The sequence below is a fragment of the Pararge aegeria genome, chromosome 6 (assembly GCF_905163445.1).
Source record: "Pararge aegeria chromosome 6, ilParAegt1.1, whole genome shotgun sequence".
NCBI classification, from domain to species: domain Eukaryota; kingdom Metazoa; phylum Arthropoda; class Insecta; order Lepidoptera; family Nymphalidae; genus Pararge; species Pararge aegeria.
In genome coordinates this window covers 14,186,413-14,258,501 of record NC_053185.1, presented here as the reverse complement: position 1 = coordinate 14,258,501, position 72,089 = coordinate 14,186,413, and the positions used below count along the sequence as shown (strand labels likewise).

At 36.6% G+C, this 72,089-nt stretch overlaps 3 protein-coding genes across 3 annotated transcripts; 2 read left to right on the top strand and 1 right to left on the bottom strand.

The window, feature by feature from the left end:
* The first annotated feature begins 27,990 nt into the window (after positions 1-27,990).
* On the top strand, positions 27,991-52,433 carry LOC120624300. Its single transcript, XM_039890765.1, has 5 exons — positions 27,991-28,085; positions 50,472-50,643; positions 50,755-50,940; positions 51,771-51,831; positions 52,402-52,433. Exons 1-5 carry the CDS (start codon positions 27,991-27,993, stop codon positions 52,431-52,433), a joined length of 546 nt encoding a protein of 181 aa, XP_039746699.1.
* A 631-nt stretch (positions 52,434-53,064) lies between these two features.
* LOC120624801 (putative nuclease HARBI1) lies at positions 53,065-55,437 on the bottom strand (the record flags this gene model as incomplete). The annotated part of the gene is made up of 6 exons (XM_039891547.1): positions 55,210-55,437; positions 54,982-55,112; positions 54,314-54,512; positions 54,086-54,230; positions 53,406-53,652; positions 53,065-53,191 (listed from the first exon to the last, which is right to left on the bottom strand). Coding segments are annotated over exons 1-6 (1,077 nt in total), but the record flags the coding sequence as incomplete, so codon positions are not given.
* A 956-nt stretch (positions 55,438-56,393) lies between these two features.
* On the top strand, positions 56,394-58,042 carry LOC120624520. The gene is made up of 3 exons (XM_039891117.1): positions 56,394-56,689; positions 57,167-57,337; positions 57,656-58,042. Exons 1-3 carry the CDS (start codon positions 56,438-56,440, stop codon positions 58,013-58,015), a joined length of 783 nt encoding a protein of 260 aa, XP_039747051.1. The 5' UTR covers positions 56,394-56,437; the 3' UTR covers positions 58,016-58,042.
* The last annotated feature ends 14,047 nt before the right edge of the window (positions 58,043-72,089 follow it).

Genomic DNA, 72,089 nt, shown 5'->3' with positions numbered 1-72,089 from the left:
ACTAATACTACATATTATATATATGTAAAACCTACATATATATATATATATATATGTAGTATAAGTATGTATATATTTATAAATATATATATATATATATATATATGTGTATGTTTGTTTTATAGCTGTTCGTAAAGTTTTATCACCCTTCGTTACACGTTGGTGTTGAGATAACTAATTGACAACTTTGACGCGAGCTAAATGACAACCAATAAAAGTAATCCGAATTGACTCTTCAAGTTTTATAATCAGTTAGCCTTTACACGCGCTTTATTCATATTATTTTATACCTACATATACTTACCCATAAATCAGTTTATGACTATATTGAGAGTTAATAGAGTTAACCACATCACTGGAGTAACTTACGTTTATCTCATTGAATAATAGTGAATTTATAATTCGATTTTACTGGATTCGACTCCTGAAAGGGCACGTCCATATTCCGAAAATATTTAATATATAAATTACTATAAGTATTATGTTTAACTTAACGCTTGATTGGTTTTAATTTAATTGCGACAATGCTGTCGGATTTTCAACTAGGTACCTACTATTTCTCAAAAATGTCTTAAATTGTGTCGTAGTTTAGATTAATTTTCTTACTTAGTTTAAAACTATCTTGTATTTACAACCTCAAATAATATCTATACTTATAATAAAACTGTAACTGGAAGATTTCTGTACATTTAATGTATTTTAAAAATTTTGATCAGGGGATTCTGTATAATCGATACTGAGTCCAAAACAGATTTTTATTGAATTTTTGTCTGTCTGTCTGTCTGTGTGTCCAGGCATCACGTGTAAACTACTGAAAGGATTTAAAAAAATTTGGTATAGTGGTAGCTGATATCCCGGGTCAACATAAAGGATACTTTTTATCCCGATAAACAATAAGCTTCCTCCGGGAAATGGGATGAAAATTTTTATCAATTTTACTTCATATCTCCGTTAAATTTGCACCGATTTTAATAATTCTTTTTTTATTAGACTGTGTGTACTACCAAGCATGTATTGCCTAATTTTAATGAAGATCTGATGAATATTGTCGGAGATCAAGGACATAATTCTTCACAGATAACTGCAAGTTGGACATATGGGACAACGATCGAATAGTAGGTACCTAGTTGAAATTCCGACAGCATTGTCGCAATTAAACTTAAACCAATCAAGCGTTAAGTTAAACATAATACCTATGGTAATTTATACATTAAATATTTCCGGAATATGGACGTGCCCTTTCAGGAGTCGAATCCAGTGAAATCGAATTATACATTGACTATTATTCAATGAGATAAACGTAAGTTACTCCAGTGATGTGGTTAACTCTATAAACTCTCAATATAGTCATAAACTGATTTATGGGTAAGTATATGTAGGTATAAAATAATATGCGTACCATCCTACTAATATTATAAATGTTATAAATGTTTTGTGAGAATAGATGTATGTATGGATAGATAGATGGATGGATGTTTGTTACGCATTAACGCCTCTACGAATAAACCGATTTCGCTAAAATTTGGCAGAGATACCTATAATAAAGTCTGGAATAGCATAGGCTTCTTTTAATCCCGCAAAAGTAAAAAGCTTTTACAGGCTAGCATCGCTATTTTTTCCGCATTTGTGTTTCAAAATCCGTTCAACGGAGTTTTAGATTGACGTGGTTTTTCGGACAGGCATAATTGAAATATTATTAAGCTTTTAAACTTTGTTTGGTTGAACGCGCTAATCTCAGAAAATGGTGTTTCGATTATAAGTTTTTTTTTTTGGATTGGTAGTATACTAATGGCTATATCACGCTACGACCAATGTCTACTATCATTAATGAAAAATGTTGCAAAAACTGCAAAAAATATCCTTTTTGAGAGACTCTGATGCGTTCGATGCGTGATCGTTACGCCGAACGGCGTACGTATATAGTAAGTATATCGGAGCTATCGAAATTGTTGTTTGTTTAAAGTTCTATAAAACAGTCTGCTATAACATACGACTATTTTTTTAAGTCGACTCATTCGCGGACGAAGTCGCGCGGGTCCGCTAGTAATAAAATAAAAATAATAAAATTTTACAAATTTATTACTCAATGTAATGAATGTTTGTGTGTAAAGTTTTAGTCACGCTCCTAAGTTAACGCCTATAAAAGCTTAGCATTAAGTTTGTGGCAACATTAAAGTTGATATCAAAAGATAAAATTAAGTAATACTAGGTAGTTAGTATTTTGTTTGGGCCTACTTGGCAAGTGAACAAACAAACAGAATAGTTATACGTATATAGTTGTGAATATAAACAAACAACAAAGTAACTTACTCTATGGACAAAGTTGTCCGTGCAAATTCACAACTTTTTCAACTTCTGGAACGTTCAGTTTTCCCCTCGTCCTTACGAGTTACGGTTAACTTTGTTCTTTGACAGTATGAAGTGCTAAAGCTTGTTAATAAACATTTTATTGAAGTGAACGATTCTTTGATTGTTTGTGATGAATTCTAACGCTCATTTGTTTTTTTTTCTCGTTACTTAGATACCCAAGCAGGTAATATTAATATTAAAAGTTATAATAAACTTTAAGTTTAGTTTAGGTTCTGCTGCATAAAATTAGAAATTAATTTAAGGGTAATTGTAAATCATTGCATAAAACAAATTATCAGATTAAATCCTTGAGATGTCTCTCAATAAGTTTATGTAAAACGAAAGCTTATAGAAAAATCCCATCAAAATATTAAGGATTGCATGAATGATAAAAAAGCTTGGATATGAATTGCTATTAATATTCGACTGTGCGATGATGATTAAAAAACCTCCGGCTAAGTTTGTTTTGGGCGTTTCTTAGACCAGGGTGCGTTTGGAACCCTCCTTGCTTTAGTTTTAAGTTAACGAATGTAGTTGGTACTTTCACCTAACATTAACGGGAACAATAGTACCTATATGTATGAACGCTGTATAAGTGAATTTTGAATATAATTAATTTGCCCAGATTTCAAATAAGATACAGATAAAATACCCCATGTTTTGGTTAGTATTATAAGCTGAACTCATTTATACCTATTTGTAACTTTCGGTCAATTTGCTTTTATAAGGTTATCTACATTTAAATAATAGAATAGTAATAGAACTAACCAAACCAACCTTTTACTAATGCAGGTACGTACCTACTTCATATAGGTTGAAACATTTTGACCGAACGGGATGGAAACTTAAAATGACACGCTAGGGTATCCTATGGAACGATCACGCTCTGATTCGTAATACAATTGCGTCTTCCTTATTCAGATCTAAATTAAAAAAAAATATTTTCATGTTAATGTTACATTCTTATTATTTTTTTATTTTGCCTTACGTTTATTTCTCTATATTTGCTATTTGAGACTAGAAACAAAATATGCACTTAAGTTAGAGTATTGTACGTAAGCTCCTTCTCGAAATCACTTCACTTCGCTTAATATTACAGAACGCGTATTATTTCATGGATGCTAATATTAACTCCCTGGATGTTAAAATAACCGGTCAACATACCCTATATTAGAAAATCCCAATACGTATAAGAATAACGCTGCTTCTTAAACTGGAGTCCCTACTCTCAATTTTTTTTTATGACTATAGTCCCAAAGTAAGCGTAGCTTATGTTATGTGTACTAAGATGACTGAAGAATATTTTTATGAATAATATACATAAATACTTATAATATATAGATAAACACCCGGACACTGAAAAACATTAATGTTCATCACACAAACATTTTCCAGTTGTGGGAATCGAACCCACGGGCTTGGACTCAGAAATCAGGGTCGCTGCCCACTGCGCCAGTCGGCAATCTAATAAAAAAATAGGTCTGCCAAAAAATAAAGTAAAGGTGGCAAAGAGTATGAAGGACCGTTTCCTTATAGATGACCAACTTGCCGATATTATAAAACAGAAACTATTTACGAGCATAACTTTACTTAGATACTTATAGCAACAACAATTGTCAGTTTAACAGACAAAAAGCAAAATAAATATCATTATTATCGTTATTGCATAGCTATGAAGCGAGGATGAGAGGTGACTGACAAAGCGGCACGTGACAGCAATTTATATGTGCTCCCCTTCATAACAATCTAGTGCCGTCCGTTTTTTTGTACCTACGTACCTACTTATCTGAATTGTGCTGTTATAAATCAATGTCGGCACCACTCATTAAAGGCTTGTAGGATAAGGGTTAACAAGCCGTTCAGGTATTACATACTAACGAAAAATTCACCATTATAATCACCATATTCATATCAACCCATTAATGGCCCACAGTGGCGTGCATAGAGGGTATGCACAGGGTATGCAAATGATATAAAATGATGAAAATCTCCAGTACGAGTTATAAACAAATTAAGGATAGGCATTGTATGAGTTATGAAAAGCCTACCCTTAAGTATTTATAACTCGTACTGGAGATTTTCTTCATTTTATATCATCTGCATACCCTGTGCAAGCCACTGCTGGCCCATTACAGAACACGGGTCTCTCCTCTGACAACTCGGCAATACACCCTCTACGCACGTTTCGCTCCGAAACCGGAGCATCATCAGGAGATGTTGACTTTACAATGATTAATTGTCTTTGTCTTAACAGATCCTCGGCAATACACCCTCTACGCACGTTTCGCTCCGAAACCGGAGCATCATCAGGAGATGTTGACTTTACAATGATTAATTGTCTTTGTCTTAACAATTAATCATTGTATAAATATATCATGGATTTCCGCAAAGTAACGCCTGCTTCTATACAATGCTCACCGTTGCAGCAAGTTATATTTTAATTATTAAAACGCACAAGTTAGAGGTGCGTGCTGGGATTCTAACTCGGCCCCCCGAAAGTAAAGTCGAGGTCCTGGCCACTGGGCTATAACCGCTTCAAATGTTTTTTACCAAATGTTAAAAGTACAGAAGAGCGAACAATAGAGCGTTTTTGTGACAGAGCTCATCTGGAAAAGTACTACTGTCATGGTTATTTGTGCTGCCAAGCTGCATTGCTGTGCTCTGGTCTGCCGAGCGAGTTTGCTAGTGTAATTACAGACTCATGAGGCTCAATAGTCAACACCTACGCCTCGCGTTGATGGGCACTGGTCGGTACGCGGTACAACAACCGTTGTAAAACAATGCTAATATTATTACAAACAATTCTGCTAGAAACCGAATTATCTACAAAGTAAGATTTAAATTTGTGCAGGCATTTGTATTAAGTTTAGTAAACTTATCGTATCTTGATGAAGTTGCCAAGGTACTGCAGCGCGTCAGTCGAACAGCCCGCTTTTGTATCCGATCAAATGGAAGGAGTTAAGGAAGGAGGAAGAGGTGCCCCAGGGCCCAGCCCAAAGATGTGAGCTGCATCCAGTTCTTCCTTGCTGCCTTAACGATATTATTATCGCGCCATTGAGTTGTCGGCCGAAGCTCTCCAATATATCCCGGCTCCACCGCCCATCCTCCACACAACTAACATTCAAAAACGCTCATACTTAATAAAAATTAAATTTTAATTATTATCTTCAAATTCGCAAAGGGACCCCTCTAGAAATTACCCTGGACTAGAATCCCCTTTGACGCTTTGGGATCGATCTCTAAACATTGGAAACTGTATCTTGTTACAACTAACTAAATATGATTTTACTTCATCGTTATCAAACCAATAACGGACCACCACAGGGCACATGTCTCCTTTCAGAATGAGAAGGGTTAAGGCCGCAGTCGACCACGCTGACCACGCGCAGATTCGTGGACTTCACACAACTTTGAGAACATTATGGATAACTCTCAGGCATATAAGTTTCCTTACGATGTTTTCGTTATAATAACATAAAGTCCACCAATCCGTACTGGGCCAGCGTGGTGGACTACGCCTTAACCCCTTCTCATTGTGGGAGGGGACCCGTGCCCTGTAGCGGGCCGGTACTGTTTCGATAAGATGATGATGAATATAATATAATGTAATATTAAATTCAATTGTCTTCCTTTACCGAATGTCAAAACGCCCGTAACTCCGAAAAGTTAAACGTGCCATCGATAATGTTACACCTTCGAACTGGGATATCCTGAAAGGGAGACTGAAGTTCTTACCAGTAGGTAATCATTACTGATTAACTTATCCAAGATCTAGGACTGTAAAGAAAAAACTGTCAGAAAATAAACAGCCCGAAAGATATAAATAAAACCGGCCTATAAATTAAAGTTAAGAAAAACAATGCCAGAAAGCAGTAATAAATTGAAATCCAAGTTGGTAATTGGGTGCTTAAAGGCGGAATTGCCAATTTGCCAATTACTGTGACCGCACCAGGGCGTTTAATTCCCGGACCGCGACGCTACCTGTTATCCGGTATCCCGCGGTACCCCCCGGAGTATTACTCCGCATTTATTTTACTACAAGATAAAATATTAATGCGGAGTAATACTAAACAACTACGGAAGTCCTGGGTTTGATTCCTGGAAAGGGCGAAGAAAAATTGTTTTGGGTGTTCTGTTCTAGTGCCAGTTGGGGTTTAGTAAAATGGTGTTGTCCAGTCGTACCTCGATGAGTACATTAAGCTATCGCTCTCGGTTATTATCACTAAGCTGTCATTACAAGTGTTGGAGTCCACGCACTCTCATTGCAGCATGGTGGGTCTTTGCTCTAAATACTTCTGTCCTATCAGAAAGTAGTGCCTGTATTAAGCACTGGGATATTAGTAAGCTCATGATGACGATTAGGTTATATTAATGTCTTTCAAAAATTCCTTTTTTGCTTGCAGTGATCATGGTTTCGAAAACCTGGTTGCTAACCAAGGGTCCCGTCAGAAAGAAGACATAGTGCGGAGAATGAGAACAAACGGAATAGAAAAGTCGCACAGAGCCGCTACAGTATCCAGATACTGTAGCGGCACAAAACACCGGTCATGGAAATCTCTATACAAAAGACCAGCAGTATACGTTCTTCGTTAAAGATTATAATGGTGATGGCGAGGAAACAATTACTATCATCTTAAACTGTACAAACTGGAAGTGAAAAGTATCTACATTAACAAGGTCTCGTATTATCGCTCGCTACCTTTTCTTTAACCACCTGCAAAAAATTTACTTTTAAATAATATGGTACATTTGTAACGCACTTTGAGATTGTATTTGCTAATTTTAAAACATTATTGTATTCTCGATTTAAGTGAACTAGTGTGTTCTTTTTGAGAAATAAATGTCTTTAAAATGAAGACCGCGGACCGGTAAAGATTGCGTGGGACGATCTCCTGCCGATTGAACAGACTGAGTAAAAAGGTAGCAGGAAGCGGTTGGATGAGAAATCGGAGGAACCAGTGTGGTGGCGCGCTCTCGGAAGGGCCTATATCAAGCGGAGGGCTAAAAGGATAAGGATAAAATAAAGTCTTGATGCCTGAAAACCGGTAGGAGAAGAGTTCTAAACATACTCCTAACTTACAAATAAGAGCAAAAGCGTTGCCTTATTGGTAGAATATCCATGGAAACAAGCTGCTTATTAATGTAGGTATAATAATATTAATGTTAGCCGGGTGCTCTACGCGGTATTGCCAATTATACTGTAACCGCATCATAGTGTTTAATTCCCGCGACGTTCACGGCTACACCCTAAGCTAAATACCTACTGGAATTTCACCCCTTTTCACCCCAATACAGTTTGTTTGCGATGGTAGAATAAAACATAGCAAACATGTAACATCGTCATCATCATCAATCCATTATGAGCACACTACAGGACACGGGTCACAGAATGACAAAGGTTTACGCTGTCATCACTCTGCTATGAGCGGATTGGTAGTCTTCACACGCCCTTGAGAACGTTATGGAGAACTCTCAAGCATGAGAAATTCACATAACTCCGGTAAGGTAAATGTGTTGAAGTGGAAATATTATCCAAGTAATATACGTGTAAATAATCAACGGTGGTGAACTTCTTCTTGTTGTGTATTAAAACCAAGAGATCCAGATACTGAACTGATTTATTGGTCACTTATACCAACATACCCACATGGTGCGGTCATTACAAAACTGCCTACATATTTCATACACATCAATTCTATTCCCGGTTGGCGTGATTTGGTAGGTGGTCACTTAAATTTTATTCCTTGTCAGCATGGCTAGCATGGGGAGTATACAATTATCGTCCCGGGGAAAGGACAGGGTATATAATCGGGGGATATATTTTTTTTCTCCTGCCTTTCCTAGCCTTGCACATACTAACCAAAAGCTAATCCTAAAGAATACAAGTCTGGTATTGACTTAACATTCAGAATATCTTAAAAGTTTTAATGGCTTTGCGGGTAGGTATATTTTTATTTCAAGAACTCCATGCAATGGGGGGGAAACTAAACAAGAACATGCCTACCTAGCAAACGATAAAAGGAAACCCCTTTACGTGCGGGTTTGTTAGAGCGAATTGGGAACGATTATTTTTTTAATGGTTTGTTGATATACATTCAAAAATATAAATACAAACTTACATTTTAAATAACTAAGATCAAAGTTATGCTACAAATACCTAAAATTTTACAACCGAGCCTTGCAATTTTATACTAGGCAGCATACCTAGTTAAATCCAAAATACCAAAAAAAAAAAAAATTATGCGTAGAATATTTTTTTATTACTTTACCATATATATATATATATGGTATTGACTGATTATCTGTCTATAATATGTTTGTCAATTACACAAACACATTTGACCAATACAAATATTCCTTAGCTTGATTATTTTAAAAATTGTATGCATATGTTTTGACGATAACAACGTTGCCAAGCAATTACAGAATTACAGATTACGGATATTTTGAATACTGAAAATGGACTTAAAGGAATACAAAATCTATTTACACTTAATATTATATATTATTCTTAAATGTATAAAGGTATATTAATTCATTAGCTATACTACTAAATATACAAATATTTTGATACAATTTCAAAGGATTTTATCCAACGAAATACGATGTACAAAAATAAAACTAATAAAATAAAGTTTCTACTCGTATCGTATTTCGATAGAAAGAAAACATTTTAAAATGATAAATATAATGTAGTCCGTTAAGCTTTTTATACATTAAATAACACCTATAAGAAAAGTAAAGATACTAAATTCGTCCTAACAGATAGTTACCTTTTGTATTTCCCCTCACCCTCCAGAACGGCGCGGAGGGCGAGCTTGTTATCAGATGCAGTGGTTACCTACAGGTAAAATGCTTGTGAGACTTGTTTGTGCCAGTTACATGAGTGTATCGGGGTGGGTGGTGGTCCTGAGAATACATCCCAATTAACAACTACCAAGAGTTAACAATATCCACAATAATAATAATACTTAACAATTAAGGAAAAAGTATCTAAATTCTTGGACCTTGCTCACGAGATTACCGCCATGTGGGGCGTTGAGTCGACCGTTGTTGTTCCGATCGTCGTTTCAGTAAATGGTCTTCTCGCGAAAAGCTTCAACCAACATCTTAAGAAGCTTTCGCTTGGTTGTTTGACCAAGGGTCGGATACAGAAATCAGTAATCCTTGAAACGGCACGTATTGTGAGGAGGCTCACTCTGGAGTCCTCCGGTTGCTTGGGTACTCAAAGGCCCCACAGGCCACAAGGAACCAGGCAGCGGTTGGAGAATTCGGAGGAAAATGGGTGTTGGCGGTTATTTTTCTTGTATAATTTAAGTCGAAAATTAAAAAAAAAAAGTATATAAATAAATTATAGAAAACAATAATAATAAAAGTCGTTCATTAACTATCTTATAAATTATAGTTTAACTTATTGTCTTATAGTGTACCAACCTAATACAAATTAAAATACAAGCTATACAGGAGCATTGTTGCGGGCTTGTTAGCTTGCCTTTGGTGGTTGTTTGTTGTTATTTAATTAAAGGATAGGTACAGATTTTAAATTCATAGTAACTTCTTTACCAAAAGGTACACGTTTCAAATCCCCCCCCCCCCCAGGTGCAGGGGGGGAGTTGAGTGGTAGTTAACTACAGTTACTGTGCTTTGACAGGTAACTTTTTTATGCCACTTGTATACGTGAATCGGGTTATAAGGCGATGGTGATAAACATACCAACTACTCCAAGTAGCGAGTACTCTATTTGAGCTGAATATGCGCTGTTTTATAGCGCTTACAATGCAAACTTTTTAAGCAATGAGTGCATCGCAACTAGTAACTTTGACCCATATCAATGATTTATTATTTTTTACCTTAAAAAATTGTATAATATCAAATTGTTTATTGAGACGGGTTCTGCCTGAAATATAAGGGTAGGGTGTCATGACCACGATAGACTAAACCGGCAGATGATGAGAACATCATATTTTATTATATGCATGTATGAAGTGCAAAGTACTGTGTGGTACTACTAAAATATCCCAAGCACCAAGAAGAGTTGACAATAAGAAATCTATTAGAACTTTATAATGGTTAAATAGCGTACTACAGCTGTAGAACCGCGACTCTTTCTAAAGTAATAATAAAGTATAGTAAAGATGTTTATTGTTTACACCTAAGGTAAGCTAGTTAGCCTACCTTAGCTGTCTTTCCGCAGCTTTAATTGCTAAAACATCATAAAAGATTATCCAAAATCATAAAGCATCTATAAGTACAATGAAAATTGGCTATATTGCGAGAAAAGCAGGAGAATGTGAACGGTGTAATTTATAATTTCTTCTTATACTCCACACCAATCAGATCGTCCGCATTGTAACTACTCTCTACGCAAGTTCGCTACCTCATCCTCATCTCATCCTCAGGAGTTGTTGACTTAAGAATGATTGCCAAGTGCGTATTGTTCATTGTACCGTTCAGAAGTCATTTGTGGGACTGAGTATACGCTTTTATAGTATGATTCCTAAGGTAATTTTGGACCAATGCATAAGTTTAAAGAATGTGTTAAAACACATTTATTGCAGCGAGGTTATTATACAATTGATGAATTTCTTAATGACAAGGTTGCTTGGAAGCATCCGGCTCCGCTTTCATCTCTCACAAGATAGAAAAATGAATTTTAAATTGTAAAATGTAAATTGTTAATGTTGGAAAAGAGCAACTGCTGAGTTTCTTGCCGGCTTCTTCTCGGTAGAATCTGCCTTCCGAACCGATGGTAGAGTCACTACACACAGACAGACTTGACGTTTCAAAAGTGCTTATATTAGGCCAACTTAAAATAAATGAATTTTGACTTTTGATTTTTTTTTAATTTACCTATGTCTTTGAATTCCGCTCAGTAACGCCTGCTTCTAGTCAATATTCATAAATCATCAATCACGTCTATTAGATCAGAATACAGTTGTCACCAACGATCCTTCCCAGGGTTATCGTACGAGGTGACTAGGGAATATAGCGGAGAACGGGCAGCAGGGTCCTCTGCACAGCGTCCGTCTGCACAACGTGTTGATTACATCAAAGTCAAAGGTCAAAGTCAAATATTTCTTTATTGAAATAGGCACATAGATGGCACTTTTGATGCGTACATTACATGTAAAATGTAAAATGTATGTCATAGGGAGAGGCCTTTAGCCCAGCGGTGGACTGTTACGGGCTATAGATAATGATGTTCATCACATTAACCCATTACCGACCCACTACAGAGCACGGGTCTCCTCCTACAATGAGAAGGGGTTAAGGCCGTAGTCCACCACGCTGGCCCAGTGCGGGTTGGTGGACTCCACACACCTTTGAGAACATTTTGAAGAAGTCTCAGGCATGCAGGTTTCCTCACGATGTTTTCCTATACCATTGAAGCAAGTGATATTTTTATTACTTGAAAAAAACGCACATATATTAGAAAAGTTATAGTAACTCGGCCCCCCGATGATGATGAACTGAAAAAAAAAGCTTAAATAATAATAATTATACACCCAGGTTGATGTATTTGCATTTGCATATGAAAAGAATTAAAAAAAAAAAGATTGCCTACTACGAGCGAGCGGCGGCCAATTTCACGCGTCATTAGCCCAACACGCGCAGTCATTCCGCGGTTACCCCACGTTCATACTAATATAAACCCTATCATCAAACAATAAGAAACGTTTTCGATTAACTTCATTTTCTTCTTGTGGTTTCAAGCACTTCGAACTAGAGTGAACTTTAATACTACTATCGTTAGATACAATTTCAAATAACTCTATCTCAATAAAACATTTAGAAGTGGCGTTTGTAAAATTCCAGGAACTTAAGAAGACGTTAAAAGTTAATAATTGATTTTATTAACATTACATAAACGTTTCCTTTGACGCTGTTTATGTTTATTCAATTGCCTAAAACCTTCATCACTTCAATACCTAGTAGGTAAATTTTATAATACACGAGCGGTGCCGCGTGACTAATAACGTGTACAATTTCAGATAATTATATAATTTCTGAAAAAAAAACAACTTACATTTTTACGACTCACCGAATCGCATCGCCCTCCCGTGCTATTTAGTTTCACTTGGCTTTCTGTCTGACTTTTTCTTGTTGCTCGGTTCCCGTAGTGTGATGATAAAAAGCTTCAGTAGTCATCATCGTCAATTTCAACACATGACTGGCCCACTACTCGGTTCAAATCTTTGCCAAGCTATAAAAGAAACCAAGAGCCTTAAAAAAGTATATCTCGTTTCCGCCACAGATAATAAAAACACTACCCGTTTCGCGGCAATTAATTTGATATTTCCCACTGAAAGTTTTAAAACTTCTTGTACAAATAATTTTGTTTCTAGCTACTTATAAATTCAGCAAATGGCTCTGAAACAAATTGAATGCGGGATTCCATTTAAATACTGGCAATCTCCATTCAATCTTATACCGGAAGTCCAAAAGAAACATATCTAAATACCAACAAATTGTATGAAGTGGCGAGATGAAAAAAAAAATTGAATCTTTTTCAGATTTTTGTTATCGTTATTTCATCTCATTCTTTTCCACATGATACATATTAAAATATATGGTATGTGCATATTCAACCAGGCAAAGCCACCTCTCTCTCACCCTTATTTAACTACTAGCAGACCAGCAGCAGCAGAGTATGAGTCAATCGAGAAGTTAGAATAGATCTGATGCTCATAATCATCGTGCTATGTACCTACTATTATTTTACGTGGTCTACTGAGTTATTAAGTTGTAATTATTTTAGTTGATATATACATACATCCATATATCGATCGTCACAAACTTTCGCATTTATAATATTAGTAGGATGGTACGCATGCATTCGATCGTTGTCCCATATTCCTTGCGACTTGCTGTTATTTGTGAAAAGTTACGAGTATGTCCATTATCTCCAAAAATATTCATCAGATCTTCATTAAAATTTTACAATGCAAGCTTCATAGTATACACTTTCAAATAAAAAAAGAATTATTGATATCGGTTCCAGTTTAACGGAGCTATAAAATAAAATTGATAAAAAGAATTATCCCATTTCCCGGAGGAAACTTATTGTTTATTGGGATAGAAAGTATACTATATGTTGACCCGGAATATCAGCTACCACCATACCAAATTTTATTTCAATTATAGGCTGCAGATGATGATAACGATCTACTATTATTACAGACAAAAATGTTAGGTCGAGGGCAATCGTTCGCTGCCACGTCAGCCTAACGACCGATATACAATTACCTACATATGTATCCATATTTATAAACTCCATTCATTGTTTATCCACATAAAGCATATGCGCGCAGTTATTAATTTTCGCAGCGCATTGCAGGTTTCATAACAAGAGTAGCCGCGTGACTAAATGAAAATAATTCACCGCCACTTGTCCAAACATTTTTGTTCCGAGCAGCCATTTTACTCCGAAAAGTTTTTCGTTTGCGTTTGCGTTTTTCATATTTTATACTACCAGTGGCGTGCATAGAGGGTATGCACAGGGTATGCAGATAATATAAAATGTAGAAAATCTGCAGTACGAGTTATTAATACTTTAGGGTAGGCTTTTTATTACTCTAACAAAGCCTATCTTTAAGTTTTTTAAAAGGCGTACTGGAGATTTTCTTCATTTAATAACATCTGTACACCCTGTGCATTGCCATGCACGCCTCTGTATAATAACCCTGGTCACAGGTAAAATATTATATGTAAATAATTTTTAGAAAAATGCCAAGTTTATTTATATACCGAGTTGTTAGCATTTTGACCTGTGGATATCGAGCTTATGATTCCCTTATGGTTCCCTTGGCGAAGAATATTAGGTATTTGATTTTATCTGTTAAAATTCTCAGTAGCGGTTCGGAATTAGGAAATAGGAGGTATTCGGCCCCGTACTCTAATAATCGCCCACCAGCCCGCATTGGAATAGCGTGGTGGGTTTATTCTCTAAAACCCTTCCACCTACACAACAGAAAGCTTTTAAACAGCAAAAGGTCGGCAAAGGGAAGATTATAACGAGTATACTTCGAACAGTGCGTGTTGCCAATAACGAGTTAGGTATGGCTTGGAAACGTAGCAGGTAACTATGGGTGTGCTGTAGGGCGTTCATTGAGTGGTAGTTATTTTAGATTTTGCGTTGAGATACGATGTCGTGTAGAAACCAACCAAATGGGGTTATGGGGTTTTAATAAAACTGCCCAACTGCTCAGTGCCTGATGAAGCAAGCGCGGGGTCCGTAGCAGATTCTTTATAAGAGCCCTTGATCTGCTATGGGTTCTTAAGTATAAAGTGGTTAAAATACAATACTATACTCAATACGTATCTTAAATACAATTCGTATTTGCTATCTATAGGTTACACTTTTGTGGGTAATTAATAGTTTGGTAAATTACTATAGGCGATGTCTGTGTGCGTGTGCGTGTGCGTGTACAGACACGCCGCTGACTGACTGACTGACTGACATCAGTCAGTTAGTCAGTCAGTCAGGCAGAGATAGAGTGGTATTAAATATGCGGGACCCCTTTCACGCAGGGCCCGTAGCAATTGCTACTCTTGCTGCGTGGTTAATCCGGAACTGCCGATTAGCGCAGTTTGCAGCGACCCTGCTTTTTGAGTCCAAGGCCGTGGGTTCGGTTCCCACATCTGGAAAATGTTTGTGTGATGAGCATGAATGTTTTTCAGTGTCTGGGTGTTTATATGTATATTATAAGTTTTTATGTGTTATATTCATAAACAATATTCATCAGCTATCTTAGTACCCATAACACAAGCTACGCTTACTTTGGGGCTAGACGGCGATGTGTGAATAGTCGTAGTGTATTTATTTATTATTATTATTTAACTGCAACTGCTGTGGAAAACCATCGGCTATAAAAAGAGCGACACTTCACAGGGCATTCAAGCACCTGCTGCCCAATACAACATGCTACCCTGTGTCCGTCATTTTGAGGTTGAGGTGCTTAGCTTCATATGCCTGTAATTACACCGGCAGTCACACCCCTCAGACCGGATCACTCCATTGCAACACTGCTGCGGCAGATATTATTGTCTGGTGGGATGCTTCGGCCTTGGCTAGTTACCCGACAAAGACGAGCCGCTTAGTGATTTAGTGTTCCGGTGCGATTTCGCGTAGGATCCGACTATCTAAGCAAAAAAAATAATAGACAAACCAATATACGCATTTCATTTATAACGTCACCTATACTAACGATAATACCTGCCTTATAATATTATCAGAGGAATAAGGCGGATCAATTTTGAAGTGGCGAGTGAGTCAGTGAGTGCTTATAGCTGATTAGATACTACCTTACGTAAACTGTATTAAGTAGTCTTGCAGTATGTAAATATCTATGTAAACTGTTACATCATCGCTTGGATATGAATAATGCGGATGTAGAACTGATGCCCGATTGAGTAACTTTTTCAATCAGTTGCTAACTGGTCGGATCGTGTTCGAAATACAGATATATTACGGCGAGCAAAAGTCTGGGGTGTCGAGGCATACTTGATGAGGCGGCTGCGGTGGTGTGAGCATGTCTCTCGCATGTCTGACGAAACAATTGCAAAGCGCATTTTCTACTCCGAACTGCAAGATGGCAAGCGGAAACAAAGCGGCCAGCCTCGGCGGTATAAAGATGTACTGAAGCGTCATATTAAGCAATGTTCCATTGTTCCGGCAAGATGGGAAACATTTACGAAAGACCGCTCACATTTGCAGCGCTTAGTGAATACTAACGTGACGTAATTTGAGTTGGGACTTAAAGAGCTTGTTGCTAAACTCGATGAGCTAAAGGCCCGACCACCAGCGGCCGTATCATGTAACTATATGGCCGGTGTGTTGGCGTGTAGCGAATGCAGCCGCACGTTTAGCACTGAATCAGGTTATGCGAGTCAGCTAAGAGCTCACCAGCGACGCTCTCAGCCGGAATCCGAAACAGTCGCTGTGGCCGAATACGGTTAGGATTGATTAATTGATTGATATAATTTAACTGCGACTAAGTTGCATCGTTTTAACAGACACACGGACAAACCCCTATAGCTTCCATCCCGAAATAGTTTTAATAGGTCTTCCAAACCGCGGAATGGTGGTAAAAACGTGCGGGCTACATAAGCAGCTGACAACCGACTAAGTATAGCCTTTAGAAGTTAACTATAACGTTATATATACGTATAGTGGTTATAGCATGTTCGACTACGGATTACTATAAACTGGGTTCGATTCTCCGGTCGATCCAAAATTGATTTGCTTTTGGGTTTTCTTCTGTTAAGATTTTTTTTGTAGAGGGTTTTCTGTTAGGAAACTCCAGTTTTTTATCATATACTCTTCCAAGCCCAACAACCTACGTTTGGAGCAGCGTGGTGAGTATTATGCTCTCAAAACCTCTCCCTAATGAGAACGGATTCCTGTGTCCAACTGTGGGACAATGATGGACTTAAGATGATTTCACATCACATCAGATTAAAATTACAGACCTCATACTTAAAAAATAACCAGGTATAGAATACCTAAAGGAACGAAATTAAGTGTATTGAAAACACAGAAAATAAGTATGTTTATGCAATTTTAAAACGTAGTTAGGTTCGGATGCTTTAATCTGGTTTGGTTACCAAATACCTACCATTGAAATTATTGAGCCTGAAATTCTATGATTAAACTTAAATTAAATATAACCTAAGTTATATCTGGATTATAAGTATAATAAAATATCTTTCCTTTTAGTATTACCCTTTTTCCTACTTAGATTTACCCTCTATTCTCTATTATTTCCATATTAACAAAATCGTTCAACTTCTTACTACTATTAAATCTTCAGGCGAGATTGCACTAAAAGGCAAACCTAACCTAGGCGTAGTTATGTGGATAAGCAAAAAAAAAAGATTAAAGGCAAGCTTCTAACCTCGCCCCAAACAAAATTCTATTGCAATAGTTATAAAATAGCAATTTTAACAATTTTTCGCACTCATTAAAGCTAGACACTAATTAAAGCGTTTTACGGCCGTTCACAAATAGTTCCGTGAATCGAAAATTTTCACACTATTATGTTGATGGGGGCTGTCGGTAACACTGCAAAGGGAATTACACCTTATTTAAATGTGACTAGAGTTGAAATTTATTTGTGTCTACTTGTATCTAGTACGGTATCCCTTCGTTATTTCAGAATTTAAATGCCAATAAAATTAGCCTCACAAATTAGTATCGCTCTTTGTTAAACAAATATGGTCTCACTTTTGTGGTTAATGTTGCTTTTTTCTCTATTTTTATTGCGCTCTGCTCGAATAATTCACACGAAACGCGTTATGAGTTGACATCTGGTTTTTCATTTCATTTTGCACATGAAAGAAAACTTATATCAATCACTTGTGTTTATTCACTTGTATATTTGGTATCGGTTCTTTATAGAGTAACCCAGAGAGGCTGGCCATAGACAAGAGACAACATTTATATTCCCCTGTTAATAATTAGGTATTCTGTGTTCCGAACCAGTGGTAGAGTCACTACAAACAGACTTAATTGACATCAAAAGTTCTTATAAACTAGGTCTACGTGGAATAAATGAATTTAGTTTTTTTTTAATTCCAGCACGGCTGTAGACCTTTTCCTCATGGGGGAAAGGAGAAAAGTTTATATTCTCAGACAGTATTTTATTGAGATATTATTTCCACCTTTGCGGCCACGGTCGGAGATTAGATTATACAATCTCTGACCATTGTCGCTAAGGTGGAAATAGGTAATATCTAAATAAAAGTCGTGTAATTATGAACCGGGAGAAATTTCTCCTACTTGCATTTGCCGTGCTTTTCAGCTTCTTCAGATGTTTGTCGAACTTTTCGCGAGAAGACACTTGACTGAAACGACTAGTACAAATAAATAACTCCTTCTTATCTTAAGGAGAAGTCCACTTTTCTGGGAGTGCAATCCGATTTAAGATCGTGTTGCGCGCTGACTCTGAGTATACCTTTTCATAGTTCTACGAGCACTCGTTTACAGTGCAGCCATAGAGCTGTGGAATGCTCTCCCAATCCAAATAAAGCAGTCTAAATCATTTGATATGTTTAAGAAAGCTGTCAAAAATCACTAGTTTACATCAAAGACGACTTGTAATAGTATTTACTGTTATTAATGTATTTATGATATGTTAAAGTATATATAAGTTTATTATTATTATTTTTTTAATATTTATTATATTATGTATTATTTTATTTGTGTAATCTAGTTCAAGTAGTAGTATGTAGTTATTAGTAACTATTTTTTTTAATATGCACAACCTGCAGTCTGTTATCCTTTTGTTTTCCTTATCCTAAGGTTGCCTGGAAGAGATCGCTACGAAGCGAGAAGCCTTTTGTATACTGCTTCTGTCTGTGCTTTTTTTTTTTCTTCTTCTGTATTTTTGTTGTGTGCGAGTATAAATAAAAATAAATAAATAAGTATAAGATGCTGTGATGTGTTGAAGCGATGATAGCCGAGTGGGTAAGCCATCGTCTTTCCTTTCGTGGAGACCGTGTTCGAGCACTCACCACTGACTTTTCGAAACTACATGCGTTTTCAATTTAAACATCACTTCGTTTAAACGGTGAAGGAAAATATCGTGAGAAAACCTTAATGCCTGAGTTCTCTGTAATGTTCTCAAAGACGTGTGGAGTCCAACAATCCGCACTGGGTCAGCGTGGTGGACTAAAGCCTTAACACCTTTTCATTGCGGAAGGAGACCCGTTCAGTGTAGTAGGCCGATAATGGGTTGATATGATGATGATGATATCTAAAATAGTTAACATCTTATACTTAGGAAATAAATACAGGTCATGTCCTCGGAACTCTACTAGAAAGGTGTAACTTTTCAGATTTATTTAGTCTCCAAATCAACAAAAAAAATACCTACTCATTACTGCCATGCACGGAACATGCAAGAGCTGTGCTATCGATATATAAACTTAGATCACGCGTATCCCTTCGTGCCAAATTAAAAAAATAGGTACACTTACAGTAGCCTCGCAATATATTTATAATAATATAATCTTTATTAAACAAAACATAAGTAATTATAAACAAAAAGTCGATATAAACAGCCGACTAACTAGAAACGGACAAAAATTAGTGATATCTGCATCGTCCGAGAAAAGTACAGAAATCCTTTGTGGGGATGGGTATATGCTTTTATAACATGATACCGATGTTAATATTAGATCTACCTTTACCTAAGTTTAAATAGTATATTAAAACACATTTAACAAATCGTGGTTACTACACAATTGATGAAATTCTTAACGACAAGGCTGCTTGAAAGCAGGCCACTCCGCTCTCATCTCTCACAAAACAGAAAAATTCTAAAGATTGTTAAACTTTAAAATGATGTTGGAAAAGAGCAATCTGCTGAGTTTTTTGCTGGCTCTTCTCAGTGGAATCTGCCTTCCGAACCGGTGGTAGAGTCACTACAAACAGACTGACTTGACGTTTCAAAAGTGCTTATAAATTAGGCCTACTTGAAATAAAAGAATTTTGAATTTTGCAAACCTAATATCGACATATTTATAATAATCGCAATTCCATTAAATTATGGTCTCAATTCAAACTTCCCTCAATTTATATTCGGGTCTGTTTCAATAGCATTTGACTGTATCAATAAAATAATTATCCAATCATGGAGCAATTTACTCGGATTCTGCTGGCGTTCTCCCTCCCGCTTCGTCTTCGGGAGCAACGTATATTTTGTCTCTTAGCTAAGTATTTGAGGACGGTGACACGACGATTTCGATAAGGGATCTGTTGTTGAAAATGACGTAGTATTTTTATCTGACAACAGAGCAATTAAAGGGTGTTCTATTTCAATAGTTCTATCGCTAATAGATACAGTTTAATGATCTGTGATCCAATGTGTAACTATCTATCTATACATACGTAGACAATTATCATCATATTTCAGATGGGAGGATTTTTTTATTCCACTACATGTTAGCCCCTGAGTTATGATGCAGTCTAAGATAACAGGCTAACCTGTTAGGGCGTATGGGAGTCATACGACATACCCCTAATTGGTTTCTCCGCCAAATCGCACAGGAACACTAAATCGCTTAGCGGCACGTCAAGCCTCCCACCAGACCAGACCAGAGAAAATTCTGAAATTATAAATTCCCAAATTGTCCCTGACGGGAATTAAACCCGGGACCTCCTACTTAAATTCAATGCGTTTAGCGTTGCGCTAGGGAGGTCGTCAAAAGCTTAACTGCCATACCCCCCAACAGGTTAGCCCGCCACAGCCTTAGCCTCGCACAAGACCAGACCAGAGAAAATTCAGATATTATAAATTCCGTAATAGCTCCTGCCGGGCATCGAACATGGGACCTCCCACTTAGGACCACAGCGCTCGTCGCTGCGCCAGGTCGTCAAAAGGAAACTTGGCAGTTATTCTCACTGTTATAACTTTTGTTGTTGAACTTAACTTATGTTGTTAACTTACTTAAATTTTGTTGTTAACTTTGTTGGCGAACGAAGCTACCACCATCCCCTTACAATAATGTAAACAAATATGTATGAACGCTTCATAAGTGCCTGCGATAGGCCTACATGAATAAAGAAGTTTTGAATTTGAATTTAACTACATAAAGTAGACTTTGTAAGAGTAAATAACTAATGAACAGTTCATTACCATTTTGTGTGTTCATTTAGACATACGATCTCCAAAGTCCAAATACACAAAGCACTTGACATTTGGTACTAAGTATGTGTTTGTCATTGCGGGACCAACAAATAGAGTCATTCACGACTTCACACCTACATAGGTATTAGAAGATTGTAAGTGGGTAGGTACATATCTCAACTCATGGTCTAGTACTTACCTAACATCCTACTACGGCTTATGAGGCTATACTTCGATCCCCGGTGATGCCAAAAATTATTAGGTATTGTGTTTTTTTAGGTAAAGGAAATTCTGAGTACTTATCTGTATTCTGTAGTAAACAAAGTGGCTTTCGCTACTTCATTTCCTTAGAGAGCACGGTAAAATCGATCCAGGAACGTGTTTATTATTAATAAGGTTTTTTTTTCAGGCACGAGGTGTATTACACCTATTAAACCTGACAGACAGCTGTCTGTTTACATTTTAGTGACTCTACCACAGGCAGAGAAGAAGCCGGCAAAAAACTCAGCAGTTCCTATTTTCCAACATTGGTATTTTACAATCAATATTCTGTCTTGCGACTGATGAGACCAGGGGCTTGGTACGCTTCAAAATTACAACTTTACAAGCAATCTTTTCAATAAGTAATTAAATACAAAGTGTATAGTTTTTTTCAAACAACTAAAATATAACTTCAACGGTGAAGGAAAAAATCCTGAGGAAACCTGCATGCCTAAGGGTTCTCCATAATGTTCTCAAAGGTGTGTGGAGTCCACCAATCCCACTGGGCCAGCGTGGTGGACTACGGCCTTTAGCCCTTATCATTGTGAGAAGAGACCCCTGCCCTGAATTGACGGTCCAGCTTTTCCTGGTGGTAAACCATCACCTATAAACGCCCTGTGTCCATCAACCTGAGGCGTGGGTTCAGATTTATATATAATTATTTATACAATATATATATATACATATATATGCTATATATATATTTATATTTCACACAGCGGGCGATGGAGAGAGCTATGCTCGGAGTATCTCTACGCGCTCGAATCAGAGATTCGTAGAAGAACCAGAGTTACCGGCATAGCTCAACGAGTCGCGAAGCTGAAGTGGTAATGGGCCGGGCACATTGTTCGGAGAAAGGATGGACGTCGGGGTCCCAAAGTGCTAGAAGGGCAGCCCCGAACTGGTAAGCGCAGCGACGACCCCCAACGAGGTGGACAGACAACATTAAGCGCGTCGCAGGTAGCCGCTGGATCCAAGCGGCACAAAACCGTGGAATTTGGAATTCCCTACACGTCTGGACGCCTATCGGTTGATATGATGATATATTTATATGTATATATATTTATAAATTTTTAGGTATTTTACATATATACCTATATCTATTTTAATTTTTTTACTTATAAAAATTTTTTGACCACACCCACGCTCGTTTTACTCGCACGTCCAAAGGTTGGCTGTTTTTTTTGGTTGTGCAATAAACTGAATATATAATGAGTTGGGAACAAAAACTGTGATTGATGAATTACCCCCTTTGGACTTCTCATTAGCAAACGCTGGCCACCGTTACTACTTATTTGCTAAGCGGTCGTTGCCCCGAATTAGCAAAGAATGTTGCATCTACTTTACCATTGATTGATATCCTTACTAAAAATAACATTTTTGACGTTACAACGTCTTATAATTCGATGGAGCCGGCTGCACGCACACAAAAACATGACGTATGCGGCGTTACCTCGCTCTGAGGCGTTCCATTCAAGGCTTGAAGTGCAAGCGAGAGCTCGTAACGAGCGACGAAGAGGCACAGTCGGCCTCCGCGTTCGACATCTGTCTCTCTCCTACTTGAGTGAGCGATGCGTCCGCGAGGACAGCTTCTATACATTAATACATTTACATGTTTTCGGCAAGGATGAAGTGCAGTGAAAAGTGAATGTGGTGTCAATTGTTTATAGCAACGATAATATCTATCAAACAAATAAAATAAGAATTTTCTTTTGAAAAATGCAACCATTCCATCAGTATTTTCTTACGACGTTGTCACGTTCAACTATCGTCAGTAAGCCGACTTTACAGACAACCAATTTTTTTTATTTTTTATTTTACTACAAGTTAGCCCTTGACTGTAATCTCACCTGGTCTTAAGTGATGATGCAGTCTAAGATGGTAGGCGGTCTAACCTGTTAGGGTGTATGATCTCGCACGACATCGCACCGGAACACTAAATCGCTTAGAGGCACGTTTTTGTTGGTAGAGTGGTAACTAGCCACGGCCAAAGCCCACCAGACTAAATAATGCGAAAGAGTGAATAATGGAAATGTTTATTTATTTACTAGCTTTTGCGCGTTGTATTACGCTTTTTTATAAATCCCGTGTTTTTGTTACAAACAAGCAAACTATGTTCGACTCGATTATCTACTCCTTAGTGCGGGATAATAAACGGTTTCCGCGGGATTTGGAAATAACCGAAAAAATGCGGACGAAGCCACGGACAGAGCTATTTTAATTATACCAATATAGATCTTGATTAAAACAATAGGTATACGTTTTATTTTGAGATCTAGTTTGTATACCTAATCTTTTGAATACGAAACTGAGTTTGTAGTTTTTAACTTTTATTACCTACCTACTAGGTATTAATGTATAGGTATAAAGAGGAAAGAATTTTTTGTTTGTTTGTTATTAAGTAATAGGCTTCGAAAGTACTGAACCAAATTTAACCATTTATTCACCAAAAGAAAGCCTAACTATCGCGAAGTAATAAGTATAACGAAGAATAATTTATTTAAAAAAAAATTGGAGATCCTTAAGAAAATTGCAATAATGTAACCTAAAGTAGCATAATTTTGCCTATAAAATTCGATACTTGGCGTGCGCCGAGAAAATTATTAATAAAATAAATAAATCGCCGGTAAAAAAAAAGTCGGTTCACAGTTCACATCACGGTGTCACAGTATTAATCATATACAAATAAGGAGTTTTAGCACCAAGAGTAGTTATTAGTTGAACACTTTTTAATTCATACCAATCGGATATTTATGGAGAAGTAATAGCGAGTTAAAAAAATTAAGGCGGTACCTAAACAAAACAGTTATTTTTAAAGCAACACTTAATTTTAGTTATTTTTAAAAACTACACGCTATTATCTTTTAGAATACGCAATTTAAAATATGCTTTAAAACAGCTAGCTAGTGTAATCGCACAAAAACGGCTGAACGGATTTGGAAGAAATTTGTCATGCATGTAACCTTTGACATGGAAAAGAACATTGGCTACCTTTTATCCCGATTCCTTGAGTAGCTCCCGAGGGAAAATTGAAACAGACAGCTTTGAAATATGGTATGCATGTCACCTATGCTATAGAAAAGGACGTGTACTTTCTATATCGATCTCTCAAATAGTCTCCGTGGGGAATAAAAATTGTTAAGCTTTAGACCCAATTCTGAAGTCCACGTAAACGAAGTCGCGGGCACATGCTAGTATTATATAAAACCACACCCGGACCCGTAAGCGGTTGCTAAGCTTCCGGAGCCTCGCTACAGACCAGTAGATGAATTTAACGCCAAGAAACTAATTCGATGCAATTATTTCCTAATGAAAATTCGACTTCAACCTGACCTCGCCAAATAATATGTCGTGATTTGCGCGCAGCAAATTATGTAGGAGCAACGACCGTCGCGTTTTGGAGCCGCGGTAACGGTGCTCAACTCGACGGACGTATGACGGTTAGACTGTCTGTAGCCTAAGTAGGTACATGATTTGCTCTCGCGATCGACGAGTCGTTTTCGAGTATCGAAATACTTTAACATCATAGTAAGATGGATCTACGTATTGTTTTAAAGCTGCAAATTTGCCTGCAATTCTAGCTAAGGCTTTTTGTTTAGTACAAGATTGGCATGCTCGCAATCGAGGAGTCGTTATCGCCCGTTTTTATATCGTTATATATAACTCTGTATAATGTCAATGTAAAATGTACCAAATAATCGTTTTAGAGTCGCAAAAAATAAAAATGAGAGGACCTACAGGAGGTGCATCTCATTTTTATTTTACAAACGTTTTGTCAAATGCCCTAGTTAAAGAATTTTAGGCTAATTAAAGCTTTTTTTTTTTTTTTTTTTTTTATATTTATAGACGAGCGCTTGACTGCAATCACACCTGATGGTAAGCGATGATGCAGCCTAAGGTGGAGCGCGCTTGCCTAGAAGATGCCTATTCACTCTTGATTTGAAGGTACTAATGTTGAAAGAACTGGGGAAAATGGAAGCTGGAAGAGCATTCCAGATCCTAGCGGTGCGAATTAGAAACGAAGATGCGAAGCGCTTCGTACGCGTCCGCGGTATATCGACCACGTAGGGATGCAGATCCTTCCGGTGCCTCGCGGTAATAGAATAGAAAGCTTTAATAGAATAGGCATAAGATATATTTTACTCCTGTGTTCGAGTATTTCGATACTCGAAAACGGATCCTCGATTGCTAACGAGCAAATATTATATGTTGCTTAAAGTAATATAATGTTGTTAATAGTTAACGTACTATTTCAGAATTTTAACCCTTATTTTTAAGATGTCAAGATGAGTCGAATAGACTTTAATTTTAAAACCTTCGATCAATATTAAAATAGATGTGCTGTCAGCAGTCGCGTGTATTGAGGGTATCCACAGGGTAGCTGGGAGCCGTTGGAGGCAAGCGGCCCAGGACCGTGCATTGTGGAACTCCCTACAAAAGACCTATGTCCAGCAGTGGACGTCAATTGGTTGAGATGATGATGATGATGAAGTTTTTTATAATTCGGGCTGAAGATTTTCTCATTTTATATAATCTGCCCGCTAAGTACATAAATTCAAACTCAATTTCATTTATTTCAAGTAGGCCTACTTTATAAGCACTTTTGAAACGTCAAGTATGTATATTTGTAGTGACTCTACCACCGGTTCGGAAAGCAGATTCTACCGAGAAGAGCCGGCAAGAAACTCAGTAGTTGCTCTTTTCCAACATCAACATTTACAATCATTTTGCTATCTTGTGGGAGATGAGAGCGAGGCTGGCTGCTTCCAATCTACCTTGTCATTGAGGAATTCATCAAATGATTATGCATGCATTGAGTATGCATTGGTAGGTCAAGAATTTCCTTAGGAATCATGTTGTAAAAGCGTATACTCTTATACCCTGTGCATACCCTGTATGTACTTTCTGGCTGTCAGTCAGGTCAGTGAAAAATAGGGTTTTACTCGCGAAGGAATTTATTTGCGTTCTTTTTGTTACTGAGAAGCTTGTGTTTTTTTGACCAAGCATTGTAAGTGAGAAACTATCGCCTATACACAGAGCAATATCTCAAAGGGCACTCAAGGAAGACATCCCACAAAGTGCCGCCATATTTCCATCAACCTTAGAGACCATTACTAAGAGTAGGTGTTAAGTTAAGTTTGACAGCCGATTGGCGCAGTTTGCAGCAACCCTGCTTTCTGAACCCAGGGCCGTGGGTTCGATTCCCACAACTGGAAAATGTTTGTGTGATGAGCATGAATGTTGGTCAGTGTCTGGGTATTTATATGTATATTCTAAGTATTTATGTATATTATTCATAAAAATATTCATCAGTCGTCTTAGTACCCATAACACAAGCTACGCTTCCTTTGGGGCTAGATGGCGTTGTGTGTATTGTCGTAGTATATTTATTTATTTATTTAAGCCTCATTTGCCTGTTATTACAACGGTATAGCCACGCCCTTCAGACCGGAAAAAAACAACGCTGCTTTGCGGTAGTATGTACTTCACAGCACGGCTAGCATGCGTTGGAGACAATTATCTCCCCGCGGAAAGGATAAAAATGTATCTTCTCTCACAGCTTTATCAACTCAGAGCACTCGCGCACAAGTGGAAATAATATCTCGTATTCCATATTCGCGTGCATTAGCAAGTGGACACGTTATTTATAACTCCTGTCAGGGGATATAGTCCGGGGATATAATTTTTGTCTCCTGCCTGTTGGACGTGCTCGGTCCCATAAAACTCTACTGCTCCTGTTGTGACCTACGTAAAAAACAAAAGGCAAACTTACATACGACTTTTTTTCTAGATTCTGTCTGGAAGTTGAAACTGCATATCTAGTACTATATTGATCGAAGCGTAAACCACTCAAGGGGCACCGTTATTGCGTTTCGGATTCGCGACGGTCGTTGCTCCTGACTTGCATTGGCGACGCACATACCGACTAGATTTGGCACTATTGTGCAAATGCAAACTAGACAAGTTGGCGATTCAGGGGTGTGACACATGCTAGGTTATTTTTATTTCCTGATGCTTATAAATTCCCAAATTGTTTTGACCCAGGATCTACCGCTTAAGACCACAGGTGATAATGAGATCTTTTAAAAGAGCTGGTATATTAAAACTTTCAAGCTTTTTTTTATTTACGATTATCTGTTGGTGAATCTGGCACGGTTGTCTATTTCTTCTCTTGGGTTCTTCTCCTCCTCAACCGTTTATAATAATTCATAATCATTATCATAATAATTATAATCATGCCTCTGTTCTAACAATGAATGAATGAATGAATGAATGAATACACTTTTATTGTACACCACATAAACATAACAAATTAAAAGTAAAAATTTAACAAAAAAGTATACAATTTGGCGGCCTTATCGCTACATAGCGATCTCTTCCAGGCAACCAAAGGCGTTAAAAACACAACGTTATGTAATGGTATTTTATTTAAACAACTTCAACTGGTGCGATGAGTAAATTGGGCATCTTGGCAGATTAGTACAAAAATTATTTAAACATCTTTAGCTATCAGTTAAACGACGGTTACCTAAACTAAACGGTACATAAAGAAATAAGTTTCGTGAACTGTAGCTGAAAAACACCTTTACGGTTGTAGCAGCGATTCCGGGTTGGGGGTTATCGCTATAGCTCTGCAGGAGTTGAGCCCGGCATTCGATGATATCGGGGGGAAAAGCTAAATGTTATTGCTAAGTATGCCGTGTAGCGTATAAACTGCATGGGATTTTCGAGTAGTGATGTAGTCCAAATGTCCCTGTTTCCGTTGATAAGAGTTAATATCCACGACCGGATGACGTTGGAGATCGGGGACCTCGTCACCACTGACGAAGACCTTGTGCAGAGGTTGTATCTTTGTAATATTTTTGGGACATGTTGTCTCTTTTATTTTTTTATTTTAACCATTTTTTGAGTTCAGAACAAAATACAGTTGACAACACCCGTCTTCCTGCGGTCGTCATACGAGGCGATTAGCTTAGTATTTTTTTTTATTTTGTTTATATACAGTAGCTTTCGTTTAGAATTGAGGACAAGTTATCGCTTTCATCTTTGCAACAATTCCGTCCTTAATTTCCAAAGAACTTCATGCAGATCCTGCTAAAATAAATAAAGTCAAGAAGATACTGAGTACTATTAACAAACAAAAAAGAAAATTCACAACTTGATAGCCTGCTCATTCTTGAAGTCGGTTAAATCGTAATCCTATTACTGAATCAAAGTGCAGTTGCGAGGTGGAAAGGACTAATTATGTGACGCGAGCTGGTTTCATTGATGCAACGCGGATGGTTATCGTGCCAGAGACAGCCCTGTTAATGGAGCAACTAATAAGGCTGCGCATACACTACTAGGTATAAATTTAGAAAATTTGAAATTCTAGGCGTACCTATTTATCTGACCAAAACTATACCAAACACTTTCGAAAGATGTACAGTAAAAATCCCACCCCATAACATGAGTTCACAACAAAGGCAGCTTCCAGAGAGGAGTGGCAACGGAAAGTCAAACGTGCCACAATACTTAAGTGAGGATCACGACCGCTCTAACAGGAGCGAACCGACTGAGAAGAGAACCGTAAAAAGAAACCCTAGAAATAAAATTGCTCTTGTTGCTTTAGTCAAGGCTACAGTTTAAATTGTAATTAAAAATCATATAACTAGTTACTAATGCGCTTCTACTCAGGTGGATGAGTCTATTAAACTCGGAAAAATAATGTGTCCCACAAGCAAAAAATATCTGGTTTAAAGTTAATCACATTGATTTTTTTTAAGAATTTCGGATGAAAATGATGGTTACGGCATTTTTGTATAAGTTTACGTTTAAAAACTATGGACTTATTGAGACGACAGGTATAAAGTACAGGTTAGTAGGTAACTCGTTTAGCATTGTTCGACAAATATGTAGTAACAGTTATATTTTAAACAATTTTAGAAAGCAGAGACAGTTAAATTGCTAGCCTTGCCTTAATTGACTTTTAAACTGATATTTATAAGGTCTTTTATAAGGAACTTCTAGATTGTTATCTTATTATTTACATCCTTATAAGTAGAAGGTGCTTATTAGGTTTTACTTTATCATTTTGCATAAAGGAATGATCTTGGAAAGAGAAGACTGTGGTGCACCCAACGTTCATCCGTTTATTCGTGTTTATAAGATCACTGCTCCGCGCCGGCAGATCGAAAAAAATTCAATAGTCATTACGTCTATCTCCGAGTACTGATATTTACACTGAGATAATACCAATGCTTCGTCTGTAAGCGACCTTAACGCAATTGCTCACAAAGAGCGGCGCGGTCAACGTCCCCCGCGTCACGCGACGCCGCGCGCTCTAATACGCTAGATTGCTACCTACGCGCCACCAGTGTAGTCAGACCCGCCAGCGACTAATGGTTTGCGCACACCGGGGACATGGCAGAGCATTTTACCTTTACCCAACGTACATTCACACGTAACTAGTGGTTACAAGATACAAATTACAATGTTTAGAGACACACCTTAAAGCATCAGAGGATCTAAACATTGGGATCTAAATCTAAAATGCTCTGCCTTAACTTCCTCAATGAGTCTTTAGGTGAAGCTACGCTATACCACAGTGTAAGACATATACAGTAGTTCGATGCCTTTGATCTCGTAGTAAAAGCCGGCATCGTCGCGACAGTGAGTACCGAACCCTTAATCGAAGGGCACACTGTCACGTCCAACCTACATCCTTAGTGCGTCCAGCGAGCAACCAATCACGCGAAGGACGCAGACTTGGACGCAATGAGAACGTCGTGCTTTTTTGCGCGCCCCACACTTGCCAATCAATCGTACAATGCAATCGTGCATTGTCTAGATGTCTTCGTCGGACCTCTGCATGACTATCAATGTGACTGTACTATAATTTTAACGTTAGATGCCCATTTAACGATAAGCTAAACCTCTGTTGTCTCTCGAAGAAATCGAAATGTCAATATCCTGGGAAGAAGTAAGCAAGAAACTCGGCAGCTTTGATTTCTTTCAAATTAACATTCATTTTTCTATCTTGTGAGAGATGTAAGCGGAACTGGCTGCTATCAAGCAGCTTTTAAAAATCAGTAACATCATATTTACTAATTTTTTTTCTTTGGATATTCATGAGGATATGCTTGCAGTAAAACCTGCGTCTCAAACATGGAGAATAGGGGTGAAATGCCGTCGTACAAGATTTCCTCGCAATGGCAGAGTCGTTTTCGAGTATGGAATACTTATACGTCTGAGTAAAATGGACCTTATTTGCATTGTGTTGAAGCTCAAATTTGTCTACAATTTTGCAGCTCGGGCTTTTGAGAGAACGTTTTTAAAACACAAAACAGGAGAACGGAATTTACGACTCTAAAACGAATGACATTAGGTCCATTTTACTTGGATGATACAGAGTTTGATCCTCAAAAATGTCTCCTCGATCCCGAGCAAGCAAATCTTGTACCTACCATGGCAGAAAGCTAAAGGACGGATCACCCATCTAGTATTATAAAATATAAACATCACGTCTACAATGATGTATATAGGACATAGGTGCCTACGTTCATCGCATATCTTTTGTTCAGATGCGACATATTTAGTAGTAGTAGAGTTTACACGTAGAGCTATGCTTTTTCTGCTACCAAATATGATTATATTATTTTTTTACACAAAGTACTAAAATTTGTATTCTTCGCATCCTGAAACTCACATGAGTTTATTTGGACGCTGCACATTCCTCTTAAATCTAATAAATTTAAATATAGGTTAAAATAAAAAGACCTAAGTCACATAGGAAAACTTAATTTTCTATAATAAATTAATACACTTCGCCATTAGACTGAACTAAATTAAATTTTACTATTATCTACTCATTCAATGCATTCGTTTTAAATTTATTGGTATTACTTAATATACAAGAAGCTAATTTAGTTTTGAATACATTGAATGAGTTTACATTTTTTACAGGTATAGGTATTTATTTTATTATAAAATTTGGCACCTTCAAAGGTAAGAGATTTTTTACCATAAGTTGTTCTAGTCCTTCGTAAAAATATATTCAATATCATATTTTAACCATTAAAAAGCAATACAGTATTATACAGCAGGTAGCACACTAATAAATCGGGTTTAGAGAACAAGAAACAGCAATTTCTGTTCTCTAATATCATTTTACAATTTAATAAACATTGCTCTATCTTGTGTGAGATGATACTTCCAAATATCCTTGTCGTTAAGAAATTCATTAATGGTATGTAACCTCGATGTATTAGCTTACTATGCTATTACCGCTTCTGTCCATTACTACTATACTAGTAAATAATTACACATATAAACCTTCCTCTTCCACTGGTTTAGAAGCAGATTCTACCGCGAGAACCCAATCAGAAACTCAGCAATTGCCCTTCTCTGACATCTTTTTACAATTTAATAAACTTTGCTCTTGTGTGAGATGATAAATAATAAATAAATAAATATACTACGACAATACACACATCGCCATCTAGCCCCAAAGTAAGCATAGCTTGTGTTATGGGTACTAGGATAACTGATGAATAATTATATGAATAATATACGTAAATACATATAATATATAGATACATCAATGGTATGCAGTGGCGTGCACTGGGTTTCTTACCAGGGTATGCATACAGCAGGAAAATTGCATAAAATATGCAGTGCTTTTGTGCATGTATGAAGTGCACGCCACCGATGGTATGGTTACCTCGATGCATAAACTTACTATGCTATTACCGTTTGTTGTTGTTCTGTCTGTTCTGTGTGTGTTTCTGTATATTATTACTATACTAGTGATAAATTATACATATAAACCTTCCTCTTAAATCAATTTATCTATTAATAAAAACCGCATTAACATCCGTTGCGTTGTTTGAAAGATCTAAGCAAAATTAGGGACAGCCAGAAAACGCAAAGCGACTTGGTTTTGATACTATGTAGTGAAAGTGATGATAAGTAAATAGAAAATGTAAATATTTTAGTTAAGTGAAGTGTCTATCTAATTTGAGCCAACAGTCTCCAGTGTGCAGTCTTAAGCTGAAACGACACGGAGCCGGCGAGCGGGTTCAAGCGAGCTGGTTAGCACATTGCATTAGCAAGTATTGCGCGAACACAGCTATTTGTTCAGGTTCCATAAGTACTTTTGTTTATTCTAAGTAGGTGTCCACTATAAGACTCTAAATGTTACCTGTAGATACATAATAATAAACGGGATGGTATGATTTATTGCGTAGATGTTACAATTTGGGTTTTTAACCGTTCATTTGGCGTGCAACTTACAATGGAATAATTAAAAAAAAACATTAAGAAAAAAATTACAACCATAATCAGAACGCAAAAAATATGTCAAAATTTCAAGCAGATTTAAATCTATTGACAAAACTCAGTCTTGAATAAATAATATCCTTAATACTGTTGTTAATACATACATATAAAATTAATGGAATTATAAAAATTGAAAAAAATATAAAAATCATTAATTGAGTAAAAGCAATGAAATAATATCCAGTCATACAATTTTCTCTTAAATAAAGGAAGATTTACTTCTGTTCTGGATTCTGGAAAATTGTTATATATTAGAATAGCCATATATATATTATTGCAAAATATATATAAATTAAAATATCGATAGTTAAAATAATCAAATGAAATGAAAATAATGAAAATCCGATATCCGATAACAGCTGAGACTAAGGAATATTACTAATAAGAGCTATGTGACAAATAATTTCAAAACCTCACTATTAAAACCCGATTCGGTTCGAACCCAGTACTACTAAGGCTATTTGAAACCACGCTACGACCAAGCAGGAGCCAAGCATACGATGTACAGAATATGCGAACGGGCAATGTGACTCTTCGGATCGGGATATATATAGTTGTAGAATATAGTTGTAGCCAAGCATACGATGTACAGAATATGCGAACGGGCAATGTGACTCTTCGGATCGGGATATATATAGTTGTAGAATACCAGAAAAAAAAATCTACTGGAAAAGTTTAGATATCCCAAGTTAGGCGCCGCGAAAACGTGCATTCGGCTAATATGTTATAGCTATATGAAAATGTTATAGGTAAAAGAATTCAGTTCAGTAGTTATAAGTAGTGGAGCTTTTTTGATAGTGCTCGCCCTGGGAAGTACCTACTACATAACGCCATGCTTATTATTTCCGCTAAGCAGCATTGTGTGATCCAGTCTAAAAATCGTGGTTGCCGCTGTAAATATAGACAAGTGACGCTTAAGCTAACACATATTTGAAAATCATATGTATGTTCACAAAAATATATTCTCAATCGAAGAGAAAATGTGACTGCAATAATTTGGACATTAGAAGCAAAAATTCATTTAAAGGAAATGTTGTATGCAATTTTACAGCATCAGTGAAGAATGTTGAAGATGCCTCCTGAAAAGTTAAAAGTTTATATTAAACGAAAGCCTATTGATAAGTCCTATTATAGTATTAAGGATAACGTCAACGATAAAAATGCCTGGGTGTAAATTAATTGCTCTAACCAGATTGCTTCTTAAATAGTTTTCAATGACGAAATTGAGATGGCCATAACAAAAAAAAAATCAACCGGTTATGTTTATTGTGGGCTAATTCTTAGAGTAGGGGGCGTTTGTAACCCTCGTAGCTTTAGTTTCAACGAATTCAGTTATCGCCATCAACTTACTTCTACGAGTATGTCATATTTTACATGAAATGTAAGTACGCATAAAAGTGCCATCTATGTGCCTGCTTGAATAGAGAAATATTTGCTTTTCACTTTGACACCTCGGCATACTTTAGGTTGATGGACACAGGATGGCAGTTTATAGGACGTGTTCGATTTCCTGGCGAAGTATTGCTCTATTTATATTTCTCTCTTTTCAGTTCTCAGTCAGTCAGTCAGTCAGTCAGTCAGTCAGTCTCTCATGACTGAGGATGGTGTTTATTTTTTTACCCCACTACAAGTAAGCCCGTGACTGCTATATGACTGTATGTTAAATCTCTTACCTACATGTCTTTGTCGAAAGGGTGGTAACTAGCCACGGCCGGAGCTCCCACTAGACAAAACGGTGGTAACCTATGGCGAATGATCTTGCCGTATATTATGTCTCGTGGGCCATTTGTATTGCCTTGTGGAAGGTATGACCACCGGTGTTTGTCTGACCACCGGGTTAGAGATCGGCTACGAGATCGTTTGCCTTCCACATTTCCAACTTCAATGCCCTCGTTTCCCCAGTGTGGGGTATGTCCAAAATAACTAAGGATGTGTTTGGTGTGGTGTTGAGGTTTGGTGATGGTGGTCTGTATATACAGGGTTAAATAAAAAACACCAAAAAGCTCTCGGCCCTGTACTTCGTATCATTAAAACTAACAACTCTAGTTCCGCGACTTTTAAAAATTCAGCATTGATTTATTTCATACAAAAAAATAAAAAATCTTGTTATTTCTGTAAAGTGACATTACACTGTGGAACCAAATTAATGTGATTCGACAACGTCGCGTAATAGAGTCGTGTTTCTCGCGCTGTTGCCGATGTTACATTACAGAGTAAGTAACAAGTAGAGTATCTATGTAAAATATTTTATTGTTCACAAACTCCCAAGTTAAAAAAAGCCTTAGAAGTTACTTTTAATGTAAACAACTACTGGCCGAGAAATTTCTAGTAATTTTTAATTAACCCTGTGCAGGCGTTGTTTTTCCGCATACCATCAGGGTAACCGTCAATTACCAAACTATAGAAAAATAAGAAAGTACCTGCTGCACATTCATTATAAGGGTTCATTTAAGTCTTATAAATTCGATTTAATTCTGTAACTTGCAAAAGTTTCCAGCGCAAATGACTTACGAGTGATAAAGCAATCCACTTGGAAATTACACACGCGACATGTGTTTTCTGCCTAATGACTTTTTAATGGCGCTTACTTCAACTTTTCTATTTTCGACAATGGCCTTATTTGTATAAGCCTTTCCCTTAAATGGTAAAACAATGTCATTACGATCGTTAATGTTGGCACAAATATTTTTATGGGTTCTGAGTACGGATGAGTAGTTACGTGTGATGGATTGGGAAGTTAAACTGTCCTTTGTTTAAAATAAACTGTCCCTTTTAAATGGCAGGTTTTGTAGGTAAATAGATCTTATAATTTATATTTTGTTAGTTTTGTTGCTAACTCGGGGAGGTTTTCCATCAAGTTGCCAACCGACGTCTTCATACAAAACGCAATTCTATCACGGTAGGTACTTTAAGCTATCTCGAAATCTTAACCGTAACCCAAATCAAGTTTCAGTAAACAGGGAGTAAAAGACCCATCAAATCAACGGCCGGTGTAAAAATACATTTTATATCTCCCAGTCGAAGTATAATGTCCAAAACCATACGATTACGTTACATTAGATGCGTTATCGGTAAAATAAGCCCTTAGGTATCGGCGCAATAGTGTTGTACCGTGTCCCGATTTCGGGGTAAGTCCCGGATTTTATGAAATTATGAAAATTTAAGAAGTAGTCTATTAATTTTACGGTCCAACGTATAATCTGTGGAATAAAGGCACGGGTTAATGAAACACGCCAACATTTCCAGTAAAATAGAATCTTAGTGCGACATGTTTATAAAGTGTTTCGAAGTAGGGAGCTAAATATTATGCAAATCAATCCTTGATTTACCTCAACACGATTATAGAGTGCGGTACGATACAGATATGTTCCCTATAGCTAACCTATCTCTCTACTCCTACAACGTCCTCCTAACCTGTCTCCTACAACGTTTACTACCAGATTTGACTGCTTTATAATGCCACTATGTGAAAGTAGCAATCGGGCGAGTGTAGTATTGTTTATTTTTATTTCTTTTTTAATATTTGAACCAACCAATACTAACTTAGTGGTTAAGGAACTCATAAACTAACAATCTATGAATGGAAACTTCTAAAATAAATGATTTTTGAAACCTTGTTAAAAACATCAGCAAATAAATCGCTTATAACTATTTACGACGGATACAAACAAAGTTATCGTCGTTGGATGGCGATTTACTGTTAACTTATTCGACTGAGTCTACGTTTTTTCGTGTCCCGATGTTTACCACAACGTGCCGTTTTTTCATATCTTACCAGGCAGCACTATCCAGAACACGGGCATAAATTATACCTTTATAGCACTCGGTTCGCCCGCACGGGAGAAGCACGAGACTATAAACACGTAAAATGCATGACCAATCAAAATACCAATGTCGGGTCACGCACACACTTACAATGAGTAAGCCTTATGAAGGTTTCCGTGTACCTACAGGGTGTGCGTATGTGTAGGAGTGAGAAATGCATTAGTCTGGTTATGTGTGCGTTGATAGAGCCCACTCACACACAGAATGTGTCCGCTGAGATGGAACACGCGTTCAAGGGATAACGGAGGGCTTACATTTGTTACGATATTCTAATATGGATACGACGAAATTGTTTTAAAGTTTAATTTGATTGATGTTAAGAAAAGTTTACATTATCCTCCGTATAGGCAGGTTAATTAATTCAAAGAGAAACTGTGAAGGTTATAATTTGGCTTTATTAGCATAGGTCCGCTACGATTAGCCTCATTTCTATTTTCCTTATTTATTATTTATATTTAAAAAGAAAGAAAATAGAGTAAGTCGTCATCACCATCAGCCGTTCAACTGATTAACGTCCACTGTTGATTACATATGCCAAAAGGTCATTTGTAGAGAATTACAAAATCCACGGTATCGCACTTGTTTGGGACCCAAAAGTCCATCGGTCCTCCGAGCTATATGCCCCACACATTGACACTTCAGCTTGGTGACTTGATGAGCTAACTCAAGTTCTTATACGGATCTCATGAGGCCCATAGGAAAGCGACCATGTTTCACCGTTTCTGAGCGGTAAGTCATCACTGGCACGCACTATTCACATTGGTTCCAGACACTGAGGGATTTTGGATTAAAATATGTCACGAAATTTCTCGACCGCTGCCCATGCGAGTTGGATTCAGCAGTTGACCTGTTACTCGTAGAGTAAGTGCGAGTTAACTTTAGTGGATTTTATACGGCAATAATAAGTTGTCGTTTTAGTTAAAAAGTTTGCGAACGAGTACAATTGCATTTTTTTTACGTATGATAATGAAGCAAATTACTTAAAACTCAGAATTGTAACAGTGAAGTTCTAAACTTCTTTTGCGTTAATCATAAAATATATGTCTAGCTTTTAAATAAATTAGTGCCGAGTTAGACAATAGACGAATCAAATAGTTACTACGGAAAACAAAGCTTCAAGACACAAGCTATATATATTTACCCGACTAAGGGAGGGAAATGTGTTTTTTATAAGTATCCGTCTCTATTGAGTTCTTTTCCTTCTTTAATCAAATATTTCCTTCTCTAAAATGAAGAAATCTAAAAATCACCAAATGGTATGTAGAAAACCATCGCCTATAATATATATAAACACTTTGCAGGGCATGTAAGTAATACGTCCTACAAAGTTCCACCATGTGTCCATAAACCTAAGGCTATTTTGCTCTTATTGTTATTTTAAATCTGTTTAAAAAGCTTATCCACATTACGATAGCGCAGGCGGCTCACAGCGCGAGCCCCCGCCCACATAAAAAATGACATCTAAATAAATCCATTAATGCCCGAGCGCGCCGTCGCCGCTCTTCCTGTCTGTAGAGCGCTTTATTTGATTCCCTCCGCTTGTCTGTAGGCGCCTTTATTTATGTTTTGACGGCGCGGCTTAGCTTATGATTTGTGATGAGAAACACGCTTAAATATTTAATTATAGTCTTAGAGATGACCGTCACAGACACAAAACACACTTTCTTACAAATAAAATCATTTATTTCAAACTCAAATTAATTTTTTATTTACACATCTTGGCATATAACAGGCTCTTATGAAGTACATATAATAATTTAATAATAATCTTATTATTTGGAACAGTATGAGACAGCTCCAAACTTACGTACCTACTTGAGCAAGCAAACTTCTTGCCATTTTTACAATCCGCATTACGAACCGGTAGTAGTCACTACAAACAGTCAGACTTAATACAATTATAAATAATAAATAAATTAATAAATGATAAAGTTTGTAAGGTAGGTATTTGCAAAACAATTACGAATATAGATATTCATTTACCTATTTCGCCCGCACTTAAGAACTTGTGCATGATTTAATTTTAACATAATATCTCCGGTGCCACGGAAAAACACTGCAACCGCTTCTTGTTAAAACATTTTGGGAAAGATAAAATAAACGTATTCGATAAACAATAAATTATACCACTGACTCTCATTCTATTCTAATGATTTGTGATGAGAAACATTTGAATATTTAAGAAGCCACGTGGTGTCTCAACTCAAGATGTTAGATATTGGTTCTCGGGCAAAGCGAGATTATATTATCAAGTATAGTTAACTTCTTGTTTTAACTAACATCCAATATTAATAAGCTAAATATACCAATAAGCTAGTCTAATCTAAATACAGACGGATCGAACATTTCGTAGAGCCATCCTTCGATCTTCGATCTGATGATTTTTGGTTGGGAGAATTATTAATGACCTCTCATTTTTATACAAATAAATTAACTTCCTGTATTTAATAGAACTTTGTTGTTACACAGAGATAATACATGCTAAGCCGTCGCCAATCCGATCGGCGACTTTAGGTAAAAAAGCCTCATGTTTAAGTTTTACACAAACTTATGCATCCCGATCAGGGCAGTTTTAGTCGGGGATATTGGGTATAAGGAGGGTTCTTGGTTGGACAGCTCCACATGAGTTTCCTCAAAACAAATCAAAATTTGGGCAAACGAAATGTATTAAATGAAGATAAATCTAAGAGATGGTATAGAAGTGAGCTCTCTTTCAGGCGCAGGAGTTGGTGAAGAAAAACCAGGATCATAGAACCCACGATATGTTTAGGTGTTTTCTGCAACTCGCTTGATATTGCTGTCCAAATGAGTGTACCTAATTGCTTAGATGGCTTCGAGTGTGGGATCACCATACGAGACAATTTAAAATGTCATTCGAGAGTGTGTGTTTTTGTGCGAGTAATTTCTTCTCGGTAGGATCTGCTTTCAGAACCGCTGGTAGAGTCAATACAAAGAGACAGACTTGTAGATGCAAAAGTGCTCATAGAATGAGCCTAGTTGAAATAAATGTATTAATGTATAGTAATAGGTATTGTCATTTTCATTGCATAATATCGGTATTCGGTTTCTTATATATATCTCCGCATTTGTACTTCGAAAACGCAGATATACTCGAAACACAGAGCTTTCTCCAATTTTAATTAAGTGACACGAAGCTTAACCCTTAAGAAAAATGTAACCACGTTTTAGAAAAAAACTGGCAACATGCACTGCTCGAAATCTTTATCTTGTTTTAGGTATTTCTTTTTGAACTGTTTCTACGTTTGAACTACGAATGCATAGGTTTATTTCTTCACCCTTTATTATTTTATGATATGTGTTAAAAATAGCATCAGTAACACATGGCCTTTAAGATGTGTCAATTTTTAAAACTGATAATACAAAATTATGCTTTCTAAAGTCATCACGGGCGCGAGTTTTGTTGTACAAAAGAAACGCATAGAATATACCTGAAATTGAGACGTCGGTAGGTGTTTTGTGACCTTCAGTCATCTATACAAATCTTTAGAAATATACCTACTGGTGAACACGTAGTTAACTTCATTCGTCAGTTTCACACCAAAAAACCCAACTAAAAATAGAAAACGCTACTAGAGGACTTTGTATAGTAGTTAGTAAATAAACAGAAAGAATACTTATTAGGAATTAGATATTAAAGTGATCAAGAAAGGAAAAAATGGCAATAGAAATATTATACAATATACGATTATGGGGATTTCAAATTCAAATAAATGTCTTGTTCAGGGAAAAGTTTGAGAGGGCATTGGTATCCATTTAGCCTTAACTGTTTCGAGTTGGATACACTATCGACCTCCTGATTCCTGTACTCTAAAATCTATATCCTTGAAAGCCTTCTTATAGATACTTTTATACTATATAACTTCCTAGCAACATGTCTACGTAAATTACTCAGGTTTTGCCAGTTAAACTAAACGCAATCAAGTAAGCTTGACTTGCTTTAATTATTTTAACCTTGCTTTCTTACGTGAAAGGTGAAATCAGCCCTTGGTTTTTTTAAGTTACGTAATTCGGCTTTTCGGAACAACTCGTGCAACATTGGCCATTTTTCACCGTCAACCTTCTGGGTAGTGCAGTTTCAGATTTTAAGGGCAGAATCCGTTGAAACTGAAGTGACCACAGTAAGTTGCAAATACTCTCTATCTTATTCGTAACTAGCTGTCTTCGTCCGTATTTTCATTGAATTTTGTTTTAAATCATGCGCATTTAAACTATTAGTTTTGCTGGTATAAAAAGTATCCTATGTTAACCTCCAGAAGGCGAGATATCTTTTATGTGCAAACATGATGATCGGTGGAGTAAAGGCGTGAAAGCGTAACAAACAAAAAGTTTACATTCGCATTTTATGGAGAAGTTAGTTGCGGTTTAGTTGTTTGTACTATGTTTGTATGCTGTTGAACATAAACAATGGATTATGTGAACAGTTTTTTTGATAAGCTTTTAAATAATGAAGCTTTATAATTGGTATCACTTTAGGGCAATGCAATTTAAATTGCAGCTAGTTATCTTCTGCACAGAGGCGTGCACTTCATACATGCTCGAAAGCTAGCTACCCGAAAATTGATATATAACTTGTACCTATAGGAGAAACATTTTTGTATGTATGCATACCCTGGTAACAAACTCAGTGCACTCCTCTGATTCTGCAGTACCTACGAGTAAAATCTCCCTAGGATCTTATTGAAGATCAGTGCTACTGAAGCGATGGTAGAGTCACTACATCAGAAAGATTTGACGTTTCAATAGTGCCCATTATCACGCCTACCTATTTAACCAAATTAAGGAATTTTTAATTAAAGAGTTGAATTTAAGAATTCATATTTTCTACATTAGAATTATTTATAAGCACCTAATTCCTACTAAATTTCCATTTTAACTTTTGCTTAGTATCACAATCAATTAACAAGTTATTAGGAACTCTAGGTATTAAGTTTGTGCCATATGTAACTATATTAATGTATTTATTTACAGGATAATCCCCATCTTTACCTGTCTCAGACACTTTCCGGCGATATCTAGCACGCCCTCGCACCAATTTCAACGCACACATTAAATATCCTACTAACCTTTAAAGATCTTGAAGCGCTTTGGCTTACAAAACACTTAGCACATATCAAAATTTTAAAGCGCTCCTAGCGCTTACAAATACAAATTATTCGGTATGGGTGTGTGTGTATGTGGAACTTTTACAATACACTTACCGCAGCAATATCGCTGCAAAAATCTTGCACGGTAAACGAGGCGGAAACACGAAGCGATGAAAGCGCTTGATAAATTAAGTCCGAGATCAATAGTAGCAGAGCAAAGCCGTCCTGCCTCTGTCCCCTCGAACCCCGCCGGCCTGGGTCTTTGACTCTTTTGACTCGAAGCGAAGGGTGGCTTTTATTTGCTCACAGATGTCGCTAGCTGTACTTTAAGTCCACAAGTCGAGCCTTGTTAAACTGATCAGGGTCCTGATTCTCTAAATCTTTAACATATTCGTTATAAAAACTTGTAACGTTTAATTTTCTATTCCTCTACGAAGTTAACGTTTCATGCATGCAAATAACAATAACTACAATTTAAATTGCAGAGAGTTTTCGTGCAAGATTTAAATATTCATCTAGATAGACTGTGAGAATGAATGAACCATTACCATGTGTAAAGTTTTAATTTGTATTGTGGGACGGGCGCGGAAATTGTTTTGTTTTTGTTCACTCATAAATTTTAGTAGGTACGGGGTCCCCGTGTTTATATTTAATACACATTAGAGAGACTTCAGCTTTAATCACATTCCCAATAGTTTCACCTCGAATTACTACTCAAAATTTCCAATTGTTTGTATCGGGCTGTACCTCTATCGGGCTGGTATTTGTGATATTATCCTCATAAACTACTTTAAATATGACATCCCACGCGCATATCCCAACCGAATGTTCTAGCTGCATGTAACTCATCTCATCAAGTCATTCTGTTATATGATCCATATCCATAATCCATCATCCATAACTAGTTGTTCTAGCTCTAGGGCAACCCAACTTTACTGAGACGAGTGCAAACATAGTGCAAGGATTAAATGATTCTTACTTCCATCAGTACTCACACAGATTTCTCAAAGATTTTTACAGTTCAGGTAACTTAAGACAGACTCTGTCATAAGTTATCTGAACACTGATGCTTTATCGTGCTAGCCCTGAGGTCAATACATCAGTTACTTAGATTTTTTTGCAAAAACAACACATTTCAAATGTATCCCTCAAAAAAATTGCAAGCTTCCTCCTACACAGCACATAAAGCAACTTGAAGTATGAATATTAGCTTCGCTGTTTACAGTATGCATGTTTCGGCACCGTTAGTCATGGTTGGTACCTAGTATCAACTGATCGGAGACTTAGACTTTCGTCTTCAAAGGGTGAAGTAATGTGCGAAACATTCTCGGCGAAGTTTGCCAAACGCTATCCAATCCAGCAATGCTCACTTATCGATAGATAGAAATCCAACTATAATCCAGCAATGCTCACTTATCGATAGATAGAAACTGTTTTTACTCTACCGCAAACCCCACTGTATTATCCGGTAGCGGAATCATCCGTAATTGTTTTATTTTTTTTCAGAATTCCGCCATAACTGCTTGCAGGGTTTTTGTATCCCATGTCAATCTTTCGGATGCAACCCGCAAAGTACCTTCATGGCTTATGATGTATTGGAAAATAATCATTTTGCGCGTTTAGGAAAGAGATAAATGTCAGCTCATTTTCATTACAATCAATATCAATGCCTACTTACCTATCTTGAACTAGTGTAGTGTATACGTATAGTTTTCAACTCCCTTTTAATATTTTCTTTACAAAAGAACTTCCTTCGCAAAACGCAAAGTAAACGCTTCCAAAATGCGGTCTTTGGCGTGTTCGAGCAAGAGGACGCAATCTTGAACGCAGAGGCCAAATTCAAATTCAAATTCATTTATTTCAAGTAGGCCTACTTTATAAGCACTTTTGAAACGTCAAGTATGCATGTTTGTGTGACTCTACCACCGGTTCGGAAAGCAGATTCTACCGAGAAGAGCCGGCAAGAAACTCAGTAGTTGCTCTTTTCCAACATCAACATTTACAATCATTTTGCTATCTTGCGGGAGATGAGAGCGAGGCTGGCTGCTTCCATTCTACCTTGTCATTGAGGAATTCATCAAATGTATAGTAACCTCGCTGTACTAGATGCGTTTTTACACATTTTTTAAATGTATGCATTGGTAGGTCAAGAATTTCCTTAGGAATCATGTTGTAAAAGCGTATACTCAACCCCACAAAGGAGTTCTGCACCTTTCGCAGACGATATGCAGATATCACTAATTTATGACCGTTTCTGGTAAGTCGATTGTTAATTTCAGCTTTTGATTTATAAAGAGTAATATTTTGCCTCACAAAGACTATATTACTATAAATGTATTGCGAAGCTACTGTAAGAATACCTATTTGTTTAAATTTTTCACGAAGCGATTCGCGTGATCCAAGTTTATATATTGATCGTACGGCTCTTTTCTGTAGTATAAATATACTTTCAATATCTGCAGCTTTTCCCCACAGCAAGATCCCATAGGACATAATACTGTGAAAGTATGCGAAATAAACAAGCCTAGCTGTTTCAACATCGGTAAGCTGTCTAATTTTCCTGATTGCATATGCAGCCGAGCTGAGTTTACTCGCTAGGCTTTCTATATGGGTACCCCACTGTAGCTTACAATCTAAGGTCACTCCTAGAAAAACAGTGGAGTTTTCTATTTCAAGTGTTTCTCCATTTATTATGATGTTTTTATCAATTTTTTTTACGTTAGGCAAAACAAATTCCAAACACTTAGTTTTTTTTGCATTTAAAAGTAAGTTATTAACAGTAAACCAGTCTGACACATGTGACAAAGCACGGTTTACGTCGTCAAAATTATCTTTGTTTCTATCAGTCTTAAAAATGAGAGATGTATCATCTGCAAACAGTACAATCTCACAAGTGCCCCTGACATGGTGTGGCAGATCATTTATATACACCAGAAACAATAAGGGACCCAAAATTGAGCCTTGTGGGACACCCATTAAGGCAGATGATCCCTTAGACTTTATGTCTTTTACGCATACCCTTTGAACTCTATCACTTAGATAAGAGGCAATTAAATTGAGTGCAACGTTTTTGATGCCATAGTGGCTTAGTTTTAATAACAACGTTTTGTGTTCAACGCAATCGAATGCTTTGGACAGATCACAGAAAACACCAATGGCATTCTGCGAACGTTCCCAGGCATCGTAAATATGCTTTATGAGTCTTGCGCCTGCATCCGTTGTACTACGACCTTTAGTGAAGCCGTACTGCTCCGGATGAAGTAAGTTATTTACATTAAAATGATTTAAAAGTTGATAAAGTATAATTTTTTCAAAGACCTTACTAAGAGTTGGCAAGATTGAAATAGGCCTGTAATTGTTAAGGTCATTTTTATGACCGGATTTAAAAAGGGGTATTAATTTACTACATTTCATTAGGTTCGGAAAAATACCCATATCAACACATTCATTAAAAATTACAGCTAGATAAGGGGCAATAACGTCAATAATGTTAGAAATGACCATCACCGACATACCCCACAGATCACCGGTTTTTTTCAACTTTAATAACCTGAAATTCTTTACAATATCTATTGCAGATATATGTTTAAAATTAAATAAAACATTGCACTCTTTAACATTATCTCTCAATATACGCTGAGCTGCTATTGGTGAAGAGCTTAGAGAATCTGTTAACAAAATGGGAACATTCTGAAAGAAGTTTTCGAAAGTATTAGCAACCTCCCTGTCAGACGTCACTTTATTGTTATCAACAATAAGTTCAAAATCCACATCACGAGATTTAGTTTTTCCTGACTCGTAATTAACTATTTTCCAGGTTGTTTGTATTTTGTTATCAGATTTCATTATACTATATTTAATGTGTAGCGATTTCGCATTAGTGCAAACATTCTTAAATATTTTAGAGTATTTTGTTACGTGTTCTACGAAAGTTGGAGTATTATTAAATTGTTTTTCATCATACAGCTCATACAACTTCTCCCTACTTTTATATATACCTACAGTAGCCCAGTCACTAAATTTTAATTTATTACTGACATTGATGTGCTTAAAGTTGAATACTCTATTAAATTCGTTGTTTATAGTATTAAATAGTGCACTATAAAGACTGTCCGGATGAAAATGTTCGCACGCAATACCAGGGATTTTCGCAGTAATTTCACGTTTAAATCGCATTAATTTAGTCTTAGTTATTGGCCTACACTTTATAATTTGTCTGCTTTTATTGATAGTATTTAAAACAGTAATAAGTTGACCACAATGATCTGACCTTAAATTATTAATTATTCTTTTATCTAAAATGTCACAATTGAAAAAAATATTATCTAAGCAGGATGCTGAAGTTGCAGTTACTCTAGTAGGTTCACTAAAAGTGTGACACAAATTAAAACATTTAAATAAGTTAAGCAATCTAGCAGTTGTTGCATTTTCTAGTAAAATGTCGACATTGAAATCGCCACATACAATTACTTTTTTAGTAGAAAGACACAAACGCTTTAGTACATCCTCCATGACATTCTCGAAATCGCTAAAATCACCTGAAGGGGGTCGGTATACACTCACTATTATAAATCGCTCCAGCTCCACACAAGACAGTTCTGCAATGCGTTCAACAGAAAGACCAACTATGTCTTTTCGTTCTTTACAAATTATATTATTACGTACAAAAATTAAAGATCCACCATGAATTGCAGTCCTTCTGAAGAACACACTTGACATTTTGAAATTCCTTAAGATAACTGCTGGATGTGCACCAGTGAGCCAGTGCTCAGTTATACACAAAATATGTACATTGAGTTTCTCCACAAACAGCTCTATTTCTAATTCTTTGCCGGTGAAGCTCTGTATATTTTGGTGTACAATGTTCATATGGCAGAGCTCCTCCGTTGTCTTATTAACTAGTTTAAATCATTATTAAATTTCTTAATAGTACTAGCGCAAGTACTAGGGTCAGTAATAGAAATAGAAGTACTTGAAGTACAATTTGTAAAAGTGTCAATAGACTTTGTTACAACAGTTGTAACAGTATCATTTAAATTATAAGCTAGTAAAAACGCTATCTGCTGCTTACACTTTTTAGGCAGATACAATTTATCTCTTGTCATTACAAATGATGACGTGAATTTATTAATGTCAAAATAAAAAATTGCGTCGCTATGACGGTATGTCAAATTATTAAAAAATTATTAAATGCCGCAGGTTGGACGTCTCAGATGGCCTTCCCACCTATTTTTTTTTTAATATACTTTAATATAATACGTATAATAAATCACACACCAATATCTAGCCCTAAAGTAAGCGAAGCTTATGTTAAGAGTACTAAGATGACTGATGAATATATTTATGAATATTACAGGTACATAAATGATATGATAATGACAAGGTTGCCCGGAAGCATGCAAGCCCGCTTGCATCTCACACAGGATGGAATAATGATTGTAAAATTGTAAAATGATGTTGGAAAAGAGCAACTGCTGAGTTTCTTGCCGAATAATGCTCGGTAGAATCTGCCTTCCGAACCGGTGGTAGAGTCACTACAAACAGACTTGACGTTTCAAAAGTGCTTATACTACGCACTTGAAATAATTAAATTTTGAATTTTAAATTCGAATTCGAATTTAAATACTTACTAGCTGACCCATGCAACTTACTTCAATAATTACCGGAAAACACGAATAAAATGACATTTTCTTAAAATGAATCCTGGCGAGATCAATTTATCGCCCCCGAAACCCCCTGTTTACTAAATTTCATGAAAATCGGAGCCGATTCAGAGATTCCAATTATCTATATACAAGAATTGCTCGTTCAAAGATGTAAGATAAAACACAGATAAACACTCAGACACTGAAATCATTAACGTTGACACACGAACATTTTCCAGCTGTGGAAATCGGTCTTGGACTCAGAAAGCAGGGTTGCTGCCCACTACGCCAATCGGCCGTCAAAACTGGCTGGCTTGCATGTTTAACAGGCTAAGAAAATAAAGTTCCTTTCTTCCCAACTCGATACTAAAAAAGAATAACTTCCTGATCAGCGTCTCCTTGAGTTGGAGATAACTGGAAAACGGAAAGGCTCCGCAGATGGGTAAGGACTCTTTATTGCAATCGCAGTTCACGATACTCTAGCCAAAATTATGTGGGTATTTAAGTCACTAGAAGACGAGACGCGTAAGCCAAATTCAAGTTTGCAAATGTAGGTTTTTCGAAACTATCGCGTAAGAGTATTTCAGGTTTACTGAAAGTCCAGAGACTAAACCTAAAGTAATACCTACTTTAGGTTTAGTCTCTAGACTTTTAAGATTTAATACATAGAATATCACATATCCTCATAGGTCCTCTTCTCGCTGGGTTCGTGCTAGGAGACTAAAGGAATATAACGGAAAACGGGCAGCAGCGTATCGGCTACTCTTACTTTAGCATCCACTGCGATCTCTCAATGGTCAACGGTCTTTCCACCGGCTTCGTGGAACGCATTCACCGCCGCTTTCGGCGTTCTAAATTGTTCTTCTAATCATGAATGTTTAGAGATTATGTTTTTGGACTAAAAATAAGTAGCACTGTGCAAGGTTCGGGCTGAAGGCAGATGCGACAGTCTCTTATTAGAGGCTTTCAAATACGTGATAGACAACATTGCATTCACTTTCCGCGAACTTTTTAACTCTGGGATGTTTACGTTACAATCTGAAATCACAGTCTCTTGGTTTTCAGTGACACTGTACCGAAATTATTTGGCGTAAAAAAGAAGCAACCATTTTCAGTCCGATACTCCGAAGTCCGATTTTCTCTTTCATTAAACGTAAGCTTATAGAAAAGTCCTATTATAGTATAAAGGACTACGTAATCGATAAAAAAGCTTGGGAGTGAATTATTGCTCTAACCAGACTCTAACAGGTTGCTCTTCTAATAATTTTAAATGAAAATGAGAGATGGTGATAAACAAAAAAAATAACACACGGCTAAGTCTGTTGTGGGCTTCTTCTTAGACCAGGACGCGTTTGGAACCCTCGTAGCTTTATTTTTAAGTTTACGTATGTGGTTATTGCCATCATGTCACTACCGGATAATTCTCATGTACGCATCAAAAGTGCCACCTATGGGCCTACTTGAATAAAGATATTTTTGACTTTGACTTAGACTTTCTCAACTATCGTCGTCCAGTCTTTTAAAAGAAAGGCCCGTACTGACTGATTTTTTCTTTCCAGATCAAAGCAGTATTCTTAGGTTTGACCACCTGTCTTGCTATTGTACTGTGGCAATAACTATCCTCTACTCCTGGTCTTAAAAGAGCCCACACCAAACCTAACCGAGGTTTTTTTTTAGCTATCAACCTACAGCCATTAAGCCTTTTTCCATTTTCCTATTTTATGGTAACGTTTAATGACTAACTACCTATCCGAGTAACACTAACAACTAAAGTGTAGTGGTATTTGATGCTTTAATATTAATCGTGTAACCCTACATACACTGTTTATAGTGTGTACTTATAGTGAAATCAATCTGCCTTTCGTAGATTTTGCATTCAATTGATTATTAGTTAACAACTGAATAGCAATTTATTTATTTTATTCATGTACTCTTTATTTCCACACAAAAAAATTCGCTTCGTAGCGATCTCTTCCAGGCAACCTTAGGATAAGGAAAACAAAAGGATAACAGGCTGCAGGTTGTGCATATTAAAAAAAATACATACCAAAAACTACATACGAATACTTGAACTAGATTACGCAAATAAAATAATATGATAAATGTTTAAAAAAAAATAATAAACTAATAGGCATATAATAACATTGGTATGGAGTTTTCAAACTCTTGATATATTATGTTCGTGTATTAAAAATATTGTAAAACAAATCTATTTGACGATAGATTGCCTTGTCGAATTAGCTATGCATATAATATATTTTAACATTTAAATATTAGTAGGTAGGCACATATATTTACTTACTATGTGTTGAGGATTTGACGACCGAGTGGCGCAGTGGGCAGCGACCCTGCTTTCTGAGTCCAAGGCCGTGGGTTCGATTCCCACAACTGGAGAGTGTTTGTGTGATGAACATGAATGTTTTTCAGTGTCTGGGTGTTTATCTGTATATTATAAGTATTTATGTGTATTATATTCATAAAAAAAATATTCATCAGCTATCTCAGTACCCATAACACAAGCTACGCTTACTTTGGGGCTAGATGGCGATGTGTGTATTGTCGTAGTATATTTATTATTTATTTAATTTATTATTATATAATCATGTACGTGTTAAAATATAAAACTATAAATTTACTCCTATAGCTGTAGTAGGTAGCTTGGTTTCTAGAAACAGGCATATTATGATTTTTGACTTTTTCACGGGAAACTAACGACTCCTGCAGGGCTAGCATGGGCGGGGGACACTTCTCCACGGGGAAAGGATATAACGTTTATCCCCTCACGCATTTATATCCACCCCCCGAGCATGGGCACACGGGTGGACAATATATCCACGGTGGATATAATAGGAGAAAGACGAACCCCCGGTAAATGTCACAAATTAATTATTCTAATCTGTGCTCATGGTTTTGACAAATAAATTTTTCGTTTTCTGTTTTGTTTTAGTTGTCTAAGTTTTTTATTGTTTTTTTTATCTATAAATGTTCCTCGTCTGCGGCTGTTTGTTTATATTATTTATTCTGGATTAAGTGGAATAAAACGTACCTACCAATTTCGAGAAAATAAAAATGAGTGCAAAAAAGTAAGTTTTCTATTATAAAATGTTTGTGAAACATTCAATCATTAAGCTTCCAAATAAATAGGTAGTCAACCTTTTTATTTGGAAGTTTAATGAATGTTTTACAGTGAAAGTAAACAAAGTCGATAATCACCAAGATCCAATCCTTCTGTTTACATATCAAATTATTGATCTTTTACTATTATTTAAAGTTGTGTTTGCCTTTTATTTGTTGCCCATTAGTTGACAAATATGTGTTTTATTCAGATCAAGAAGTAATAAGATACAATTACAAATTTTGGTCGATTTTATGTCGACCCACAATCACCTTGCCACTGGCGAGTTCACGGGACCCTTAGGAGCCAAAAGGGCAAACTCCCAGTGGCAAAATTTAAAGTCGTTACTGAAGGAGCATGGACCAGACAGGACGGTTGAGCAGTGGAAGCAGGTAAGCCAATTTTGCGGTAAAGTCAGCTAGTACACATAGGTAGGTAATTTAAATTATTTCTTAGTGCTGTCTGCATCAAACAAGTCGTGCATAATTTTTCTTTTATTGCAGACATGGAAGGACATCAAAAAATGCGCGCGTACCGATAACGCTGCGGCAGCTCGGGGACACAGCAGCACCGGAAACACTAAAATTGTGCCAATAGTCTCAGATATTAGCACAAAAGTGCTCAATATTATTGGGCATGAATGCTCCACGGGAGTTGGACCTGAGGAATCCATAATAGGCCAGGCAGATGTGTGTATTAATTTTGTTTTATTAATTGTGTGCCTTGCATTTCAAAATCGAATTAATTTTATCCATACAGGGTACTTAACTAGTAATGCACCAAACACCTAGAATATTTGTACCTATTATTGTTTGTGATGATAGTGATAATAATTAATTGTCAACTTGAAAACTATAAGGGTACTAAAATGCACTGAGTGATAAATATGTATCTACTTGAAACTAAAGCTACAAGAGTTTCAACTACACTAAATAGAACCCAGAACCCAGTTCTTTTTTAGTGATCACCATCTCACAACATCACATTTATTATGCTAGTAATAATAAGTTTTCATTATCAAATTAGCATTCTCAAAAGCATGCCAAATTAGCTTTCTTATAAGAATGCCAAGTTAAAGTTTCTAATCTTATGGCAGGAAATGCTTGAAGTGGCTCCTGTCCAGGCCAGCAGTGAGCATGATATCCCATTTTTTTTACTCCCTCCAGCCCCATTCTATACACATATAGATGAGCTGGAAAACATTCCGCCAGCCTCTTCCACCATATATCCAGCCCATCCCATCAGCAATCCAGCTGCTACCATTGGCAATCCAGCCCCTTCCACCATCCATCTGACTTCCACCACTCATACAGCTCCAATCAAAAGAGAACGTCCGCATGATGCATTCAACCGCTTGCAGCAAGAAAATAATGCACTATTACAAGTAACAGTAATTTTTTTCATTACTAATTGCATGTTCATGTGTACCTACAACCTATTTTTTTGGAGTAATTCCTCTTCCGCTTAGTATACATGTTGCTGTAAAGTCAACCAAGTGAAGAATTTATTTATTTTCCAGAGTATAGATGGAAGGCTGAAGGAACAAAATGATCTTCTCCGCGATCGCAATCAGTTGCTCCGTGTGCAGAATTCCCATTCATCACACAGAAATAAACTAAAAAGGATGAAAAGGTTAGTTTAGAAATTTTATTAATTAAAATATGTATTTATTAGGAAAAAGAAGAAATTCAAATTCAAATTCAAAATTTCTTTATTCATGTAGGCCTATCACAGGCACTTATGAAGCGTTCATACATATTTGTTTACATAATTGTAACGGGATGGTGATAACTTCGTTCGCCAACTTAAATCTAAAGCTACGAGGGTTCCAAACGCGCCCTGGTCTAAGAAGAGCCCACAACAAACTTAGCCGGGTAAATTTATTTTTTTGTTATCACCATCTTCCAGTAAATTTAAATTAAGCCCAATGCCCAAGCTGCGAAATGTGCCTTTTAGGTACCCATTGGCCCTTTCCACACAGTTTCTTACTTGACAATGCCAGTTCGTGTACTTCTCTGCAGAACTATTTGGTGCAGCTTCCAAATCAGAAGTCATCATTCAAGGCTCTAGTGCATGCCTGAGTCCCCTATAAAATATTCACTTTATTATTTAAAGATGTTAATTAATTCCTATTTATTATGCTTTTTCAGATTTTCTCGAAGATTTTAATAAAATGTATTGAAAGAAATATATGCTCAAGCCTACACAGCACCGAAATCTGGAGGTGATGATTAACTTCCTGAGGCACATGTTAAATAATTTATCAGACAGACTTATTTCTGCTGCTTACCAACTGCCTAATAAATAAATTAAAAGGCCAAAAGGATGTGGACATATTTATGAATATTAGTAGGTGTAGATATTCATATAAATTATCTATCAGACAGACTTATTTCTGCTGCATATGTTGTATTTTCTAGGCATATAAATTTCTAGGTAATTATGAGGATTATAACATCATGATATAGGTGTGTAACTGTTTTTTGATTTGCCTTCTTTCTCTTTTATATTAATAAATAATTAAAAAAAAAATTATATGTTTTTCACAATAACTAAAATTTAAAAAAATTTGCACATTTTATTTAAAGCATACCTAAAAGGTAGTACTGTCCGGTTCTTCTTTCATACAGCTGTTTCATGTCATATTTTACTTTAGAGTTATTAAATATGAATTGGTCATGGACACATCCTGGATACCTTGCATTGATATTTATGATGCGGCACTCAACATCCACAATCTGTAAAAAATATTTTAAAATTATTAACTTACTTGAAACTAAAAAGGATATTTAGAAATTTTATTAATTAAAATATGTATTTATTAATATTTCTCTTTTTTGTCGAGCAACTGTTAACAATCTCGTTTGATCCATATTTGATGTTTGATGTTGTTCCTCGCTCGTATTTAGAAAATTGTCTGTCATTTGCTCCATTGGAGTTCTGAAATATACAAATTATATTATTCTCTTAAAAACTGTTGACCCAAATTTGTAGGGCAAATTGTATGTGAAAATGCACATTGCAGGATCAATGATTAATAAAGAACCATTATTATAAGATATAATTTTATAATATTACAAAACATTAATGTTCTCAGTAATAATAATTTATGGGAACTTAAATATTATTTAGGGTATATATTTACAATACTCACCTATAATGATGCATAATATTATAAAGCGTTGCGCAGGCATATATGAGTTGAGATGCTTTTTCGGGACTGTAATGAAGTACCCGGTCAATGCCCAAGCTGCGAAATGTGCCTTTTAGGTACCCATTGGCCCTTTCCACACAGTTTCTTACTTGACAATGCCAGTTCGTGTACTTCTCTGCAGAACTATTTGGTGCAGCTTCCAAAACCGGAGTCATCATCCAAGGCTCTAGTGCATAGCCTGAGTCCCCTATAAAATATTAACTTTATTATTTAAAGATGTCAATTAATTCCTATTTATTATGCTTTTTCAGATTTTCGCAAAGATTTTAATAAAATGTATTGAAAGAAATATATGCTCTAAATAAATAAAAAGGCCATGTAAAGGATGTGGATATGTTTGTGTATTGTTGTAATGCTCCAATAAATATTTATGAATATTAGTAGGTGTAGATATTCATAAAAATAATTTATCAGACAGACTTATTTCTGCTGCATATGTTGTATTTTCTAGGCATATAAATTTCTAGGTAATTATGAGGATTATAATATCATGATATAGGTGTGTAACTGTTTTTTGATTTGCCTTCTTTCTCTTTTATATTAATAAATAATTAAAAAAATTATATGTTTTTTAACAATAATAAAATTTTGAAAGTTTGCACATTTTATTTAAAACATACCTAAAAGGTAGTACTGTCCGATTCTACTTTCATATAGCCGTTTCATTTCATATTTTACTTTAGAATTATTAAATATGAATTGGTCATGGACACGTCCTGGGTACCTTGCATTGATATTTATGATGCGGCACTCAACATCCACAATCTGTAAAACATATTTTAAAATTATTAACATACTTGATTGTTTAAGTTTTTGATAAACTCTAGATTTAAATAATTTGTCTTTACCAGTTGAACATTTATTGTGGATCTCCCTTTCCTATTTTTGTATTGCACCCCATGTGGGAATGGTGGGGGAAATATATCAACATGGGTGCAGTCAATGGCTCCAAGAATATCAGGCAAACCATGCTTTGCTAGAAAGCTTCTAGCCACAATTTGCCTGGCAGAGTCTGTTCCCGGGAATAATATCCACTTTGGCATTAGTCTAAAATGAAATTAAAAATAATTAAAGTACCATTGAATATCTTTGCTATGTGCTAATACTGAAGTACTAAGTACTGGCTCATAATTTAATTATTAAAGTAAGTATGTATCTATTTGATGAGGGGACGCCTGCCATTGCCAGACGGGTGGTCAGTCCTATGTAAGGACCATTCCCCCTATTCCCCATGTTTGAGACACAGGTTTTACTGGTGTCCCGGCAGCGTCCCCCCTGAAACCTACCAGTCTGTGTGGTGAACCTAACAATATCCCCTAAGGTGAGGTTTGCTAGGTCTTCTTCACTTATTCTATCCTTACCTTGTAGTTCCCATCTTACCAACACGTACGAGGGGCACTCAGCTATAAAGTGAAAACTAGTTACCACCTCACTGCACTCACTGAACACACACTGAACAGGATGGATCTTCTACAATTCTAATGAGAATTATTAGGAAGTAAGTATATATACTCACATTCTGACAATAGCTCCAGTAACTTGGGTCAGGTATTTGCTGACTGTTGTTTGAGCAACAGCCATCCCATGGTCTTGGCCTGTCCCCCGCTGATAACTACCGTCCGCTAAGAGCCTTAAAGATGTGAGAACCTAGACAAAAAGTGATTAGCCATGCTTTTTTTAAACCTACGTTCACATAGATGATGTCTTTGTGCAAGGTGATTTTACGTACTTAATAACAACTTACTTTTATGTGCACTGGTAGTCCATCGACAGCATTTAGTGGTTTTAGTGCCTCATTAAGCTCCTCGCACAAGTACAGCACACAATTTTTACCCATCCGAAACAAGTGTTGGAACTCTGTATCGGGAAATTCGAACGGATTACTGGCGTCACGTATAGATCGCCGGTGTAATTTTCGTTCAGATTTCTCCATTTCACTTGAATAATAAGAGCCCCAGAAAGCACGAGACATGTTTTTTTCGACTTTAATTCGTTAACAGAATTTTAAACCCACGTCTAAGGACGGGGATAAAATTGTCTCTTTCAAATGTCAAAAAAGGATAGTCTTTCCCCTTTCATTTCTTCCCATGCTATGGGCGGGGGATATATATCCACGAGAAATGTCAAACGGGGATAAATTTATCCTCTCCCCTGTTGCCGTGCTCTGGCAAGGGGAAAAGATAATTATATCCCTCGATAGAGGATATAATCGGGGGATATAATTTATATCTCCTGCCCGTGCTAGCCCTGCTGCGAACTTTAAAGAGAAAAAAAAAAGAATGGTAAATAATTAGGATTTATGATGAAAAAGGGTGGGGGTGAGAAGGGAGGAACTTATATAAAACTGGTTTAAAACCAGGTTAGGTACCTGCCTCTATAAAAAATTAAAAGAATGTCTAATAGACTATCTAATTAGGTACACCTACTAACTGCTGTTGATAAGTCCTGAGCATTGTAAGTATATTACTTATCAAATAAAATAGGAATATGTTTAACCATTATAACAACATTTCAGTTAGGTATAAGTACCTAAACGCATTAAAAAGTGTAACTAGGTAGGTAGGTGGGTATAAAGTTTCATTCCTTTATTACCATGGTACGTTTCAAAACGAATATATTATTCTCGGCTCATATACCTAAATAAGACACTTTTACACAAATAACTGATATATGAGGTCAATAATAAAAGAGTTTATACTGTAAAAATAAGACAATAATAATGTTTCATTCATGTATTTCCATGCTACGTTTTAAAACGAGTACTCTCGGATCTGAACTACACACAGGTTCGCGCGGCAGCTGCCGACCGTCGGGGTCGACTTGTTGTGGCAATCTACATCGCGTGCTCTCTCGCTCTGCCCGCCGCGAACGAAAGGGACGCAACGACACCCGCCGGCCGCTATCGTCAATCGTGCAGTTCGCGTCGGGCACAAATCGGCTCCCAAGTTAGTAGGCCGCGACACCCGGTCGGAATGGACGCAAAGTTTGACGTCAGAATGATAACACTGGATCCAAACGCGATCAGAGAGCTACTAAAAATGTATAGAAACTCACCATGCCTCTGGGACCAAACTGATTTGCTCTACTGCAACAAAGACGCAAGGAAAGAAGCGTACGAAGCGATATTAAAAAAAATGAAAACGTATCACGAAGACATAACAATGGACATTTGTAAAAGGAAGCTAGAGAACATGAGAGCTACGTACAAGCGGGAAGTAAGGAGGGTAGGTATACTTTTTCTTAACAGTACCTATTTGTTTTTTTTTCTAACCAACTGTGTTTAGTACAATTGTTGGTTTTGTTATATCAAAATGTGCCCGTTTAGAAAACGGTGACATTTTGTTGCAATTTTTAATGAATAATTTGAATAAGTCTTGTTGACAAGATGTGACGTTTATTGAAACTATACCAATGACGGTTTTTATGGCGACAGATTGTTGACTATTTGAAATAAACACGCGTGAGCGGCGCGGCGGTGACACGGCGAGCAATTTTTTTGTCGCGCGACCAACTTCTACTATTTCGATGATATAGGTCTCAGGTTCATTATCTTTGAAGTTGTGGACATTTTAAAATGTACAAGTGTAAGCTAAGATGTTTTAATTTGATTGTTATAAAAAAACTACTAACGATGTTGCTTTTCCCGCGAAAATATCTAGATACGTGAGATATATTTAAAAATGTAGTATCTTCTTTGACAGATGATGGCGGCAACTCAAAGAGGCGATAGCTACCGCACCACGCTATGGTACTTCGATCTATTTTCGTTCATTGATGGTGGAACCGTTGTTACCGAAGGCCCCAGGACATCAAGGGATGAAAACGCGGAGGAGACAGACAATGACGAAAACCAACCAGACAACGACAATGATGTGAGATTAATTTTTTTGGTAAAATTATCTTTAAATTAATCAAAAAGGATTTAGAGAAAGTAGCACTTGATGCACGTTTAACCAAGCGTACTTATGTACGGTTCTCGAGTATTTGTAGATTATATGTATTATTTTTGTTCATGATGCCATGATAATACTTTGGCGGCTTTACCTTTGGCCTTATCGCTTAGTAGTGACAAGGATGTCAAATAATATACCTACGCTGTTTTTTTTTCTATTTTCTGTCATTTTTGTGTTGTATTTAATATTTATGATCTAAAGAAATAAATATAGTTATCAATAATAATACAATTTTAGGATTCGCACGCTGAAGGTGATTATCCTCCATATTACGCCGAGTATTTAGAAGAGGAACCGAAACCAAAAAAGACAAGAAAATCAGACTATCTATCGAAAAGAGTTAAGGAAGAAGATACAAATCCAAGTATATCCGGTGTTTTTTTAACCGGGCCCGACTCTGAAGAACCGATTATGTACAATGAGATCAATGAAGCTGTGGCGTTTGGCAAAGCGGTCGGGCTCCAACTTAAAGAATTGGACGGTCTACAAAGGGTTATAGCAGAGAAATTAATCTCCGATACAATCTTCCACGCTAGGTTAAACAAATTGACAACCAATTCTACGATACAATTAAATTCTGACTTCAATAATCTTTAGCTTAAAATAAAATAGGTACTGTTAATACCTACATTGTTTTATTTGATTGCTTAATTAACAAGTAGTTGCTTGCTTAATTTTGAAATCCAAAATTCCTACACAGCACAGCACAGCACAGCAGATTGTTTTTATGTGGAAATATACTTACTTAAGAAAAATAATAAAGTTCACTTCAAATTATTTATTAAGTTCGCCAGTTCCAATTATTGTAATAAACTGAGAAACCTACCTACCTTACCTTTCGTGTTAGTTTTACTCTTCGAGTTAAAAAGATTTTGTATACATCATCAGTCAGTTTTAATTAAATTAGTCTTTTGTACTGACCACCCGTCGGCATTTGCCTACGATGCGGTCGTAACCCGTCGCATTGTACGCAAGTTACTAGGAACACAGAGGTAGCGAGGAGGCCATACTCTACACTCCGATGCCAAATTCGTTGATCTCCTTTGCTCGGTTATATTGTACCTTACCTTCATGGACATAAAGTTTACACTGTACTACTAAGAGACCTTTATATACTGGTTTTTATACTGTATAATATGTACTGTAAGCAACCCTACGTCAGTCTTTATCCCACCACTTAAAAATATATTATTATGATTAAATTTGAGCAAATAGTGCAGACACACTTAGACAATATTCGTGTACTAGACAGTTCTACTTGATCATAATATTTCGAAGGATAGGTAGCCCAGCTGTTTTTGGTTAAATAAAAATTGATTCTGTGAAACACGATAATATACTTACATGAATAACGGATGAGTGACAACGATGCAGGCTAGGTCCAATAATAATCTGTGATTGAAACAACGATGAATAATTATGTTAATAAATATCATTAAAACAATTTAAAAAAAAAAATCTGCGAGATATCTCAGAATTTAGATAAAATTATTATTTTGCACTGTAACTTAATGAAAAATACTCGTTCCAGCTCAAATCCAAGTTTAATCAAGATATTAAGAGATAATTAAATCAGAAACTGTTAGAGTTACAACTGAACAGACCTATAACCCAGACATTGGTTAGAAATTAGTATTCATACACCAATCAGTTTGCTATTGTCTAGGTACTAGTTACCAATAATAAATAAACAATAAATTAAGTAGGTACAAATTACAACGCACGTACGCTACATGAAACCGGGGCCATCTTATTTATGTGTGCGTTTCATTCAAAATGCAAAAAAACATCTACGACAAGTTTACATCCATACTTTACAACTATTTTCCAAAAAAAAAACTGTATTGTTTTGTCCATTTAAAGAAAAACGAACAGGCACATATACCATGGTTGTTTTTAGCGCCATAAATATAAGCTTCTGTGAAAAGTTCGCGTTCGTTCCAACTTGACTTAGCGGCCATTATTTATTTAATTAATCGTCAGTAAGCGCAATATTTTTAGGCACTTATTGGATTTCTTACTTGCTGACCAATTTAAAATTTTCTCGTGTGCGCTTAGCTTAATTGATTCGCCGCTTGTTGCCAAGAGTCGAACAGTATGTACCTACGTATTCGCGGTCCGTGGCCTCTAGAACCTTGTCCATCTCTTTCATTCTCCCTCCTCTCATTCCTTGTTTGTCCTCGCAGTGAGCCGCCACGCGGTCTCAGATGCGACCGCAACCTGTTGTATTGAACGCAAGTTACTGGGAATACAGAGGCAGCTAAGAGTTTCATGCATTCCACTACGAGCTGTGAAGTCTGAAATCGAAACGAGGGAGGGCCTTGGTTATAATCAAATACAAAGGGAGGATCTCTGCGCTTGGAGTGACGTGTTGAATGAAAATTGCGCGCCCCACTCCAAAAGTTTCCATAAATTAAATAGGTATTTAACAAAATAGATGTTAGAATAAATTACAAAAAATTATGTTGGTAATTTCATTAGTTGTTGAAAACTGGTCGTTTACTGATTTAGTCCCTTATTTATGATTGCGTTTAACTATGCAACCTTATTATAATAGGCTGCGAGCTTGGAATATTTTAGTTGTATTTTGGGCTGAATGAACCATTATCTTTTGAGCCGTGTAAAAAATGTAAATGGCGAGAGATAAATAATTTTTAAAAGGGCTAGAAACCAGAATTGTTATACCACTGTGTGACAAAAATGTCCAAAATTAAAGAAAATTGTGTATGAGATTAAACATAGTTTGTAAATAATTAATTAATGTAAGCATTATGTAAAAAAAAAAATCATGAGTCTCAACAAATATCTGTATTCGAACTCTATGTGGCATCGTAACGATCCGATCCGTGTTTCAAATGAGGTATAGCGTATACCTTATATAGTAGTCTACAAGGAATACACTTATTACATACAGTTATTTTTTAAGGTTTAAGGACGTTAAATGAAGGAGAATTTGAAAAATGAACCTGAACATACACCGACGCGCGCACGTCGAGAGACTTGAAATAATCACAGATTGCAATATATCAGACAGACACGATAGACAGATGATAAAAAATTTCGAAAGTACAATCGTAGATATGCAAAATAATGCATTGTTTATAGGTACGTTCTTAGACGTTCCTCGATACTGAATACTATTTTTGTATGAATTCCGCGTAGCGTTTGACTTTTGGAGTTGGAATCGAGGACCGGATATTGTTTGCATAATAAATAACCTCGCCCGACAAGATTGCCTTGTGTGTCGTGACAACACTAGTGACGTCGTGTGTCTGGGGAGTTGCGCAGTGCGCGCTGCTCACCCGGGCATCATAACCAGTATACAGCTTGCCGACACATTCCTATCGAGAGAACATACCACTGAACAAATCTCAACATTGAACATAAAACTTTATATCCATGAAAATTAGGTTGATTTTAACATTAGCAGTTTTTCTGTTAACACATGGAATTACACACATGCGCAAATGTATTGAAACGAGGGCAACGTCAGAACAATGTCTATTCGTGGCAATTTATCGCCTCCTATTTCTGAGCTCCTAGTAACAATGCCCGCTAAGCCGTGGCACGCGGTACTTTTCTCCCGTAAAAAACACGTGCAAGAAAGTTAAGCGAGCGCGTGTAGAGTACGAGATTGGTTGGATGTATTTATTGTTTGTTGGTTGGGCATTTTTTTAATTATTGCAATTTTAAAATATTGAAAAATGTTTCCAGCTTATGAACAGAATACATAGGAAGGTTTTGTGTTCTGTCTGTTTCCACGAGAATTTTAAAATTTTGCGAAGACCAAAGTTAATTTCTCGATATAATAATTTAAAGAGTAAACTTACTACAAATACATTACGTTAAAGAATCAAAATCTGTAATTTTTTTTACAAATTTCGATATAATATCTTTTATACCCCTTTATTTTCCATAAATCCTCAAACATCTATTTCATTTTCTCATTTTAACCGTAAGTTTAAGATACAAAGGGATATATTTTGAGAAATATCGGCTAAGATGTGTAAATCTGAGATGGACTTTTTTACGAACTGCAGTGATCTGATGGATTTTAAAAACCCCTTTCTAAGTGAATTTTTACCTAACTATTTCTACTAGCCGTACCACCTGTTTTAGTTATTATTAAAATGAGATTGGAGGAGGCCTCGGCGGTTTAGGCTGTGTTTATAAAAAAGGTGTTAAAATAAACGTCGCGAGGTTCCGTTGCATTCCGTTGGCTGAATTCCATAAAAAAGTCAGAATTGGGTCCTGATTGCTCAGACTCGGAAGTCAGAACTAGTAACTATTTAATAATTGAGAAGCTAAAGGCATATTCTAAACCAAAAACCACGCTCGGGATACACTTTCTATAAACCCATATGTAAGTTGCTAACTGTTTTTTGCTGAAATTTCAGAACGAACCCACTTGAGGACTAACCAAACAAGCAAATCGCCGACCAAAATCCAATGAATGACCTAACCGCAAAGAATGCCAAGACGCTCTAAAATGATCCTTAAGCATCAGATAGAATAGGAGCGCATAAGATTACAAAATATTACACAAATTCCTCCCGTACTTTATAATAATTTACTTCAATTTTCAAGTAGCACATCGCTACTTTCGATCATTAAAGTCACTTTGGCAGTGACAGCTCTTTAAAATATTCTTATTAAACTAATTTGACACTTATTGTAATCCGAGAAGGTAGCATTTTGAATAAGCAAATAATCTATTTACGGCATTCTGGTTCGGTCGTTTGGAATCATTTTATCGATAGCGCGAGTGAGATAGGGCGTTTATAAGCATAAGGCTGCGACTACATTAGACTACGAACGGAGAGCGATATCAAAAAAATATGTTAGCCACAGTTTTTGTTGAACTAATATGAGAAAAAATCAGAAAATATCTATCTATCAAATACTTTACACAATATAATTTAGCTATGTTGTATAGTTTAAATATGCAGTTAATTTTTTTAAGAATTAAAAGCAAAAAGCTTGCTTTCATTTCACTCCAATTTTGCTGGTGCGTTGATGCAGCCCAAGGCAAAGTGCATATTGTTGGATGAGTTCGAAATCGTAGTATCGCATATTACTATTTTTTTCATTGCTAGTAAATCAGTGTTAATTTCATTGATCACTAGATACTCCTAGGTACTTCATATTTATTCCTCCTGGTCATTTGCTACCACATTGACGCTTTCTGGCAATTGTCTTCTAGGTACTTCACTGACTGACATGAGAGGTAAAGCATTAGAACTGCTGTTTCTGTGTCACAAATAAATTTGCTGTTCTGCCGCTAATCGCGCCGCTGTCTAATGTAGTCTAAGTCTTAGAATGGAATGGAACGCGGCGGCCGCTCTGTCTGCTATGAAGTCCTAGTAGCTGAGATCGCTTGCGTGTCGGCCAAGGCGGCGCGGTGGTCGGTGGCGCAGCATTCACCCGCGCCACTCCGCCACCCGCGCCACTCCCATAACCGTAATACGATCGTAATAAACCCACGTTTGACTGTAATGCCAACAGCGCGTGCTGTAAAACAGCTATAATCATTTATTTATAACTACCTACCAAGTATTATTGCTTCCTCTCATAATATTGATTAATCGTTTTCCGCTTCGATTATAATAAATTATTCTGAATATATAGTGAATCCCGTCATACCTATTTAAAAAGGGCAAGGCCTGCATACCTACAGGTGGAACTATAAATTAGATACCAAGCAGTTTACATAAGAAGTTAAGACGTTTTTTAATGAATTTTAATGGTAAAATAAGGTGACACATTTCATACAAATGGTCTTATTAGTAGATAATAATTTAAAAAAAAAATCTACTTAGTAATAACCTTCTGAAAAAAAACGGTGACAAACGAGTCGTTTTTAGTATAATTTTCCTTAGAGCACGCTATAGTGACGGAGTATTTTTAAAACACTTGGAAAATGGAAGTAAGTTATAGGAGACTGTTTTACATTTTTAAACACACACTAGTTGTTCCAAACAAACAAAATATTAATGTTATGTTACTGTTGACGTAATTCTACAATGTAATGAACATTACAGTAAAATGGATGATGCTCGTTATTTTGATATAGTGGGTGTTTTTGTACAGTCGTAATTGACCGACCAAGCCGATGGCCGACTTGAGGGTCAATGTAACACCATCGCTTATAAACAGAGCAACACTTCGCAACGGCAATCAACTTGTCGTATAAAGTGCCGCCCTGTATCCATGAACCTAAGGCGTAGAAGTTAAGCCTCATTTGCCTGTAATTACACCGGCAACCAAGTCCTTCAGACCGAAACACAGCAATGCTGCTAAGGCAGAAATGAGCTTCCATAAACGACGGTGCCCATTGTCCTGTTTAGCCATTGAATCTGGATTACATTTGAAATTGACAGCTCGTGGGGTTTTGGATGAGCAAGTAAGTAATTTTTTTAATTCCAGCTTAACGTTTAAATTCATGCGCCTATTCGGTAACACATCGGGATTACCGTTGGTTTTTTAGCTTGTTGGTCACACATACGACCTATGCCGCTAGGTAGAAATATTGAAGCCTCATTTCTCGTAAAACTTCCCGACTTCGAAAGTATTGATGTAGTATCTCTGCGTGATAAAATCAGAAAGAGGAGATCCGTAAAAGAACCAGAGATATCGACAACCCAAAGAGCTGCGAAGCTGAAGTGGCAATTGCCAAGCACGTAACTCGGTGAACAGATGAAGATTCCAAATTGGAATGGCAACCTCTCACTGCGACTGTAAACGCAGCGATCGGTAGAATCCTGACAGACGACATCTAACGAATCGCTTAGCGCATTCGCGCGTTGCTGGACGCCAACGGCACAAAAACGTGTAACGTCCTACAAACACCTTTGTCTACATCGGGCTTCCATTCGTTGACATAATGATGATTGTATCAGAGTGCAACATCCTATGTTAGTACTTCTGGAAGAAAAAACAATCTCAAAAACTCATCTTCTCCATTGAGTCTCTCAAATTGCTCTGCGCCCTGTTGCCTCAGCGCACCGCATTGCTTATCCAACTTTAAATGTACCGGTTCATTGAACGGAAGCTAACATTGTTGCCCATCTGCAATATGGCAAAATAATTTGAGCTTGAATTAAAACGAGCTCAGAGATTCCTGAAAGGTGGAAGGTTTTTAATCCCGAAATAAATGGATGGCTATTCAAATGCACATTCGCAGAATGGAACATATAATCTACCCGAAAACATTTTTGTTACTGACACACAAAAACACTATTACAGGAAGCTGTGATTGCTGTCCAGGACACCTGTCACCTGTTGCTAATACTGGACACGATGAATGCCGTATCCTGGGTGAACAGTCTGTAAACTCGTACAATTGCATACGTTGAGTTTACACTTGCTAACACCAAACGCTGTTTGGTTGACCAAAAATGCAATCATAATTATTATTGAAATAAATGCTTTGTTGTAACATGGAGGCTATGTTTAGCGCCGAAAGATATTTGAACATCGGTTATTGAAGCATTTTGCCCCTCAACTTTTATCCTAAAAGCTGTTCATGATATGAACCCATTACCAGCCCACTGCAGGGCACGGGGCTCCTCCCAGAATGTGAAGGGTTTAGTCCGACTACCACGCTGGTCAAATGCGGATTGGGGGACTTGACGGCCCTTGAGAACATTATGGGAAACTCTCAGGCATGCAGGTTTCCTCAATTCCACAAACCTAGTTAATTGCTTAAAGCGCACATAAATTAGAAATGTTAGAGGTGCGTGCGTGTGATGGTGATTCAAACTCTGCCCTCGAAAGTGTAGCAGAGGGCCTAACCCCTAGGCTATCGCCACTTGTAAAAGCAATAAGTTGTTGCCAAATTTTAGCTTTTTATAGTCCTAATAATGGCCGGACCAAGCTTGATTTTAAGTGGGAATCATTGCCTAAATATAAACAGAGCAAAACTTCCCAGGGCATGCGAGGAACGCGTCCTACAAAATGGCGCCCTGAGTTCGTCAACCGTAGGTGTTAAGCCTCATGTTCCTGAAATTACACCAAACCAAAACACAGCAATGCTGGATTAAGTCAATGCTGCTTGGAATAAGCATGGCGGCCGTACTTACTCGGACGAGCTCAGTCACAAGAAGCTCCAATTCTACTATGTTTACTAGGTATACTAGTCTTATGATTAAGTTTCACAACCAGCTATGTCATATTAATCAGTTAGTTTTAATAATGTTAGTGTTCCCTGTAAGCACTTACATGACTTGACGATAGATGGCGCTACCATCCGAGTAAGCATAGTGAAATAAATAATTTTGGTTTAGGTTAATCGATATACCTACCTAAGCTTTAAATTGCCAAGTTAAGATATTAGGTGACTTTTGTTAATTGTGTCTACCTATCATAATTTTTAATTCATAGTAGGTACTGAGTAAGCAAATGAAACAGTCGAAAAATTGGATAGGTACCTAATTACCTGTTTATTCATTCTTATTTAGACATCTTTACTAATTAATTATAAAAAGGTCGGTTTGTTAAAAGATATTCATAAATAATATCTTTTTATAAGACAATACAAGAATTATTTTATTCCCAGTATAAATAAATTCAAAAAACCTAGATACGTATCCCAAAAAAATTTAATAATATTTGAAAGCTATAAATTTTCCAACTTATTTCCATTTTCCCGCCCAGAGCGTCAACGCAATGTAATTAATCGTCTTTTCATCACTCGACGCAATTTCTACATCAATCTTTAAATTGCTAATCTAAATTTGCTGTCGAGCTCATGTATTTTATCCTTTAACTCCTTGTAATAAGGTTCAATGAACCTTTTGGCGGAAAACCTACCGTGGTATTCGAATACTAAAAATTCTATCTTTGAAAGTCGCAACGTGGCCCGAAGCGTCGCTCGGTATCTTCGCGCCATTTAAATCGTGTTTCCGAAAGGGACGCAGTGCGCTTATTTAGTTGTGTTAGAGCGGGACAGTGAATAGTAATAGAACAGGGTTTCAATTGATTACGGAGGGTGAGGCGCCCTCGGTTCGTGTCTATTGAAGTCCCGAGGCGGGTGGGGCAGCTATTAAAATGAAGCGTGCCGCTCGCATTTTTTTGTTTCTCTCTTTATTTAATTTCGCAATGGAGTGTAATTTGAATAATAATATACATGGCGGCTTGTTTGCACATATGGCTAAACTAGTGCACGCATGTAATAACATAAGTGGGTACCTAAAATCGCACTTATTGTGGTTAAAATGGACTGGATAATTGTTATTCTATTTTTTTTTTTTTATAAAATGGAATTAGTCTGGATTATTCTGCAAAAATGCCTTGAACATTTAAGAAAATAGAAAATCCAGTATTTCTTTTCCGCTTAATTATTTCTATTGAGGTATAACTTAACTAACTGGCTTTTGTATCAACTTTGATATCTATGCCAAAAATCAGCTTCTGCGTTGCCGCGTTAAAAAGAAAAATCCATCATGCCAAAAAGACAACGATGGATCGTGTGAAATACTAATCTAACCTTGTAAAAGATGTGGGTAGTGAGTTTTTTTAATAGAAATAACTGACGGGCCAAGCAGATTAGCCACCTGATGTTATGTGTAAAACTTTAACCTTTAAACAGAACAGCACCGGGCCTGTAACAAACACGTCCTACATAGGACCACCCTTTTTCCACAAACCTAAAGCGTAGCTGTTCAAGCTGCTTTTTGTCAGAAATAAGCATGGTAGTACTTCCCCGGACGAGACCTGCCACAGAAAGTTCTATTAGTACTTGATTTCACGGCTTTTAAGAAGTGCGGGTAAGAAGGAGACTCCTTGTACCAAATAACATAGGATAAGGGTAACAATAAGATACATGTTTTATAATTGCTTCCCATCCAGCCGCTTTAACCTTTTTAAAATGAATTAGAAGGTCAGCATAGGTTGTAATAATAACAATAAAGCCTGACAAAACACTTTTACAATTTAAACTAATATTAACAACTCTGGTGAGTCTAAAGACACCGACAACCTGGTCTGTTTGCCCAACTTTGGCAAAGGCCTTCTCATTTACTTCGCACTCTTTTCTGTTTATAGCTTTCGCAGTCTCGGTTTTCCCTGCTATTGCTTTCGTTTCGTCTTCCAACCTTCGAAACTCTTTCATCTCGATGCCTTTTCTTGGGTACCAAAATAAAATCTTTTTGTTGATAGTTTACTCGATAGTAACTGCAGAATACAATGTGCAAGAGGCCTGTGCAAGTTGCTGTAAGTAACCGAAAAAATAAACTTTGCATAATAATGGTCAAGGCAGTAATATGTATCTACTGAGAGATCGTTCGATGCGTAGCCTACTATTAAAGAGATTGGAAGTAACTAAAATAATGCATCAAAATCTTATTTGCTTAACTAAAACACCAAAAGGTAAGGTTAATGAGTCAACGGCTGTTAAGAAATGCGTGTTAGAAGAAGACAATAATATATGACATGGGATAAGAATAAGAATTAGATGTAAGATTTGTAATTGCTTTCCATGCGGTCTGTTTTAAATTAATAAAGATGTAAGCATAATTTTGCATCAATTTTTGCTTTTGTTAGTAGTTAAGCAGAATTGATTAGCAGAAACATTGATTTAAAATGTTACTATCGTAACGGCAGAACATAATAATATGCAAGAACATAACGGCCCATTGAATAATAACCAAATTCAAGAAACTTAATGATGAAAAGTTGGCGTAACAGAAAGTACAAACTTCAGAGCTGTGATCAAGGCAGAAATATCTGATCATAGATCCTTTGAGATCCTTTTATAACATAAGTTAATATTAAAAGAGTTTGGGAATAATTAAAACAAAACAATATATGATCTGCTCTAGATAGATAGAGAACTTTAAAGCACTTACTGAAAGAAAACAAGTTAAACAAAACAAAAGGTAAATTAATATGTACTTTAAATTGGCTCTAACTAATAAATAAACTTTTTAGTATAGGCAGGTTTCTATTGTTATTAATTTAGCTAGATGGTTTAGCTCGATTTTTGTAAACTAACAAGATACTCAGTGAACTTTTATAAGTTCACTAAGTATCTTGTTAGTTCACCAAAGTAGCTGTAATCCTGTGGATGTGACTATGACATTGTCTTACACGACATCATTTACATAAGCGCGACTAGCATGGGCAAGAGACATTTTCTCCACGGAGAAAGGACAAAATCATCTCCCACAGTTTTATCTAGTCTGTAAGCATAAGCGCTCGGATGGAAATAATATCCAATTAATATATGTATACTTAAATATTAAACAGGGGTAAAATTCAACTTTTCCGTGGTTGCCGTCTATATTTATAATCGTGCCGTTTGAGTCTCGCCTATGCTAGCCTTGAAAGGATAGAACTGATGTTTAACCGGAAATAGATATTAACTTTCAAATTATCAAAGTGAGGCGAAAAATGAGCTCGCATCGCCAAAGAATTTTTGCCAGGGCTTAAGCCGAGGTTCAGCGTACTTCATGGTCTTATTTTCGCATTACGGAAGAATCAAAATTACTGGACTCCACTTGTTATATAGAATAGAGAGATAGAGAGAGAGAGAGAGCGGAGAAGCATTTTATTTACAAATGCAGAGGAATATCAGTTAGACATTTTTTAATTTATTAGATATCATAAAGATCTTCGGAGATAGAGGATGAAACTCTTTATGGCGAACATACAATTATTAATCTTTAATCTATATTCATAAAAATGAATTGATGTTCGTTAGGCCCGCTAAAACTCGAAAACGGCTAAACTGATTTGACTAATTTAGATCTTGAAATATTCGTGAAAGTCCAGGAAAGGTTTCAACGGTGAGAAAAATACAAATAAATAAAGTTCTTATATTATATTTGTACAGTTATTCAGTACGTGTGTTTCTCACTTAGCACTTCCCAGTGTGCAAGATTTTGATGAAATGTTGCGTGTTCAACGGGTTCAAAAACACAATTGGACCCGGTAGGTTTGCTTTACCAGGCAGAACGACGTATGCCGAGTCCGCTTGTATATATACATATAAAAATTTAAGTAGGTACTATGGTTACTAATTTATTTGAATTACTTTATCCTGTTGCTTTTTTACTTTAACCTGTTCAGCAGTCGTCCAAACTAGATGAAACTCAATTCCGATAGACATATTAACCGATTTCTATTGCAGGAAAAAGGTCGTTTGTGGGAATTTCAAAATTTCACGGTCTTGTACAGTTTATGACATGAGACTCACTGTACCTAACTCTTGTTATTAATGTCACCTAGTGGTATGTCTGCCTACAAAGTTTACCGACAATATCTGGCCATTTCACTTGAGACCTCGATTACTGTACATTTATATAGCTTCTTTCGTTACTGCATTCGTTGTACTATTCTGATTTCTAATTGAAGCCGTGCCGTGCGGTGAAAGCAGTAATTCCGTATAGGGACGGTATGAAGAATACATTTGTCGCCATTTATTTATATACTTATTTATACTCTTTATTAGCACACAAGAAATACAAAAGAATAATACAAAAAACACATACAGAAGCACTATACAAAAGGCGGCCTTATCGCTTAGTAGCGATCTCTGCCAGGCAACCTTAGGATAAGGTAAACAAAAGGATAACAGACTGCAGGTTGTGAATAATTTAAAAAAAAAACATACTTATAACTACATACTATTAATACTTGAACTAGATTACACAAATAAAATAATATAATAAATATACTTTAACATATCATAAATACATTAATAACAGTAGATACTGTTACAAGTCGTCTTTAATGTAAACGAAAGTGTCAGTTTTGACAGCTTTCTTAAATATATCAAGTGATTTAGACTGCCTTATGTCGATTGGGAGCGACCATGCCTACTCTTCCAGCGGGTGTCGCAGGAGGTGACTGAGGGAATGTAACGAAGAAGTGGCGTCCTCAGCTCTATGTTACTACTACCATCTTCGTACTGCGATCACCGAGCCGTTTGCCCAGCGTTGTTACTACGGGCAAACCCTCCGTAGCTTTAAGTTCAAGAACTGTTATAGGTTATTGATGATAGATTTGGTAAAAAGTTTTTTTTTTGTTTGCATAATAACAATACTTCTAATAATCATTTATTTCAGGCTTTACCCAAAAACATGAAATACAATGTTTTTGGGTAAAGCCTGAAATAAATGATGATAAATGAATGATACATCAATTAAACATATAACAATTTAAATGACATTAAATTAAAATGAAACGGTCATTGCGTAGGAGCTCGATTTCATTTGCCTTTGGGGGCCGAGTTCGAACGGTGTAAGAAAACATCGTGAGGAAACCTGCATGCCTGAGAGTTCTGCTTATTGTTCTCAAATGAGTGTGGAGTCTACCAATTCGCACTTGGCCAGCGTGGTGGACTATAGCCTGAACCCCTTCTCAATGTGGGAGGAGACCTGAAATTAAAATAAATTAATTAATTGAGATAGGTAGTTACCTATCATAAATATGTACTAGATTAACGAAATCGAAAAACCTGAAAATTTTTATTTAGTTCCTCCTCTGAGCAGTGGCGTGCACTTCATACATGCACAAAAGCACTGCATACCCAAATTATTGTATATAACTAGTATTGGAGGGGATTTTTTCAATTTTTTACCTGCTTTATGCATAAGCTGGTCGAAAACCTGTGCACACCACTGCCTCTGAGGAAAGTAGCCTGAGCTTAGCAAAAGGACATTAATATGATGACGAGATAAGTAGATATCGCCTTATATCTTAAATATTATCTAAAAATTCCTTTGTCAATCAAATTGTATTGCGCTTGACTCTGAGTTAATTAAAGATTATTAAGCGGTGGGGTTTACGAGACTATACATTATTTTCTATTACTTAAGTCGTCATTGTTCCGAGCTCCGCTCATATTTTCTTCAGCGGGTGGTCACTTTTACCCCTACTAATGTACTTAGCGCTTGAATCTTTGCACTAAACAGGGAACATAAGTTTTGGGTAGCCCTGTAACGCAAATTTTAAATTCCTTAATATTTATTTTTCTGAGTTGACTCCAATTTCGAATACCTTATACTGATTTAGGTCTTTTTCATTGTCATTACACTTTTGTCAGAGTTGTCGTGGTCATCATGAAGTGAAGCTGTTATTTGGTTCACGAGTTTTTGGCCACTTTTCCCTACTGGCAGACAGTCTGGTACACATCACAGCAGACTTAACTTGTTCTATCTGTGGCATGTAGGACATTCCGCGCTCTCTGGTGCCTTCTACCTTGCCATTTTTTTATTCCACTACAAGTTATCCCTTGACTGGAGTCTGACCTGGTGTTAAGTGATGATGCAGTCTAAGATGGTAGCGGGCTAACCTGTTAGGAGTTGTGGCTTTGTTAATTCTAAAGATCTTATATAAAATTTATTATAAACGACTGACCACTCCGAATTCTCACGATTGAAAATGGTGTCATGATGCCGCCATATTGGATTACAAGCAATAAATAAAGTTAGGTTATGAAATAACGAAACCGAATGAAGCTAAATCTGTTCTAGAATTAAGAAGTTATGATAGTAGAAAGCAATTCACATACATATTAGTACTTAAAGAAGAATTAATAGCAACTGCTGTGTTTCTTGCCGGCTTCTTCTCGGTAGAATCTGCCTTCCGAACCGATGGTACAGTCACTACAAACAGACAGCCTTGACGTTTCAAAAGTGCTTATAATAGGTCTAGTTGAAATAAATGA

Excerpts from the sequence above, each read along its gene's own strand:
- LOC120624520 (XM_039891117.1), top strand. The coding sequence starts at position 56,438 with ATGGACGCAAAGTTTGACGTCAGAATGATAACACTGGATCCAAACGCG. Across the intron at positions 56,690-57,166 it reads ACAAGCGGGAAGTAAGGAGG|ATGATGGCGGCAACTCAAAG; the intron begins GTAGGTATACTT and ends CTTCTTTGACAG. Across the intron at positions 57,338-57,655 it reads AACCAGACAACGACAATGAT|GATTCGCACGCTGAAGGTGA; the intron begins GTGAGATTAATT and ends ATACAATTTTAG.
- LOC120624300 (XM_039890765.1), top strand. The coding sequence starts at position 27,991 with ATGTCCCTGTTTCCGTTGATAAGAGTTAATATCCACGACCGGATGACG. Across the intron at positions 50,941-51,770 it reads CCATAATAGGCCAGGCAGAT|AGTATAGATGGAAGGCTGAA; the intron begins GTGTGTATTAAT and ends TTTATTTTCCAG. Across the intron at positions 51,832-52,401 it reads CGATCGCAATCAGTTGCTCC|ATTTTCTCGAAGATTTTAAT; the intron begins GTGTGCAGAATT and ends ATGCTTTTTCAG.